This window comes from Corvus cornix, chromosome 13 (assembly GCF_000738735.6).
Source record: "Corvus cornix cornix isolate S_Up_H32 chromosome 13, ASM73873v5, whole genome shotgun sequence".
Lineage (NCBI taxonomy): Eukaryota > Metazoa > Chordata > Aves > Passeriformes > Corvidae > Corvus > Corvus cornix.
In genome coordinates, this window is record NC_046343.1 from 8,533,460 (window position 1) to 8,598,746 (window position 65,287).

The following is a 65,287-nucleotide window of genomic DNA, read 5'->3' on the forward strand; positions in this document are numbered from 1 at the left end:
TTCAGGACCAAATGCTGGATTGTGTTGGTGTCACCTGTGAGAAAGTAAGAGCAATTAGTTTGCTTTCAGCATTTAATAAAGTAAAAGTGTGGTAGTTTTCTTAAAAAAACAGATGTTCCTTTATTTTTGTAATCTGCATGACCAAAATGAAATTCCCAAAGCCAAAGTTTTCAAACTACCGTGTCACTGAACTCTGTGTGTTGTGACGTACATACAGTTTTTTAATAGTAATGGGTGTTCATGTCTACTCTAAAGTATAATTTGTTCTTGACTTGTAAATTTTATTTGGCTAATAAAACTAGCCTAACTTACACTTTCATAATACTGACTACTACCGCATTAAAAAGAAACATGCGAAACACGTGTATATGTAGTGCAATGATACTTTCATAAGTCTGTGGAAGTACCTGCCACGTGTTTGGTTTAACATGAGGTGCTGAAAAGGTGGTTTAGAACAGTGGTAACAGCTCAAACAGCTTCGATGGCTTTAAATCTCTGTGGGTTACTGATTGTGTGACACACTTGCAAAGTAAAAGCTGTGTCTTGCCCTGCAGGCTGCGGTAGTGTAACTGGGCAAGCTTTTGGGTTTGTGTTGTGTGTGGCAAGAGTTGCAGTGCAGCTGTAGTCCAGGCTCCAGTACTGGCCCTGGGAGTCCTAGTCCTGCTCCCAGGAGCTCAGCCCTGTGGGGAGGTGGGGTTGTGCACAGCTGGGCACTGACAGGAGGTGTGCCTGACCTCTACCAGGTACTTTGCACATACGGACTTAACGACGTGTGAAGCAGAAATAGTTAAAATGGCTAAAAACGTAAAGTTCTCAAATGCTTTATGGTGTCCTTCCCCCCCTCCCCTCCCCCGCCCCAATTTAGATCCCTGTAAAGCAAATTTTGCTTTCATTTAGCATTGAAAGATCTAATTGGACAGTACAGGTCAGAAAACTGGTTTATTATCCTGCCCTGCCAGCTGATACTACTATCCCAACATGGCATTCCCACTGCTGCCAAAAAGGGTCTGAGCGAGAGTGATGCTGAGGACCTCAACCTCCCCTTCAAATGTGAAAAGAGAGCAGCTTCCTTTTCCCATATAACTCAGAATGTTTATTCTAAAATAAAAAAAGTTTGTCTTAAATCATTATGTTGTTAATTAATCCCATCCTTTAGGACTAAAAATTATTATTAGGACCCCTCTGATGTCCACACAGTGAACAAAACCCTGGTGTGTTTTGTGAGAATGGAGTTTTGCTCCTACAGTCTGTGAGATGGTTAGGTTTCTGATAGAAGACACCTTATCAGAGCCTTTAGATTATGATTGTTTGACCTGTTGTAGCCACTATCGATTAGTGTTTATCATGTAATCAACAGTTTGTACCACATTTATGTGATTTACATTGTTGCAGATCTTTTACTTTCTGAGCTATTTGGAAGAAGGCATTTTCAGTGGTTTTTCAAACTGTCTATGGGTAATACTGTGGATTAATATGAGGTGATTGAAAGTCTAACACCCAATTTTCAGTCTTTCACACTAGCCAGAGGCGTAGTTTACCAAACAATGGGTTATTTAACGTGTTTTGCATAACTGGTTCTGTGATCTGGTGTATGTGTCCCTTAAAGATGAGTTTTCTGCTTGTTAGTTTTGTATTTCTTAAGAATAAAACAGTTGTATCCCTGCTTCACTTGAAAATGTATTTCACAATGCAAGCACACCACAAGGAGTTCTGAACCAGCCCGAACAAGCACTATTTGCTTTTGTTGATGGGCATTTTTTAGGTCTCCTGTTGAAGCTATTATTTCTGGTATGTGCATGCATATGCGCACACAGACGTTACCTCTACTTCCACTTACCTTTAATGAGTATTTATTTGTGCTGTAATGTAAGCATTACTATTGATGAGTGTCAGGTGTGTATTTCTTATTACAAGATGGAAGTCTTCCTGCTATGTATGTTGCCCTAGGAATTTTGCATTATTTACCTATATACTAGGACTTGTAAAGGGGCTGATGGAGTTGGGTGCTTTTCTCGCTGTTCACTTTGACAAATCCTAGTCTTTTTACCTTCTCTGCTCCCAGAACTCTCATAAATTTCTATTATATATAAATGGGCAGATATAGTCACTTTTGAACTGATACGTCTTGTTCATATGATTCTCAGAGTGTTTTAATCCTGTAAACCCTATATTCTCCTTAAAAACACCTCTCTGGGAAAATGGGTAGTGGGAACCCTGAAAGAACGACGACTGTAAAGCTGTAGTTCACTGCAGAAGAGAGACATTCTTCAGATTTTTCTGTTTCCTGTGGTTCTATCTACTGAATAGACTGAACAGTTAAAAAGATGGTACAGTTCAGGTCTAGGCTGTAGCAAAAGAAAAAAACCAGCCAGCATAAAAAATAAAATTCAAGTACTGTTGTCTGTCCATGGTTCAGCCTTTGCCAGTAAGAGTCCTAACCTAAAGCTGCAACAGCATTTTAAAGTATGCTCTGAGTGTGGTTAGTCTTGGTGTAACTTCCTTTTGCTAAAAGTCTTTTAGGGAAAGCTGCAATGTTGCCTGTTGCTGTTACAGTAAATGCTGGGCTTAGAGCACTGGCTATTCTCAGATTGTCAGCCATCCAAGGAACCAAAGCGCCTTAACTTGGAAACCTAGATGTCAAGCCCAGGCAGACTAATAATGCCATCTGTCTGAGGCATCTGGATATTAACCCTCTTAGCATGATGCTTATAGTTCTATTCCCAAATGCTTTCACAGATGGAAAATACACAGATTTGAAAGAATAGTTCTTCTTTTTTTTTTTTTAATTGGACTGTGTTGAGCTATGTACCATTTTGGTGCATATTATATTCATTAAACCAATATAAATACCTCTTTTTATGACTAATGCAGTGAGGAATCTATGCCAATTTAGAAAGGAATTACATTTCTGGCCAGAAATGTGTCAAGATGCACATTTGCTCACCACCATCAAAGTACCAATCACTGATTAACATTGCAGAAAAATTCCTTAGAAGCAAAACGAGCTGATGAATCTGAAAGTTCATCATTTCTTCAAATGCTACTTTGTACCATGGAATTGCCAACTGGTTTGTCTCACAGAAGCCCTGTTCTCCTGGGAATGCTGTCAGTCTGTAATCTAGTCAATATAAAATATTAATATCATCTCAGTCTCGTCTGTCATTTCTGTAATTTTTTTTGCTTTCTGTAGCTTTACAATGGACTTTCCCTCTTTTGTAAGAAAATTTGCTTTCCACAAAACCCTGGGGGGAAGGAAGCATGAGTGTAATCACTGCAGGCACTGATTGGGAAGAAGAAAGTTCAGGAGTACTGAACCTGTTTCCAGCACAGACTTGGATTAAAGCAGTGCTAGGTAAAATGCATGAGTAGTCTGGGACTGGAGGTTCATGTGCTTTTTACTTTTTCTCTGTGGATCAATAATATTGTTTTCTTTACTGCACACTAACCCAGCCCCAGTGGGAAGCCTCCCTCTCCCAACCACTCACCCTGGTGAAAAAATTGCAGCATAGGCAGGGCATGGCCCTGGGGGGAGTCTGTGATTACCTTGTTATTGTATACAAGCACAGCACTATCAGCTGTGTTTTGAAATAGTTTACTCCAGTTTCATCCTCCAGATCCCCTCCCTCCTCAGAAGGGATGTCCTCTGGTTTCGGGCTCACTGGCTGTTCCTGGGCTGGGTCAAAGCATTGTGAAAGATTCCTGATGCTAAATTCCCAATTCTCTCCTTGTGCTTATTTAGTACCTCTTCAGGTTTTAGTCATCTTTTAAGTTTACTGATAAGTAACAAAATTGGCTGAAGTCCTTCACTGAGATTTCATTTGGACTTGTTTGCTTTCTTTCCACCACTGCTGTAATAATGATGCTCCATTTACTGGAGAGAGCTCCTTCGAGTCCTGATTGCAAATTTAGGACTTCTCCCCTGGGATCACTACTGGACTGCAGGATGTTTGGAGTTGTCATTGCTAATGCCTCTTGCACAGGGTGGTTAGCAGCTGCATTCTGCAAGAATATTGCCAGCTTTCTGCTGTTACTTTCGTGGAGGTGTATCCTCCTGAAAAAGAGAGATCCCCAGGAGCATGAGGAGCTCCAGCCCTTGCAGTCAATGTGCCTTTTCCCTTTAGGCCCATCCATCCATCCATTACTTTCTGTGGTCTTAAATGCAGGCAAATTATTTTTTCTCAAATGACATCATTTTGATGTTGTTATGAGAATTTTCTTTTACTCACCCAGCACCAGTTAAAATCTCGACTTCTTCTCTGTGGTATCAATTTTACTTTTAAATCTTCGAGGCGTGAGCTTGGTGATGAATCAGCACCATGTGTGTTTTGGAAATGTTACGATGGCTTTGTGTGTAGGTGGTGGCAACAGGGAGCTCTTGTTTCCCATATTTTAGGGAGTCAGATGAGAGGGAGTTGAGAAACATCACCTTCGAAAGGAAGAGCTGGGCTTGTTTTATTGCTGGAGTTGCTCTGTGCCAAAAGTGTTGAAACAAACTGATGCCACACACTCTCTAATGCCTTTTTAAAGTGTGGGGTTTTTTTCCTCCTTCACAGGGTGCACTTCTGTGTGAATGAGAGGATGGGAAAGCTGAGCCTTGAAAAGCACACCACAAAAGTCCAGTAAGTGAACAGAAACCTGAGCCGAGCCCCTGACATACAGTTCCCACTCTGAATATGCTATGGAATATTGAACAGAAAAAGAGGTTTGCCCAGAAAATACCAAGCCAGGACAATGAAGGTCAATTTACCTGTGAGGAATATGCTGCCTGAGACAGGTTTTTCTGTTCTGGTAAAATAATGTGCCTGCAGAAACAATCCTGTCTAAATTTTTGTGTTTGGCATTTGTGGGATTCACTCATTTATGTTGATGTTGCAGCACATTGTGTTATGATATGAAGGTGATGGACTGTGTTTCTTGGCTTTTGCAAATGTTTAAAAAAATGTTTAAAAAAATTCCAAGAAGAGAGGAAGACAATGAGTGTACAGGAAATAACAGTAAAGAGACTTGGGTTATGGTGTTCAGATCCTGAATGGGAAGAGCTTTGTTTATGGTGTTCTCTCTGAGTTATAGTATACAAATATTAATTAAGCCATCCATCTTTATGAAGCATACAGATAATTTCCCCTTATTACAGAAGGTAGTAGTGGAAGCATTAAGGGTTGTATTATAAAGATGAAGAATCACATTAAAATTATATATATTAGAAAAATTTTGGTATAAAAAAAAATCCTACTTTTTGGTCCATAGCCTAAATTTTCCTCACGTTTGGTCATTTTCTCAGCCTGTAGCAAGACCTGTACACTCAGTAGGTGCAGACTCTGAGGAGGCAGAGGGACTTGGTAGCATTTAGGCAACTGAATACTGGTCTTTGCCTTTGTTCCAGTGCCCTCAAGAGTTGTTTTTACAGCTTTCTTCCTGATTTTTTTTTCCTTTTGAGCACTAAATTCTAAACAATAAAATCTATCTGAAAATCTTGCTGCAAATTTCTGATAAATATGTAATATGACTACAGGGCAGGAAGTGTGTGCCGCTGACACAGGTGACTGTGGGTGACATCCATGGCTTATACTCCAGGAAAGAGTCTGAAGAGCAGCAGGAAGAACATTTTCAGCTGGTGGGTAACTGCTGTGTAGGGTGAGCAATAGAATGGCTGATGCCCCCGAAATCGCAGCTGGTGAAGATGTTCACGGGTCGTTGTTCTAAAGGTGGTAATGTTATTATGAAATTGTTGGAACAAACCCACTATTTCTACAGGAATTGTGATTTATTCAACAGACTAAAGGAAAACTATGTTGTAAAGCTCGATTGTGCTGGCCGGCACAAGCAGGAGCAGGGAATGGGATGTGTGCCAGCAGAGGGCAACAGCCCGGAGCGCCGCTGGAGATGCTGGTGGCTCCTGCAGCATCTCCACCGGGAGAGCAGACCCCGGGGGGAATACTGGGGTGGGTGCTCCAGCCCCTGCTCTACGAATCACATGATTGAGAAAACAGTGCTCCGGTGGGAGTCTCTTACGGCTTCAGCTGTCAGAACATCCCTGATTGCAGCTCTGGAAGGTCCTTACCTAGGAGGTCTCCTAGAGCATCCTTTTGAGCCTTGCGATAACTTGGATTCCTGTGCGCTGCTGTAGTAGGTAAATTTTAGCTGCTGTTTTGGTTTTGTTACTGAATTCTAGCAGTGGCTGGGCAGCAGACACCCTCGGGGCTTCTCTGCTGAGGCACCTCGACCTCCAGCTCCCTTGGGAGCCAGTGCAGTACTTGAGTACCACCTCCAAGTGACTGCAATTAGCCCTGGAGGTACCAAGGCAGCTATTCCAGCAGATACCTTATCTATTGCTTTTCATATATGAATGCCCTTAATGAACCTTTTCCAAGAAAACATATGATCTAAATACAGATCTGTCTAAATGAGTATTTACTTAATTAGGATGACAAAGTAAGTTGGAAGGGACTTCTGAAGATGATCTGGTTCAAAGAACTCTCAAAGCAGGACCAGCTTCAGGGTGAGATCAGTTTGGTCACTCAGACATAAATATATATACACTTAATAAATGCATTAATAAAAATAAACCTTTATGTTTACATGTATCAACATATATATTCATCTAAATATCTATATCTCTAAAAAAAACCAGAATGAAAAATAATTTAGGCTGAGAAGATACAGCCTTGGAAGCTCCCGTGAATGCAGTGTTTTATGTACACCTTTCCCAGCTCTTCAATGCTGAAACCATAGATTTTTAAAGAAAGGTGATTAATGATTTCATGGAGGGGATTATGCAACTAAGCAGGAGAGCTGCTAAAGATGGGAAATTGCTTATGTATGATATGGATCTCTGGAGCCTGTATATTGGTATATAACTGGAAACAGGTATGTACAGGGGAGTGAAGTGTTCCCGAATTGTTGTTTGTGCTGTATTCAGGCTGGGTGATCCAGTGATTCAGGACTCTTCCAGTTTGCCTTGCAGAGCTAGGAAGGATTTTTCCCAATTTGATGCAATTTGCTTTCTGCTAGGTTTTTGGGAGGTGAAGTGACTCTTTCAGGCTTCTGCAGAGGCTGTGGAGATTGACAGGGTGTTGTCTGAGTGTACTGGGGCTCTCCACAGAATTAAATTCTCATAAGCACTCAGTGTCCTCTCCTTATAACCTCAGGGTTAAACCAGCTGCTGGATTTTGGGCCAGGAGAGAGTTTTGGATCAGATTGGTAGGGATTGTTTTTATTCCCTCCCTTTGTGCCACTTTTATTGAAGAAATTCCTTGCTGCTGTGGAGACACTGGCAATGCTTTGCTCTCTCGTCTCTCCGTGGCTCCTTGGAACTGGGGAGTTTGGTCTTTCACTGTAGGTCTGAAGATTGTCACAGGAATCTGGAAAGCTTTTGGTGGGCTGAGGGATGGTGGGACTGGCTAGAACAGGTGCTCTGGGGACCTTTCTACCCTGAGCATTGGTTATATGGTTGTCAGTTATTGAAGGTAGATTAGATGTAGGAGGAATTTTTGACTACTTGAGACTAGGAATTTTTGAAAGAGGCTGGAAAAATTCCACCCATCAGGTGTCACTAACTCCTTTTGGCTGAATGCTTTTTCAAGATACCAGTCTTTGCACTTAAAAACAAACAAGAAATTTTTGTCTCGGGGTTGTTACCCAGTCATGATTATTTTGCAAGGCTGCTATAAAAATAATCTCTGATTACTGGAACATGCTTTTGTCCCACTCCAGCAAGGACTATTCACTCTTTTGCTCTTGTCTGTCACTGGGATTTACCTTTCTGTGGTTGCTCTCAGGATTTGTAGAATCCAGTGGTACACAAGCCCATGGGGCAAAGCACATAAGAAGGTATTGCTGGTTTGGTTCAATTTAGGTGCTTAGCTTTCAGGCTGATTGGAGTGACATGTAAATTTTTAGGGTGAAAGCCTAATATTTTGTTACTGGAAAACTTTGCGTTAATAAAAATACACTTTGCAGCAATTTCAGACTTGCTCTTGTATCAGAACTTTTTATGATTACTCAATGGAAACAAGCTCTAGCCCTCATTTCTGAGATAAATTCTACTACGTTTATATAGTTCCTTTTTCTCTGGTTTGAGCTTTTGTCTTGCAGTTTTGCATGTTGTGTATCAACAGTGTAAGACTGGACATGGGGAAAGTACTCGAGGATCTGGATGTTTTAAACTGATAGTTTAACAGGATTCTCTAGGGGAAATTAAGGAATTTTTCCTGAATTCTGTGTGAGGTTTGACTTCATGGCTTTATCTGTATTTCTTCTGTTTATGGGTAGGGTGCCAAATGGTGTTTAAATAGCAAGACTCTCAATCCCCATGTGTCTTTGATAAAGTCCTTTAAGTTTCAGGTATGTTAAATTTATCTGAAGAATGAGGGTGATGAGTAGTTAAGATTCTCAACGAGATTATGAAACCCTCCTGTGGAAGGTACAATAGCATCTGTTCAATCATCACTGCTGATACATTTTAAAAAGATGTATGAAACGGGCTGAGGACATGGCTTGAGGAGAAACATACAACAGTGAGGTAATTTTATTTACAAAAGAGATGAAATGGCATCTTCCAAGAGAAATCTCTTGATACTTCCAATTATCTCTCCCTTTTGCACAAGAACATTTTGTGAATGGATGAGTAATGAAGAAGGCAAATTTTCTTGTCTTTAGTACAATTAACCTCTAAGGCCTCACTGGTGCAGAATGCAACAGAAGAATTATTTTAATAAAATGAGGGGGAAAAAAGATTTATATAAAAGTCTGTGCATTTTATCAATCGGAATAAAAATGACAAATGTAATTTAGTTCAGTGCTTTAGGCTAAATAGCATCTGCAGTTGAGAAGGACCCATGTTGCCTATGCAGGGTGTATTTGGCCTCATAGATTGCATAAAGGACAGGAAAGTTTTGATAAATTGGGGAACTAGAGGCAAGATCTTGCTTTCTGCGGTGGGAGTGGGGAGACTTAGGAGGGCTTGGATCCTCTCTTTCCTCACCATCACCACTCCTCTCCTGCGCTGCCCTGTGCGCGAGCTTGACCTCGGGACTGGGGATGTTCAGTCACTGAAACTTTTGTCCAGTCCGTAGATTGGATTGGGACTGAAGCAGTTTTGGGCCACTCGGCTCCTCCGCCACCCCCTCCTCAGACAACTCCCGGGCGGCGGCAGTGCCGTACGGCGGGCGGAGGGAGGGAGGGATGCCCGGGGGCCGGGGGCTGCCCCGCGGGCTCGGCGCTGCCCGTGCCGCTGCCGGCGGGCTCCGCTCTCCGCCGGGCCGGCTCGGGGCTGTCCCTGACCTATTTCGCTGCCGCAGCGGGGCCGTGCCGGCGGCGCCAGCCGGAGCCGGGGCGCGGAGGGCGCTGTCGGGGCGGTGCGGGGCGGTGCTGCCGTTGCCCGGAGACGCTCGCAAGCCCCGCCGGGGAGGGGAGGGGAGGGGGCTGCGCGGCGGCGGCAGTCGGTGCGGCGGGGCGCGCCCGGCACGCAGCGCTCCGCTCCCGCAGGAAGCGGCCCGGGGCGGGGGCGGCCGCTCGCAGCCATGCCGGGCCCGGGGCGCTGAGCCGGCCCCGCCGCCGCCCCGCACAATGGAGGAGGAGAGGTGGGTACCTCCGCTAGCCTTTGTGTCCGCCCGGAGCGCGGCGGGATGGGATGCCCTTCCCCGGGGTGCGAGCGATGCGGGGCTGTGCGCAGGAATGCGGGGCGCGGCTGCGGGGACCCCCGCTCCCCGCCGGCAGGAATGCCTCCTGCGATGGGCGCCCGCCGTGCTATTCATGGATGTTGCAATGTCATGGTGACAGGCGGCTTCGCCCCGCGTGCCCACACCGAGGCAGAGGAGGGGATTCCGTAGGATGTGTTTCGGATGTGATTAAGGACGTGAGGGGGGCAGGTCGGGGGGCGTTCGCTAAAATGGAGGTGCGGGGCAGGGGGCTGGGATGCAGGACGTGGGGGTGGGATGCAGGACGGCGGGGGGGTAGCTGCCCCGCCGGCTCGCCTCGCCGGCACGATGTGCTGGGCTTGTGTGTGCCCTGCCTGCGCCTGGAACCTCGGGCAGCCGACTTCGGCATTCCGCTGAAGACAGACTCACTGATACTTGCTGCTTTTTTGAGTCACGAGTGAAAATCTGTAATATCTGTGAATCCTTCGGGGGTCGATTTTCCAGCAGCGCGTGTGGAAGCCGAGCACTGTGCGGTGTTAGGGCAGTGCAGGGGATCCCGCGTCTCCCTCGCACGGTAGCCGGGCCGTATAGACTTTATTCCTGCCAGGCGGCTCTATTGCTCCAAAACCTGCGGGAAGAAGTGTTTACCGAGTCGACTTAATGTCCACTGAACCCATAAAAGATACTATCGCTGCGCAGGGACCTAGTGAATGCCAGAGAGACGTTCAGTGTTTTGGCTCTGCCCTTATTACTCCCTTCTGTCAGGTGCCTTTCACACACCAGAAGCTACTTCTGCTGCTTCAAATGAAACATTAAACTGGTCTGAGTTTTTTTACAATATTATTTTAAAAACAGGATATGCTGAGTGCTTCCTTTTGTGCTGGTGACCTTGCAGGGGGTAGGGGAACAGAGAGGGGGCTTGACCTGCTGGTAGGACTAAATGTCAGGGCTTGACAGGAGTTTTGTTTAAATATGATACATTAGAAAATTAAGCTGGAGTCAACCCCCAAATTCTGGAAATTTTCCTTCTGTTGAGGGAAAACATTCGCAGCAGCCTGTAGGAGTTGTTTTCCAAGCTCTAAAGGGCAGCTTTCTACCCTTCTGTGACTCAAGGGTTGTAATTGTTTGTGTTTTTAACATGCAAAACCTTTCATCCTGCCACATTTCTCATTGTAGGGCTTCTGCTTCCTGTAATGGTGCCAACAGTCACCTCTGAATATTAATCCAAATATTAATTAATTGCAAGGGCCTTGAAATCTTAGTTTGTCACGCTAGATGCCAGCTCATGGAATGGGATTCCTTTTTTTTTTTGCTTTTTTCTTTATTTGTATAAGTGAGCCTGTGTTTGAGGAAGTGGAACAGAGCTGTTTTGATACCCCAGGCTGGGATCATCCTTGGCACAGTTGCTTATACTTTTTTTTTTTGATGGTTACGAGCAATGGTCTCATTTTGACTGGAGGTCTTTTTCCGGGGATACAGTGGTGAAAAAGCCACTAGGAAAATACCTGGACTATTTTACCTTATCCTGTTGTTTCCAGACCATCTGTTTTTAGGGCATGAAGGACTATCCCCATCAGCATGTTCTCTGCCTCTGGAAGTGAGGAATGATTACCCAAATTGCTGCTTGCATTTCTAATTTTCAGGAAGAGGAAGGCAGTCCTGAACTGGTTACGGGCAGTAATGATGTGGGGTTTGACTCTTGGCAAGGAAAGCTGGAAATATTCACCTGCTTTCTGGTTCAAAAGGGCATGGTGTGTGGGGCTGTGCTGGGGCTGCTTTGCCTGCTCGGAGCAAGTCCTGGGAGGAGGTGTTTAAAAATGACCTTGGTGGGCGAGCACGGTGGGCTCAGTCTGTGCTTATTGCTGTGCTTTTGCCCTGCATTTCAGCTCAGATCTGTGTCAGGCAGACTGGTCCTCAAATTTTACACTTGATAACTTTCATAACGTCAGAGTTCCCCCTGGTTTTTAATATTTCTGCATTTTCCATTTTCGTAGTCAGTGAGGATCCATGTTACTTGTGCTCACATCACCTCTGACTCTGGTCCCAAGCCTGCCCAGACTCAAATATCCTGTTAACTTGCACACCCAGGATGTTCAGTGGTATCATGTGCCCATGTCATTGCACATGAGCAGAAGCAGCTGGGGGCAATGGAGATTTAACCTGAAACACTCACATTTGGTAATAAAATATTTCAGAATCTTGGTTCTCTTTTACTGTGGTGATAGGGACTTTTATTTTATGGAGAAATTGCAGAAGGTTTACAGTTGGGCATGATACTCTGGTTCTGAATTTGCAAGATGTTTTTGAGTTGGAATAGAAAAAAAACCTCTGGAATGTTAATTTTTTTTGGTTAAAATATTAAAACACCTGTAGTTTTATATTTGAGTGAAGGTAGTCCGTGGTATCTGTTTGAGAAATACAATATTTGCCTTTGAAAGCAAATGCTATTGTCATATTTAAGTTATTTTGTGTTGTTTCCATTACTGACAGCAAAGACTTTTCTTCTCACTAGTTCCCAAAGTCTTCTTTCCCCTTGAGGTCTCCTTTGATATGAATATCCTTTCGGGGATCTGCTGTATGCCAACTGTGTATTTTCCTAAGCTAATGTCTCCATGTTGATGCAGGCACTGAAAAAAAATCAACAAAATAGGAAAATAATATTGCTATTAAAAGAAAAATAATCCTTTCCGTTATGCTGCCTCCCATATGTTTTAATGATAATGCATTTCTCTGAAATCCTCTCAAAATCCAGTTCAGTATGTGGATTCCTTCAGTCACAATTTTTTGAATGTCTTTGTATGTACCGAAAGACAAATTCAGAAATTGCGATTTTTATAACTATGCCGTTACACTGATAGGTTTTCCTTACTGTGTCTGCCTGACTCCAGGAATAAAACTACTGGACATAATGTATTTCTCCTGTTATTTGGGACATTGATTCTAAACAGAGAATTAGGCCATTTAAGGTAAAATGAGTTTTCATTTTGCTTAGCCTAAACCAGTATTTTGGTCTCCATTTACCTTTGTAGAGGTGTTAAAGTTTTGAACACTACTAACTGCTATTGGGCACCTGGCATATTTTTAGATCAGAGTGATGTCAAACCTCTCAGAAACTGCAGATTAACATTTTCTGGTGATGATTGCTACATATCCCACAAAGAAGCTCCATAGGCTTTGGAAATTTATGGCTAGCAGACATTTCTAAATTAATACAAGGATATGAAGCCCCTACAGTGGTGCTGGATTGCCCGTGCAGGACACTGATCCTGGCTGAGTCTTTGGCCAAGCTTGTGGTGCTGAGGCTCTGTGGTGCTAGGGGACAACCAGGAGAGCAGAGCTCAGCCTGTGGTGCTCAGGCAGGAGAGGAGGGCAGCTCCCAGAGATCCCCCAGGATGCACAGTGGGATGAGCCTGGGCTGGAAATGTCTGGGGACCCATCACCTCCCCAGTGTGAGCCTGGTGGTGGTCACGTTGGATTAGAGCTGAGTCCAGAGGCTCTTCTCCCAGAAACATGAGCAGAAACTCGTCCTTCTGTGCTCTGAAGGAGAGAGTATTTGAGATCTGCCCTTCCTTCAGGATGAACTCCCGGCTCCCATAAAGCCAGTGTTAGAATTGGATTTGGCAGAGCTGGGATTTTTGTTCCTGGGGTTTACCAGCTCTCTGCACGGCAGTAATCTTGCCAGCGGACAGTTTATCTCTAAGGAAGGCTTTTATTCTTTCACATAATCTACAAAGACATCTGTAATTACTGCTGGTAACTACGGCAACCCAACTTCATAGCTGAAACATGCGGGCAGCAGAACGGTGGGTTATGGGTTTTTAAAATACCTTTCTGTCAGCTGAGTTGTGGCCACACTTGGGCAGGAGCTGGGCTGTGAACCCTGGCAACCTGAGCGCAGCTCTGCTAGGGGGTCCTGGAGAGGAGAAACACAGTGTCAACAGGGTAGTGATTATTAGCTTCACTGGCCTAATTGGGGACCCTCAAATCAGGGTTCATTTGTTCTACTTGGGGACATCATTGAAAGGCCACGCAGGAGGTGGCAGTGGGGTTGGCACTGTCTGAAACCAAGAGCCTCTCTGCTCATTTTAGGAGCATCCTGCTGTGTCTGTAAAGAGGATGTTCATCTGGCCCAGGGAAATTAAATCATTTGTCCATTCACTCAGTGCACGGCCTTGGATAGCCCAGGAATAGAACAAATTGCTCCTGGCAGCTGGCTCATGAGTCCTGCTGGTGTAGTAGGACATCAGCTTGGCAAACATGGGGGGATGTCCCTGTGGTCATGGGGTGCAGGGGCTCCAGCGTGTCCAGTTGGTCTTGGCTGGTATCTTTGATCAGAGGACCCTATTCCTCCTTTGGTTTGATCCATTAAAATAACAACAGGGTAATAAATGTAATAGTTCTTAGCCTTGTGGAGGGAAAAAGGTCAGAAAAAGCTGTGAAATGTAATGATTTGGTCTTCTCAGGGGCAGCTTTTGCTTTCTGGCAGGTTGCATGTGCTCAGAGCATTCAGGTTCTTGCATTTTTATGTTGGAAATGCGTCAGTGATCTCTGAGAGTATGTGCATGGAGGTGTAAAATATCTCTCCCAGATAAAATCATCCTCTGTCCATTACAGGAATTCTATGGAATCAGTCTTAAAGATGAGTTAAAGGCTCTTAGACATTAATGCTTCAAATCTGTTTTTTTTAATGAGTCACTTGGAAAAAACTTTAAATAGCATAGCTTGATCTTTTTTGAAACAAGTTTTTAACCAGACAATCTGTGGTATTTTCTTATGTTAAGCCTTTGGCAAATTCTGAAATCTGCCCCTTTTAATTATGCTGAGGATGTCTCTTAGGATGTTTTTTTAAAAATTACCTTTCCTGCTTTTTAGGAAGAGCTGATTGATCTTTTTCCAAAATCCTAAAGCAAGTTTTTTTTTTGCTTTTAAAATACACAGACAAATGTTGGTGGAGTTGAGGCTTTATAAAAGGCTTGTTGACCTGACATTTACTTTGGAGTTCAGTGAAACTTGCTGTGTCCTTTGAACTATATCTTTTGCCAGTGGAAAAGTTTGAACATAATGAATCTTTGGTCTCCGGCACTGGAGAGGTAATAGATAAATCTCAGCAGTGCGATTGTTCTTATTAAAGAGCCCCCATGATTTCTGTGTGCATGGCTTGATTTTGGGTCTGTGAGGTGTGTCTGTGGGGCTGTTCGGGGCAGTGTCCTGTTGTGATCCAGCTGTCCTGCCCCGGGAGCAATGGGAGTGGCTCTCCCTGACGCTGCCTTTCAGTTTCACTTTCTTTTTTTAATACTTTTTTCTTTTTTGTTTACTTTGCTTGCTTCCTGTACGCGTTTCAGCTTTGGAGCCTGAAAGCTCCGTGAAGTCACTTGCACTTCTAGAGCCTTGTTTTTCCCTCCTTGGCTCCATCGTGCCACGGGGGCAGGTTTAGCTGTTTAAAAATCAAGGGTTTATGCTGGGGTGTTTAAAGCTGTGGTCAAACTTCACCTGGCCTAAAGTTTCAACGAGGGCTTTTGATAGACACAGCACTGAGGCTTAGCTGGGTTTGGCCGTGTCCCTGGAGCGATGAGGCTTCCTCACTGCACTGTGCAGAGCTGGGGAAGAGCCAAGTGCCAGCACAGCTCCATGTCCATGAGCACCTCTGGCAGTATGTGTGGCACAAAATGAGTTCAGCTTTCTTCAGGGATAGAAAAGCTGTTTGTGTCGTTGCCTGGTACCAGTCCCTTGAATACTGAACATTTAACACGAGGTATTCTCCTTTTCTGTTTTTTTTTTAAATCCAGCCATACTAAGCTAATTGGATGACAACTATAACGGAGTCTGGGAAGTTGTCCCCCTCACTGGGACATGTGCTGAGTGATGTTGTGCTCAGCCTTGTGGCTTCACTTATGACTGAAAATATTTCACTTGCTCAGCAACCTGAAAGAATTGGACTTGGCTGGTTTTTGGCCTTTGTCTCAGGCACAAAGCTGGAGGCTGCTCAGTATGCAGGCGTGGATTCGAGCTGTGTGCAACTTGGCTGCTGCTCAGCCTCTTGCTTCTCGAGGCAGGAGAGTGCAGCCCACCAAAGACTGCTGGGGGGGCAGAGAGCTTTGTGTGGTGTCAAGGGACATGGGGATGGTGACAGCCACTGGTCAGGAGCAGGCAATGGGGAGGATGTAATGTTCAGCAAGGGTCTCACACTGTCAGGTGGTTGTAAATAGCAAATAATGTGTTTTTCAAAGTGCAAGTCATTGTATGTAAGTGTATGTGTATATAGATCTATATGTGCATGCATACACACCTTGACAGGGGCTGACGGGGTATTCTGGGAAGGATCCTTCCACACTGTTTTACTCTTCTTCAGACATCACCTTCTGGCCATCAGTAGAAACAGGATGCTGGGCTACCGAGACTGCTGGTTTAACCTGATTCAGCCTTTTTTATCATGATACCAGCCCAACTAGGAAAGCTGGCAGGGAGGAGGGGACAAAAGTAAAGGAGACTGTCCTTTGGAAGGGAAAGCTCTGAGAGGGTCTCCAGTCAGGCACATGGGGTGATGGAGTTGCCTCCTGACATCTGCCATTCTCTTGGAGTTGGCTTTCGACAGGACAACCCTCCTTGACTTGTCTTGTTTGCCTTTGCCTGCGAGGGGTTTGAGGGGTGAGCCATGGGCACGAGCAGAACAGGGACCTGCCTCAAAGTGCTGCTTCTTTCACAGGTGGGAGCCTTTAGCTCCGAGTGATTTCACAGGCTTTTGGATCAGGGAGATGGAGATATTGACCTGCTGTCAATTGTGTGTAAAGAGCAAATGCTCCCAACAAAGTAATGAGGACACGTATGTGCCTTAGGCACCTGTTGGCCTGATTAAACACAGCACATAGCTGGGTGCCTCTGGTTCAACATTACCTCTGTAGCTGGTGGTTCTGGTAGGAAGGTTTAATAATTCATTCCATATGTTTCAGTGGCAATAAATAGATCTGTTTCTGAAATGGAAATGGGATGTGGCTTCAGTAAAGGTTTGAAAGCTGCACAGGGAGTTTTAATAGCCCTTTTCTACTTCCCTCTAAAGAAGATGCGAGTCATGTATTGTGTGCTTGCCTTTTTCAGATGGGACATTGAAGACTAAACTTTTTCTCTGTATGAATGTTAAAAAACCCCTGGTACTCTTGCAGTTCCCAGTGCTGAAGTCTATTTCTATTCAGTGAGGCAATTATGTTCTGGCTTGAATTTCAACTTACACTGCTTTCCTGGCCTGAAGCCTGTAAGACTGGGCTTTGTCCTCAGGTGTTTGGCACTTTTTTCTTTTCTTCCCTGCTGGCTGACATGTGGGCTGAGTTGGCTTTCAACATCCATGCAGAAGTAGCTGCATTTTTTGATGCTCTTGATGTGGAGAACCTAAACTGACTAACAGACTTGTGAGTAAGTCCATGCTTAATACCCTGTGCTGCAGTTTTAGGATGCTTGTTTTTCTAAAGTGCCTTTTAATCAAACTTTCTACTCCATTTTTGTTCCTGTTTTTAGCATTAAGCAGAGTTCCCGTTCCTCTGAGGCAGCTGAAGATGAAAAGGACCAGCGTACAGTGACAGTCAATCCCTCTCACATGAGAAAGGCTTTCAAGGTCATGAATGAATTACGGAGGTACACTTTTGACTTACTGGGCACCCTCTCTGGTTTAGCAGAATTGTGCTGGTTGAGAGACATAGAAAATAGTCTGTGCCATCTTTGTTACAGCTAATGATTGCAGGTAGAGTATTGATCAACAAACAGGAAGCTAAAATAAAGTCCTTCTGTGGTGGGCTGGTCTCCCCAGTCTCAGACCTCTGTCTTCCCAAAAACATTACCTGAGCCACAGCCTTCATTCACAGATGATAATTCGTTTAGTCTTTTCCATTACTTACAGCAAATTCAGCTGTAAACTATGTTCTTAACTGAGGTAATGGTCTGAAACCCAATAATAGAACATTACAGACATTAAGACACCTACACATAATTACAGACCAAAGATTATTAATGTACTGTTCTTAGTCTCTTTGACTAGCAGCATCACTCAGTCTGGGCTTAGCACTCCAAAGTAAGGGGCAAAAAAAAAAAAAAAAGCAAGTACTCAGGAAGAATGTCAGCTCTCTTCTTGCAAATTGAAAAATCCTGATATTGGTTAGAAGAGAACACCTTGGTCTTTACACAGTTGTGTGGATACAGGGAGAACAGAGGCTGAAAAAATATCTCTGAACACAGCTTTGAAAACTGCTGTCATCACATCAGCAGTGTGGTGGCAGTGGTTCAGCCTGAGTTGTTTCTCAGTTGCTGTTAACCCACAAACCACACAGAAGTTCAGTGAACATTTCTCTGACTAGTTCATTGGACTTACTCACCCTTCTAATTTTAAAAAGAATTCTTATGGAAAGTGTGTGTGTGATACACATGAATGTATGAGCTCCCTAGCTGTCGAGATGATGTGGTGAAAGCAGGTAACATCCTTTGCTCTTCCTGCACACTCCAAGTACTCAAAAGATGCTGTAAAAGCTACTTATTCTCCATGGATTAAGTAGTCTCCTAATATACAAGTTCTCTAGTGTGGAGAAAGATTGGAAATGTTTCCTTCCACAGATATCTGACAGTGCTTCTCTGTTGCATAGGAACAGAATAAGGAAATATTGTAACAATTACATGAAGCAGGGTATGTTGTAATTTTTTTACTTATAACTGGCATCCTTCTGGTCCTTTCTTTGTACTGAAAGCAAAGGATCTGAAACTAAAGGCTTGTGCAGCTACATTCAGACATCTATTGTGCTACTATTATTCCTTTCTTAATTGAAGCATAGTGGGAATCAGTGGAGACAGACAATGTTTCTTAGTGCCTGTGGTTAGGTATCTTGGGCAATGCTGAACAGATAAAATGTAGTAGACTGAAAGCTGCCCTTAAGGACCTATATAATGTTTTCATCTTCTGGCTCCTCTTTTTTTTTTGTTGGCTCCTGCTGCTGTTGTGGAATATGTGGTTTTCACATCTCTTCAATGTGCACTGAGCTTGGGATCTGTTCAGCTGTCAGCAATCAGTGTTAATAGATAACTTGAATAACAATTTCTCCCTTCACATGCATCCACAAATCTCATTCAGAGGGTCTAGAAAAGTCATGCTAAGTCTTTAGCCTATATACTATATAGAATCATGGAATTGTTTAGGTTGGAAAAGACCTCTAAGGTCATTGAGTCCAACCCTTAAACCAGCACTGCCAAGGCCACCACTAAATCATGTCCCTAAGTGCCACTTAGGCTTTTAGTTTGAAAATGTGGATGAAATTATTTTATGAGTGGTACTTTTGATGGCTGTAGCCCAAAGAGGAATTGAACAGAGCACCTTTTACATAAGCTAAAAGAAATGAGGAAGCTTCCATTAAGAGGCTCTTAGAGTTCCCCTCATTGCCCTTTCCCCTTCCAAATTGGGATGAATGTAGAGTACAGACTGCCAGTTTCTACTTTCTTCCTGTTTTCCAACTGTAACCCTGCATTTCACAGCTGTTTTGTTCACATATTTCAATATATGGGGAAGAGACATACCTGGTCCATTAGAAGCTCTGTGTATATTTATTTGATAATGCAGTTTCCTAAAGACAAAGTTCAGTGTGGAGATAAGTATTTCCAAAGAGAAGACAACATCTAGATTTACAGACACTGATCCTTTTTCAGGCTTGACATTTGAAAAGAACACCCTTAGTTTGCATTTGTATGCTTAAGCATCTTAAACCAACTTATTGGGAGGCTGAGCACTCCTTGCTGTCGGCATCTTCGAAGCTCTGTGCAAACATTAACTAATGAATCCTCAAAGGACATACGTGGGGCAAGTAGAAAAGGTCACTCGTTAATGAAGTGGCTTTTCCAAAGCTCTACAATGAGTCAGTGGGGGAGCTTAGAAGGTTTCTTTTTTGGTTTCTGTCTGGAACCCTGTTCTTTATCCCAATGACTCTTAATCCCAGACTAATTCATGAGGTAAATGAAGTCCTCAGGCCCATGGATAAACTCCAGTGATTGATACCTCCTCTCTGGCAGATGGCTGAGGCAGCTTCTGCACTTACCAGTGACAGGATCTATTTTGGTGGCCACATTCTTTAGTGACAAGCATGGAATGAAGTACAGAAATCACTTCATTTTTCATTCTACCTTTTCCCTGTGGAAAGATGAAAGGGCTGCTGGTGTTCCCTTGCATGTCTATTTCTTGCCTTACAGACTTGCTAGAGCCTGGCCCCAGGTAGTGCCCAAATCTTTAAGCTCTTCTGCCCCTTCTCCAAGCCCTGCTTGTTTGAGAGGTGAAGGAGCCCCTTACCCTTCATTCTTGGGACAGCATGTATGCCTAGTTTGGCTTCCAGGTTTTTTTTCCTAGGAAAGCAGAACCACAGGCGGGGCTGCAGCCTCAGGAGGATCCAGCCTCTGCTTTGTAGGCAAACAGTGACAGGAGCTGGTAGCTGAAGGGTTAGAGGACCTTCCCCTGGGATTTGGCAGAAGCTCAGGTGCCATGTCTATAATAGCTGGTCTTCCATTTTTTTGGCCTGTACTGATGTAGCTTTTTGACCAGGAATTCTGAAATTCTGATCTTTGTCTTTTCTGGTATTTTCCCAGCAAGCGGCTCCTCTGTGATGTGGTGATTGTGGCCGAAACCGTGGAGATGGAAGCTCACCGGGTGGTGCTTGCAGCCTGCAGCCCTTATTTCTGTGCCATGTTTACAGGTACTGCTTTTGACACCAGACTGTGCTTGGGCTGAATGGGCCATTGCAGTCCCCAGGCCTCAGGCTGTGTCTCTGTCAGGAGCTGCAGCACAGGCAGGAGAGGGTTTGCTTGAGAGAGAAGTGGTACCGATGGGTCTGCAGATTGCTGTACTTGATGGATGATGCTGGTCATTCTTGACTAATTCCTGTGGGGTGGCTGTATGGCTGTGGGGTGAGTGGATAGCATGTGGGACACTGTGAGGTTACTGTGGAGTTTGGCTCACTGCTTTATGGGTTAGTATTTTTTCACCTAACAAGACCTTGGATCATGAAAACATTGTCATCAAGCACGTGTTCAGTGCCCTAAATGTTCATGGTGCACATCAAAGAGGTTGCTGGCACAGGAGTTGTAGTTTCAAGGCTCAGTCCTGCCGATACTGATTTGGCAGTCACAGATGTTTAATCTCCCATGGCACTTCTTTCTGCTGCCTGAAATAACACCGTTGTTCTCTTCATCCCAGTGAGTTTTAGCAGCCCAGCTTTTTAACAGGGTGAGTTGCTGCAGTCCAATGTGTTTTGGTAAAGACAGAAAGGAAGAAGAGGACAAAATTCTTTCTCTGATCACCTGATTCCCAGAGCAGGTGCCCTTCAAAGGCTGTGCCCAGACGGGGCAGCAAAAAAAAACCAAAGAAAGCTAAGTCAATCCTGAAGGAGGGGAGTGAGCGGCTTATTTAAGTCATTCTAGTAAAATTAGTCTGGTCAGAAACTCCTTAGCTTCTTTCCTTTTCCTTGCCCTTATTTCCAGGATAGGAACTGACAAATACAAAGAAAATGATTGTACACCCCAGGGGATAGTTGTTACTGTCCCTGAGCTCCAACATAAATGAGGTTCAGGGGTTTTTCCCCTGTTTCATGTTCATTTGCTTGTGGTCTGGGCCTTTCTTCTTCCTTTTAAAAACCTTGAGATTAGACCTAGTTTAATTCACTTTGCTGGAAGCAGAACACAGCATTTCTCAGGAAAAAGCTTGTCATTTGTGAAGCTTTTTTCCCTTCTGTAATGGAGGTGGGGGGAAAACCTCCAGTGTAAAATGTGAGGAGAGATGTGACACTCCCCATGGTGGCTTTATCAGTGTGGTGGGCTAAGGTGGAGAGCATCTGTGTTCTCTGGGGCACTGGTGCTGCACCCTGAAGTTGGTACTGGCTATGGTAGTGAGGCAGAGGAGCAAACACTGCTCAGAAGCAACTATGTTTGAGGGCACCTCGAGCTCTACTTGTGATGCTTGTTCCTGATGAGAAGTTTAATAAAGAAAAGCTCTTGGAAAAACCCTCTGATCCTTAGAGGTCATCTGAGTGGGAAGGTGGTGGTGCAGGGCTGCTCATGTTTCCATGCAGGAATTCTCTGGGCCGTGTAATCCCTCACTCTCTGAGTTAAACAGTAATCAGCTAACCCGTCATGTGGCTGGCTCAGAGCTCCCCTGGGCTGGGTGACAGCCTTGGCAGCCGCCTGTCCCCTCCCCCTGACAAGTCCCCGGGGGCAGAGGGTCAGGCAAAGACCGGCTCTCCCTTTGCTTTCAGTCTAGCTATCCCCAAATTCCTAAGGTCTGGATCTCTCTCTTTCGAAGACAGAGCGTGTGATCTCCTTCCAGCTGCGTGGCAGTTCATTCCCTGCGAGGAGACAGTGTAAAATCACAGCTTCAGCACGAGCTGGTTGTTGTGACTTGGTTTTTTTGCACTGCACATCAGTGATGGAGCCAAGGGATCAGGTTCAGCTGCACTGTGGGGGCATTTGCAGGAGCTGCATATGCACACTGAATTCTTACTGGAGGGGTCCCCCAGCAGTGCTGGCAGCCACGAGTGAGTAGTGAGTGATCAGTGTGGAGCTGTGAACAGTGGGAACCACACTGAAACCCACAGCTCATCCACCTTTGCCCACCGCTTGCTCTGCAGGCTCTGTCCCTGTCAGCTGGGCCTGACTTTGGAGCCATGGTTGACCTTGTGATGACCTTGTATCCTCTGGTTAGCCATTCCTCTTTGAAGTATTCCTGGAAAGTCTGGAAATGGGTAGGCACATTTTCCATTTGTAACTTCCACTGCTGAAGGAGAGATGGGACTCAGCCCTTCCTGAGTGTCCCTTTCCATACTGGCTTACTAGAGCATTTTGGATGCTGGTCCTTGTTGGCACTATTCTGTGGGGATGATTTGGGACAGTAATTTCTGTCTATTTAGAAGAAAACACAATCATGTTAGAAAGGGCAACAAATAGTTCAGTGACACTGCTAGGACTGCTCCTGTCAGATACCTTTGGAATTTTGGAAGTGCTGAAGGAGGAAGCAGAAACCTCCCTTGCAGGTCTTGTGTGCTGCTTCAAAGCACTCACCCCATGTGTGAGAGGCTGTGGTTTTGTTATCCAATGCACTCGTATTCTCCCTCAGCACATCTGTGACTTAGGAAACAGCCAAAGCTGTGGCTGTACACTGGAAAGCCTCTCTGGAGTGCAGCATTCAGGAGGCAGGGCAGGCTGCTGTGCTGGGTAAACACAGTGCCATGGGCTGCTACAGTTTTGAGTGTAGTTTGTCTTGTGACAAAACAGAGCTCTGCTCTCTCCTTGCCTTCATGAGCAGAGGGGAGTGGAAAAAGCACTGCTGGGTGTTGAATGTGGTGCAGGAAAGGCAATGCCTTCATGGGGGGCTGCAGACTGTCCCCTAAAGAGGATCTGTTCAGAGCCACCCTGCCTGTTTTGCCTGCCTTTGCTCCCTCACACCTCGTCCCTTGTGTCTGCTTGGCTGCAGTGGTGCAGGGACGGGATCTGTGCAGTGCCTCCTGCAAGGCAGCCCTTCCCATCACAGTCCTTATGAGAGATAATGCTAGTGCTTTGAATTATTCTGTAATTAAGGTATCAGGTGGGGCTCGAGTCTGACTTTATAAAAGACACCCTAGGAGCTGGGTTTTGTGGGGTTTAAGGTGTAGGGTTTCTTTTCTGGAGAGATGTGAGATGAGATGCCCTCAATGGTCCATCACTCAGCTGCCCACAGCGCTGCTCCAGAGGCTTGCCCTGGGTCTGTGCTTGGAGGAAGGGGCAGCCTGGTGCCTGCTCCTGGTCTGCACCAATCCTGCCTTGGTTCACTTGTGGTGTCTCCCGGTTCTTCCCCATTCCACAGCACTAGAGACTTGTCCACCCGGTGACGAGTGGGAGGGACTCGATCATGCCGAGTCAGATCCCATCCAACCGTGGGCGCAGCACAGGAGACTCCCCTCCTGGGGTGCCTGGGCTGGTCCCAGAGCAGAGGCAGTGGAGGCTGTTAGTATGCAGGGCTGGCAGCTTGCTGGTGGGCGAGGAAGCCCACACAGCTTTTATTTTTGTTGCCTGTGTCACATGGATGCCACGACGACAGATGATGTTATTGGATTGGTCCCCCCAAGCTATTTCTGCATCGATCTCTGGGTGTGTGTGGCTGAGCCCCTCCTTGCATTGAGGGTCCTGCAGGGCTCTGGGCTCCCCATGCAGGGGGTTTGGTGGGTGCTCCTTACAGGCACCTCCAGCACCACAGGGCTGATGGGGACTGGTCTGTTCTCAGAAGCACCCTCTCATCTCTGGAGATGTTTGGGGTTTTTTGAGGGGAGGAAGTGTGTGAAGATGACATTTTGTCAATTAAAAAGTCCTACCTGCTTTGAAGGCCTCACAAATGTAGGTCATTTATCCCTTTGTACTGGTACATTTGTATTCATGGACTTCTCTGAATAACATCTTATTATTCAGTTTGAAAAATTGAATTTGGGGCAAATATTATTTCAGTTCTTGGGATGTTGTTGACTGTTCTAACACTCATGGTCCCACCCCACTCCTATTATTTGCCTCCTTATTCACATAAGGAAAGTCAGCAAAGTTCAATTAGCAGGATCCAGGTTTTGCTCAAGCTTGGATCCTGTTTAGCATCTGACTCTGTGCTCTGCACTTACTGTGCCCAGCCACGTCTGGTGGAACGCTGCACGGAGATGTAGGTTGTAATTACTTCTGTAGGCTGCAGGAAATATTTTTCCACTTAATCCCACAGTGGTACTGAGTCACCAGATTTCCAAGAGTAGTGATTATTCATGCCCAGGTTTAAGAATTGACATTTCTTCATGCTCTCTTTGTTTAGTTTTATTTTTCCACTTATTTTCTTTCCGCTTGGGAGTTTGTTCTTTCTTTTCTGTGGAGATCCTGGTGATTAAATCCTGGGTGAAGTCACCATGTATGGGGATGCTGGAAGGACTGTGGAGTCCTTTCTCCTCCCTGCAGCATTTTTTTGTTCCTCTGACGTGCTCCTGTTACCTGGGGGGTGAGGAGGTGTGCATAAAGCTATGGGTCATGAATAGGCTCTTACACAGCTAAGGGGCTTTACTTGTATTTTCAGGGAGGAAATTATTGCACTAGTTCCACATGCTTTTGAGTTATGGATTTAGAGAAAGGGTACAGTTTGGATCCAAAGGTGTGAGGTTGGGAAGGTGAGAGATGAGAACTGCATCTTTCTGTGTGGATGCTTTGCGCAAGGTGCAAGTGATGGATGGGTTACAGCAGGGTAATTTAGGAGAGAAGCTTGCTGCATGCTGGGTGTAACTGCTGCCCTGTGTGCTTATTTTCCTGACTAGGTTTCAGCTTCTTTCTAAAGAAAAAGAATAACACGGCATTGTTTTTAATGTAGGGTATACCACAAAATAGCCTAATGTAGCTGTTGTAACATACTCATTCTATCTATATGTATATGTATTTAAAAAAATGTAAATATATTTTTAATAAATATATATAAAAATATATTTTTCAAAGACCTTCCTAAGACATGTCCACAGTCTCTTTGAGGCTGTCCCTGTACTGAGACATGATTGACAGGCATACTGGGGTTTTTTAGCTCCTATGTTTGAATGCAGGTGAACCATTGTCGGGGTCCCTGGCCCCTGGTCAGCCTCGTTCCCCATTGGTTGGTTTGTGTTCCCCTGCGCGGGCAGAAGGACCCTCGGGTCCCGTGATTGCAGCAGTTCCTCAGCAGATCCCGGCCATGCAGCTGGAGAAATAAACATCTCTGAAACAGCTATCAAGAATCAGTCCATATATATTTCTTTTCCACGGGCCTCGTTGTCTGATACGCGTGTTAAAGTATCCGCACTGTAACAAACGGTGGGTAATGCGGGCAGAATGATCCCCGATCCCTAAGGACAGCAACTGATTTGTGAGTAAACTCTGGATTTCTCTTCTTGTTTTTGTTTTGCTGTTCCATCTCTAAACTATGGAGGAACTGTGGAAAGACTCTTGGCTCTCAGAGCCGCATACGGACATTTATCTTAAACTTGAAAAGGTTCTTGAACAACGATTTGTAAATTTTAGCTTAATTCAAGCTCAAAAGGAACTGAAACACTTCCTGGCATGGTTGTTTAAGAACTTTTTCTGTGTTTCTTGGGATTTAATACTTACCAAAGACTTTTGGACACAGTTAATTTCTGAGTCAAAATATATGCTGATGGAAGAATATTTTCATGAATATTATTTAATTACCAAGACTGTTGAGCAATGTCAGCTGTGTCCTTGCAAAGTTAAAACTGCTTCAGGGACCGTGCGACCCAGGCCACGTGGACCGAGCGCTCTGCGAGCAGCAGCGAGGCAGTTCCCACGTGCGGGCAGAGTGACACGAGCCGCAGTGTCGGCAGCGGAGTGAGGTGTGGCGGGAGCCTGCCCGGCCCCGCACAGCGCGTGGTGGAGCGAGCCCTGTGAGAGGAGCGGCACGTGGGCGACGGCTGGCGGCAGTGGAGCGGAGCTGCGCCTACCCGAAACGCGCGCTGGAGCAGGGTGGGGGGGGGTCGTCGCTCGGGGGCCCGGCCGAGACGTGGGTGCAGCCCCAGGCAGCCGCAGCGCAGCTGAGAGCAGAAGCGGCAGCACGCGGGGAGCTGAGCGGTGCGGCCCAGCCCGGCCCGCATGGCCCCGAATGCGACCCCGGGAAGAGCGTGCAGGCACCAGCAGCTCCGATGGCCCCAGCAGCCCTGGCAGTTCCAACATGGAAGCGAGCGAAGACAAAAGAGAAAGCAAAAACACAGTGAGACAGAAAACAGAAGCCACTCAGAAAAAGGAAAAAATCACCCTAGCTAAGGTTTTAGGAATAGTAAAATGGTATAATGTTAAACAAAATTATGGTTTTATAACGAGACGTGACAACCAGCAAGACATATTCACTCATAGAACTGCTACTAAAAAGCATAACCCTGAAAAATGCATCCCAAACTTGGGAGATGGAGAAGTAGTAGAGTTCAAAATTGTGCAAGGTAGAAAAGGGTTACAAGCAGCAGAGGTCACCGGGCCTGATGGTGTTTCTGTGAAAGGCAGTATATATGCTAAAAATCGTAGTCATGTTAGACAATATCTCCATTATAAGCCCCCCCTACAGTCTCCCTTTCCTAATCCCACCTTTCCCTTTTATCCTATATCCTGTTACCCCCAGTGTATTCCCAATCAGTTTTTTCACCCATGGTTTCCCTCACAAAACCATGCCTTTGCCAATTGTTTCCCCAAAAATCCCTTTCCAATGCTGAGTGGGGGATAAAGAGGGGGAGGGAAGAAATTAACTATTGTTGTTTAGAGTTCCAACAGGTACAAATGGAAGAAACCCTCTCCTGCCTCAGTTTCCCCACAAAGCATGCTCAGAGAGTCGTGTCTCCCTTCTGTCAGCCTTAAGATGTTCCGGAGAATCTGTTTGGACATTTAAAGACTCAGGAGGGTGGCTTGTTTTGTTTTGAAACTGTTCTTGTTATGTTTATCCAGTTGTTTTCATTCTCCTTTTATTAAAATAAAACGGGTGAGGTGTTGGGGTCCCTCCCTGCCGTGTAGCCCTGGGAGAGGGGCCCTGAGGGCACAGACACGGGGTTTCCCTGCCCCTGCTCAGCCTCGTTCCCATTGGTTGGTTTGTGTTCCCTGCGCGGGCAGAAGGACCCTTGGTCCTGTGATTGAACAGTTCCTCAGCAGAGCCCCGGCCATGCGGCTGGAGAAATAAACATCTCTGAAACAGCTATCAAGAATCCGTCCATATATATTTCTTTTCCACGGGCCTCATTGTCTGATACACGTGTTACAGTATCCCCACTGTAACGAACCATGGCAGGTTCTTTTCTGTCAAGAAGTTGAGTTTGTTGCATTTATTGATTTATGTTGTTTTACACTAGTGTCCTCAATCTTCAGTCGTTTTTTAGGTGGCATTAGGAGGCTTTTGGGAATCTCACTGGTGGCTCTTCAGTGGTGAGGGATAGTGCCAAGCAGTCCTGTAGTCAGACAGCAGGAGCACGTGCTGGATGTGTGGGGAGCAAGGTTCTGCAGAGCAAACTGTAACTATCCTTTTGAAATGAATTTCAGGAGACATGTCTGAAAGTAAGGCCAAGAAGATTGAGATAAAAGATGTGGATGGGCAGACCCTGAGGAAGCTGATTGATTACATCTACACCGCTGAGATCGAGGTCACGGAAGAGAATGTGCAGGTAGGTCTGGTTCAGCAGCTCCTGTGGAGAACCAAGTGAAAAGCTTGAAACTCAAAGGCACAGGTTCTTTGGGGGTGAGGGATCCTCAGGGTGCAGAAAGTAAAAGGTTGAGCTTGAAAAGAGCTACTTCCAGCCTCTGTTTAGTCTTGAGGCACTTCAGTGCTTTGCCTGTGCTTAAGTCATGTTGCATTTAGCTTTTGTGTGGAGCTCTTATAACGAGAGCAGGCATTTGCCTTCCAAGAAGCTGTGCTGACTTGTGGGTCAGTCTGTCGAAGGTCAGAATAGACTCAAACAAGCAGTGAGTCAAATGTTTTAAGGCCATGGCAGAGGAATGTGGCTGTTAGTTTTTAAATTCTTCTGGGTAGTTTGAGTTGTTTCACAGAGCTTTGAGTGGAATACATTGTTCAAATGAGGACATTCTTCCTTTTTTCTGTGTGTGCTCTGTCTTGAATTTCTGAGAGGTAAATATTTGTTCAGAAGTGGAAAGAGTAATTGAAAGGCAGCCTTCAAATAAAGCAGGGTGCTCAGGAAGAGAGTGTTTTGCAGTGTCACATGGCTGTGGCTGCTGGTAAAGCTCTTTCTTTGACTGTACTTGTATTTGTGGTAAGAAAAAGGCTCTGCACTTAGCCACTGATGTCTGGAAGGGATGCTGAGAGCTTTTGTATGGACATGCTTTTCGGTTGGTCTCTGTTTTTGTTTGCAAGTGGCAGTTTGAGCCTGTTGTCTTCCTCTCTTTGACTTGGACATTGCCAGGGGAACAGGTCTGTGTCCATGATGCTGGAGAGTTTTGTTGACCTAATTAACATGGAAAAATTAGACTGGTTCTGCTTGAAATGAGGTTCTTGCTGTGTGCTCTTCTGCTCCGACCCCTCAGAGAGAGGGTGGGTCCTTGTGACCTGTTGCTCCTCCCACAGGAGCTTGGACAAACCCCTGAGCTGGGTCCGCTTTGCAGTCCAACCCTTTGCCATCCTTCATGACCTAAATCTGTGGGGGCCTTTTCTTGCCCCTTCTGCCCTCCAGTTTTATAAATGTGGCTTTTTGGTGTGCTCTCAGCCTGGCAGTTGTCACACTGGTAGGAGGGTGGAGCCTGGTTGCCCTGCAGTGAGGCTGAGAACCAGCGGTGAGGATACCTTCAAGGTGCCATTATGGCAAAGGTGCTGACACTCAAAGCCAGCCGTGGGTGGCTTGGCCTGGCTGTCTGCTGTGTCTTCACATCAGGGTCATCAGGAGCTGCCTTACAACATCACTCAGTGGGGGACTGGGGTGGAGCTCCTTGCACCTCTGGGATCTCCCATTGCTGGAGGAGAAACTACATTTACACGCCCTCAGGCTGGTCCCTGTTTCTGTGGGAAATATGGAGGCTGTATCCACCTGCTTTCTGAAACGTGTGCTTTCCTTTCACGCTGCTGGGGGTTAGGTGGTCAGAAGCTCCCACTTGGCACGTGGGATGTGCAGAGCTTGGGATCCCATCTGCTGAGCCTGCCTTGGATGGGGCTTGGGGAGTGACCCCAGCTGCATTTCCAGGGGACTGTTTTGGTGCTCCAGCTGCACCTGGGTGTGAGCAGTGCTGTGGGAGCTGGAGCAGGCTGGAGAGGCAGCTCTGTCCTGCCCAGAAGGTCTGTGAAAACTCCAGGTGTTGCCTTTCTTGAGCAACTGGACAGCCATCTTTTTTCATAAAACCTAATCAAAGCCTGCCTTCTGTGGCCCAGGGATTACAGGGAGTTAAAGTAGATCCCTGGCTATATTTTGGCTTTCATCTCTCAGACAGTAATATAAAAAATTGTAAGTTTTGAATACTAAGTGTTTTTTCCCAATGCAGTAAAGCAGGTCCTTTTACTGCAGCATTTATTTCAGTATCCACTCTGTGATTAACTCTTCAGGCTAGAGGTAAATTAATTCCTAGGAGCGAAGAAATGAAGCTGATCTACTGCAAGGTTAACTGACTAGTTTAAATTTTATTACATGTTTAAAGTGTTCATGTTGAAAATGTTTTATGGAATTTAATATAACTGTGTTATGAAACTAATAGAAAGAGAAATTTCCATCCTCTCTCTGGGTGTTTTACTCTGAACAAAATGCCATAAACAGGTTAATATTCATTTCCAGCCACAAGAAGAAAAGGTTACAGAAGTGAATGTTCTGTGATTTGTTGGAAAATTTCACATGAAGTGAAGACTAAAACCATCAAAAATTAAGCTCCTTGTAGTCTCTAGTCAGAATTAGCTGTGTCAATGTTAGAAAGAAGTGAGCAGGTTACCACATTAGCATTACCACATCCCCCTGCTGCACAGGTGTTTTTGAGTCAGCCATCCATCCGTCCATCCATCCATCTGGAAGGACACCTCAGTAGTGCCTGTCTGTGCTGTTTCAGCAATGTTCCTTCGCAGCCTTGCTTGAGCACAGTGAGACTTTCTCTTTTCCCAGCAGGTATCTCCTGAGGTCTCCTATTTCCTTGTCACGTTCTGATTCTCTAGCAGGGCAAGGGTACTTTTTTAAAGGGGTTCTTCAGACTTTCTCAGTAGCTGGAAGAAGCAATTTCTGGGTATAGGTGCCAGGTAATTTCATTTTAGAAGCTATGAAAAAAATAAGGTTGCTCAGTGGCATTAACTGAGCAGATGCAGCCAAGGTACCAAAACTTGTGAGTAAATGAAAAGATACTATCTTGTCAGTGAGAAAGATAAGATGAGAGCAGGATAGAAATGAGAAAAAAGATGAGCAGCAAAGGTAGCATGGAGTGCAGTGAATGTTCCTAAGCGTGTTTGAATGCTGAGCAGTGCCCAGCCCTTCACAACAAGAAGCCTTTTTACAGGATTTTTGTTGTTTGTTTTCTAATAGAAACCTGTATTTTTTTTTTTTTTTCTTTTGTAGGCCTGGTCTGGGCTCAGGAAGTGAGACTCCTTTTCTAAGCATGTTTTTCTGTAGCTGATTGTGCAGTGAAATGAGTGTCTTTTGTTTTGTTTTGTTTCGTTTTTTTCTGTAAGGAAGGATATGTATACAAGGGGCCAAGTCTGTACAGTCAGTTCCAGTCATTATCTGTGTAGTGAGTTTTGGGGGTGTTCATCCAATTTCTCCTCAAGATTATGTCCCAAATGTGCAGGCAAAGGGGATTTTCAGCTCACCCTGAGCCCATGTGTAGAGAATACTCTCTTCTAACCCTGCTGGGGTACATGGGTGAGAATCACCCCAACAAATGCAATCCTGCTTTACCTATTGGAACTTCATTCTTAGAGTGGGGTTTCAAGGCAGTATAGGAGCAGCAACAGGAGGGCTCAGGGATGATGGATGATAGAGTTTTAGCTGTGAACATGCATTTGGGATTTAGCCTCCCACTTGTTTGGAAGGCATGACGCAGAGACAGAATTTCTGTCTTTATTGCAGTCATGTTGTAGTTTCAGGAAAATCCATCCTGGAATTTCTACACCTGCTGCTTTCTGTTTTTCTTCCTCTGTTGCATCCCACATCAAAGTTGGTTGTAAATTTTCATATGCATGATATAAGGATCTCATTCATTTGAAGGTAGAGCAGGATACATTTATTTAGAAGGAAGTTGTGTCATGCAGTTTCTGTAAAAGGAAGGAAAACTAAAGTGAATGTCTCGGGGAACTTCACAGATGCTCAGGTGCAGCCCTGGGTTGATTTCAGTGGAAATCATAAACACACATCAGAGCACAGGGCCTGCTGCTCTTTACATGTGTGGGGTAGCTGGTGCTTTTAACATATCAATTACCTGAATTTTTCAGTTAGGTTTTGATTTTGCAGCTGAAGTGGTTACACTGCTGCCTGCTTTCCAACTTTCATATCAAACCTGCGAGCTCAGAGTGATGGCAACAAAGTCCAGTGATAGGGAAGCTCTGCATGGTGTCCTTGAGCAGAGGTGAATGAAGAGATTTGGGAGCAGGCCTCTCCCTGTCCTAGGCAGTCCTGTGAAGACATCTGGACCTCTGGCTCTAGACAGTGAATACAGTCCCTCCTTAGTGTGTCCCAACCATCCTTACCTATGACACTTCATTACTGGCAGGCAGCCTGAGAACTGCCCTCCCAATTAAGAAAGTCATTATCATTCAGGTTGTAATGATTCCCTGGAAAAAGTCCTTATTAACCTGATTTCACAATTAAGTTCTTAGGAATGATGGGCCACAGACCACATGTGTGAGGTGTCCTTGTGTACTGCCACAGTTTGAGATATGGCTCATACACAGAGAATGAAATCTGAAATCAGCTGTCTGGAGGAGGTAGATATTGAAGCTGTCAGCTTTGCAGGCATAGTAATTGTCATAAAAAATGCCTCAAGAAAAGAGGAAAAAAGCTTTGCTAGGAGCTGCAATATTTCCGTTTCAAAGATGCTTCTGCACCTCAGCTTTTCCTGCGGACTTAGGAGTTCACAGCAAGGAAGGAGAGTTCTCTGGCAGATGCAGTTTTGATGATAAAGGGGTTGTAAGTGGGTCAGTCCATCTCTCTTCCCCCTGTTCAATCCAAAAGCTGCAGCTATAGTAGGTACAAGCCCATGGTGAGGCAAAGCACCTTTCAGCAATAAATCAGGGCTGTTTTCCTCCCTGGAGCCAAAGCTCCTTGCCATGCAGCGCCCTGGAGTGCAGGGGGCCCTGGTCCATTGGAGAGCTGACTCCTCTGGTTTGGACTCCCTTCCTTAAACCTATAGGAGGTCTTTTAAATTGGCTTGGCCTAATAGAAAGCTGAGGAGAAACTTGTGGATGTGGCACCAGAGGACTGTGCCTGATGGATGTCTTCACTTTTTTATTTCACTGTTTAACCAAGGGATGGTGTGTCTGAAGGTAGCTCAGGAGGGAAGTTACCAGTTGTTCCCCCATTTTCTCTCTCATCTCTACATCCTTTCTCCATCTCCTGATCCTGACAAGGTTTTGTGACTCCCTTATGCTGTCACACCTTCCTCTGTCAGGGCTATTTCACCTCAGGTAGAGCATTTAAGTGGAAGTACTGTTGTTCAGCCCATGTGCTGCTTGGGAGCAGCTGGGATGTAATAAAGCCTAATTGCCACCCTTGCACTCAAAAGCCACATAACACTAATGTAGTTTTATCTCCACTGTTTGTGCTGTTTAGGGCAGCTTGTTTAAAACTGAGTATTTACCTGCCCTGCAAATACAAAATCCATTTGTTTCTCTGGTCACGGGTTTCCCTGGGTGGATGCTTGGGAGCTGTCTCCCTGTTTGGGCAGATGTGCAGTCCCAGCTGTGGCCCTGGATGTGTAGCTGAGGATTACAGCCAGTACTCTTATTTGGCTTTCAATTTGACCAAATTGTCAAAGCTGCTTATAAGCTTTAATACATCCCCTGCATAGGGGAAACGCTCCTTTCCCAGTTTTGAAGAGCAGGAATGATGTAAGTTAACTTTTGGCCAAGACTACCTGTAAGGCTGTGTCACAGTAGGGAATTAACCCCAGCCTCTGCAGTCCAGCATTAATAAATGAATCTTATAGAACACAGAGCACTTTTGGCTGAAAGATGTTTCTAGTTTAGAGACATCAAAGGTCTATGGAAGTAATTGCACAGGCAATGTTGTGTAAACTTGAAATTGGTGTGGAGTCTGTGGAGCACAGCTGGTGAACTAGATGATTATATGCATATATATCTCTAGACACACCTCATAGATGAGGTTCTGGACACAAGCAAAGCAGTCAATCTCAGTAGTAATAGCAGATAATCTTGACATAATTTCTAAAAATGAGTGGGTTTTGATCTGGAGGCAGATCTGGTAGAGAAGCCAGCTCTCTGTAAATCATTCACGGCTGTTGGTGTTCAAATATTAAGAGCCAAATCCAGACCCATGTGAGTAACTTGCCTGGATATTAATGGGGTTGCAGTTTGGTCCTGCTGCATGTTTAGGAAGGGCATTTCCTCTTGTTATTTCTAAAGGAAACAGACTTTGTTCTCACGGAAATCCTTTGCTTGCTTTTCGCCTTCCCTGGTAAAAACAAGATGAGTGTTAAGACATTCAGCTGGGAAATAAGAAAAAGAAAATCCTCTCATCTCTTTATAGGCTTTTTATATCCTATTTCTGAGAAGTGTTGTATGATAATGCCCCCTTCCCGAAGCCTGCAGTGGTATGAGGCTCCTTCTGTGCTGCCTCTCAAGCCAGCATGGGCTGTAACAGCAGTACTGGTTTGTCCAGGGGCTGTTGCATGTGGTGATGGTAGTGAGTTCCTTTTGGTCTGGAGGCAACATCCCAAACACTGGAGGTAAGCAGCCCACCTGGACTGGCAGGTGTTTATCCTGGATGGATGGGGGTGCACAGAGGAGGCTCTGGCTGGTCTATAGCATGGAGTTTGCATGGAGTCTGACTTGTCTACCCAAAGCTCAGGTGTTCAGAAAGGGTTCAGCTAGAGAGAAGGTGGTTCACAGCTAGGTTACAAAAACCTAGAGCATTGCTATCTTGACTTAATCAAAGCTACAAACTAATCTGCTCCTGGCATCAAGAGGCTTGGGCCAAAACAGGCTCCCGGGTTAATTGACTTCTCTTTTGATTGTTGCCTGTTGGGGTGGCTGCTTGGCAGCAGTCAGCCACTGTGCAGCTGGGCTGGAGTGGAGCACATCAGTTGATTAGAAAGACCTGGAGCAGGTTGTGAGTGTCCTGCCCTGGTGTGGAATGGGAACATGGTGGCAGGTACAGGGAGGGAACATCTTTATCCCTTCCCTGCCATCGGGATCCAGGGAGGTGAATGCCGTTAACCTATTTGTTTTGTTTAACAGCTGCTTATTTTTTTTGAGTTGGAAATAATTTTCCGGAAATGTGTGCTCAGATGGTGAGCACAGATGCCCAGTTGGAAGGACATGTGTGAGGCAGCCAGAGCTACGAAAGAGCTGGAATAAGACATGTCTGCAGTCGCTGTTCGACAGAAGAAAGGAAGTAGCTGATGTCATGGACTGTAATGTCCTGATGGACTTTGTTTTCTACTTCCTGTCCTCCTCACTGGCCTCAAAGGTGTTTTTTTCCAGCAGATGTCACATTCCTCATCCATTTCTGTCTCCTTTTTCTGTGCTTAGTTTTGGAGGTACAAAGCAGTACCTCATTTTGAGATGCAGTCATGAACCACGAGTGTCCGCAGCATTTTGTGTGAGTGTAAATGAGGGCTGTCTTTCCCAAGAGCCTTGCTGTCACCAAAACCTGCTTGAGTTTCTGGGAACCCCCTCTCTTATGTGACTGTTTGGGCACCCTGCTCACAAGCCAATGTGGTTTTGTTGGAAATAACCAAGTCCAGGGTTTTGAGGACTGCTGGGCTGCTATGGGCGTTGAATCTGATGGCATTGCTTATAAATAATATAAAGCTCTTTGGGGGAAAAAAAATTAAATCTGTGTGCAGGAGCTACCTGCAGCAAAGCCAGAAATTCAGGAGCATCTGTGGTTGCTTCTACCTTGTCCTCACTTTGCCTTGAGGTCTTATGGGGAGAAGCTGTGAGAAGAGTTCCACTTATAGCCCAGTGTGGGACAGCCATTTTCATGTCTCAGAGCATGAACAGGGATCTTCTCCATATGGTAGAGCTAAGACTTGAACCTTCCTTCTCGTAACCCCACAGGGTTGAAGGGGAATTGCCTCCAATTTGTGCGAGCTGTGAATCACTCCCTGTTGCTCACTCTTGTTCCCCTCTCACGCCTTTGCAGGTTTTGTTGCCAGCTGCTAGTTTATTGCAACTGATGGATGTTAGAAAAAACTGTTGTGACTTCCTTCAGTCCCAGCTGCATCCCACGAACTGCCTTGGCATCCGCGCTTTTGCCGACGTGCACGCCTGCACCGAGCTGCTGCAGCAGGCCAACGCCTACGCAGGTGAGGGGAGGGGGTCTGGGTGTGGAGCTAACCCTGCCTCCAGCTACAGCAGCTCCGAGGCTGAGCCCATCCTGGTTGGTCTCTTCAGACTTCTGGTATTAGAACAGGAAGGGAATATTTTATTTAGTTCTGGGCTTGCAACTTTCTGTGATGCTGCAAGTTGGGAAATGTGGTTCGGTCGCAGGGGAGCACCGTAGGAGGTAAAACACCCTTATCCTCTGGATGTCAGACCACAAAACAGTTCCTGAGTGTGATCCTAGCAAGCTCTTGGTGTGCCTGTTCAACAGCTCAGCGTTGGTGTGCTGGTGTCCCCCCCATGGGACCTGCCCTGGGAGAGCAGTAGCAATGCTGGGCATTTCCATTGTGGGAATAAATGGCACTGGGCAAAATTAAATCCTCTGGGTGGGAGTTGGAACACTCAGCTAAAATTGCCATGCAGTCTGAGGCTCTGATCTGTGCAGCAATGGCCCCTTACCCCAAGGGAGGATAGGCTTAGGCTTCTTTGGGAGTAAATGTGTTTGGCTGCAATATGGAAGTGCCTGCAATGGCTTTCAGCATTTCTCCTCTACATCATAAATGTGAAGCTGTTTCAGGCAGCCCCAAGCTCTGAATTCCCCAGCACTTTTCCAGTCTCCTCCAGCAGAGTTGCCCTTGACCTCTGCTTGGGAGAAGCTGATAGTTTTTTCTCAGTTTGTTTTTCTGTTTTCTGATAATTTGTGTAGGCACACATACACCTGCTGTCTCCCAGAGCACCTGCTCTGTCCTGCAACATTTTCCTTTTTCACAATTTTGTCCTTAATTGAACTATAAGTAGGCTCAGTAGAATAAAAATGTGTCCACTGAGTCCTCCCCTATTCTCCTGCAAATAAAACTAAACCTTTTCAGCTGCTCTGGCTGTATTATCCCCCAGAGAAAAAGGTACCCTGGAAGGAATGGTTAATTGTATAAAAGCTTGCTTGTAATATCTCATTATCCTTGCTTCCAGGCCGTGTTTAATCTTTAACCCAACAAGCAGTGCATTCACAGTATATTTATTTGGTTGTTTGGCAATTAGAAGGTCTGCTTTGTTGTTTTATTGGCCTTCATAAGTCCCAGTTAGTACAGCAGCCCATGTAATGTTAATGGAACTCCATTAATAAAACTGCCATTAAAATTCTTTTCACGATGTTGTTTATGTAATAGCCTTAAACCAAGACAGAAGTCCCCAAGCTCAAAAGTCCATGTGTGCATGAGCTCAGTTACTTGAGAAATGCTGAGTCCTGGCCAGTGGATAACTTCAGTAGGTAGAGGAGCCTTCTTGATGCAGGCACCAGTTACTTTCTTAAAATCAGTAAATATTCTTCCTTGCTTCCAACTAATAACAAGAGATCAAATACCTTTCTGCTGCCAGATGCAAGTCCAGAATGAATGAATATGAGATTTTGTCCAGAAGCCAGGGTGCATCCAGCTTATTGTGTGGGGAGTGTTTCCTGCCTCTTAAGTATTTAAGGCCAAAAGAGTTCATTAGATCATTTATATATTTCCAGCATAACAGAGTATTAAACTTTATCCACATGCTGCTATTTTTAATCAGAGCCTTTGTCTTAGCTGTGGGGCTTTGTTCCTCAGTAGACCAAGGAGGGTCTGTGACTGGGGGAGTCTAAGTCTGGTCGAGTCCAGCTCCAACTCTGCAGCAACAGCTTTGGTGAGGGGTTGTTCAGGGCCCCCAAAAAACTCCTCTATGTAAGTTATGCCAGCTCATGTCCCTGTGGTGCTGCTTTTTGTCAGGCAAAGCACTTTGCAGACGTGAAAACTCAAGGCAGATCTTGCTGTGGAGGGAGCTCTTTGGATACAGGAGTCTGAGCTTCTCAAAGCTACAGAATCAGAACTTGAAAGGAGCTGCTTCAGATAAAGTGTCTGAGATTCATGTTTCTGTAATTCAGCCAAAGATAAATGGGACTTAGCAAACGACAGGTGAGATTAAATTGGCAGTATATGTAAGAAATTCTTGCAGAACTAAAATTGCTGCAACTGGCTAATGACATATTTGACCTAGAAATTATTTTTTAGGAAGTGATTATTTCATGTGCCTTTTGGCTAGATATAAAGCTTGACAGATTTGATGATGCTCAGTCATAATACTTCCAGTTTGGGGTTATATTCAGTAATGTGCATTTTGTTTTCAACTGGTTCCCAGAGTTACAGTCTGGAGGGGTCTGGAGGCAAAAAAGGGAGAAATAGAAGTTTATACAATTGCAGGCTTAAGTGGAAAGGGGAAAATGACTGGGAAGGTGGGTGCTGAGGGTTTGGAGCAGGAAAAAGGTTAAATTCACGTTATTGAGGCAAGGCAGTAAAAGGTGGAAGGAGAGGAGAGCTGTTGCCATGTGCATGCATGGGATGAAGATCCCCCTTGCCCACCTCTCCGTGTACCTGTGCACACACAGGTTCAGCTGGATGCCCTGGGACCCCTCACTATTGCTGGGCATATGAACCAAACTGATTAGTGTTAAAGATGGGCCTTCCTTGGAGTACATACAAATACCAGGGACCCTTGTGGAGTTAGACCCAGGTACTGAGCAGATCTGATGCTGTCTAGCCTGTTGAAGTGGGCAAGAACTGAATCTTGAGGTGGCCAGGTTATTTACTACTTTGGACATTAGCTCTTGTCTCAATTGCCACTTCCAACTGTATTTGCCACTGGAAGACTCTCAGTGGCTTTTCAGGAAGTTCAGTATAATTTATGAAAGTGTGTCATGGGGCAGGTGCTACCTGAAACAACATCAGATTTTGTTCTCCTGCTCTGAGGCTGGTTTGTTTGTGTTCCACACACAGACGCCGTGGGTTTGTCTCAGGGGCTCAGAGCTGTGACAAGAGCTGTTCTCTGAATGCTGTGGTCCTTCCATTGACTGAAAACATGGATTTCATTATAATTTTCTGTTCCCCCTTTTCATTTGTTGAACAGAGCAGCACTTCCCTGAGGTGATGCTAGGAGAAGAATTTCTTAGCCTTAGTCTGGACCAGGTTTGCAGTTTAATATCAAGTGACAAGCTCACAGTCTCCTCTGAAGAAAAGGTACAGTAAATTGTATAGCAAGAGTGAATGTAAGAGTGCTGGAATGTTTCTAGATCTTACACCAGGAACTGTTATCATGATATGCTCCTTAGGGGCCATTCTCCAACAGAGATCATGTGGAAAGGAAAATTAAAATAATGTGAATCCTAAAAACACATAAAAATGACCTTCACTTGGTTGTTCTTTGCAGGAAGTTATGACTCTCAGATCCATATCACTCCAAAAGCCCTGGGGCTCAGAACCAACTACTTTCCCTCTCTGGAAAACGAGAAAACTCCCATCTGCTGTTGTGTAATGCATTTAATACCTGCTGTAAAACCTCAAAAAAAAGTGAATTTCATTAGGCCAAGGAGGAATATTGACTTCTCTTTCATGTTAGATAGAACAACAAAAGGAAGCCTGGAACCAAAAGGAAGGAAGGAAATATTTTTCTAGCATCTTCAGTGTTTTTAATGAAAGAGGGGAAAAAGGCACTGGTTGATATTGTTTTGTGGTTGAAACATTCAGCACATCTGGTGTAGTCTGGAGTCTTTGGGAGGAGGGTGACCACTGATTATGGTGCTTGGTGAACTCCAGCCCCATTCTCTGGTCTGAGCTTCTTGTATACCCTGCTGCAGGTTTCTGGGGACAGGCATGTACCTCCAGTCCTTTAGCTCACCTCCAAATTGTCACTGTGGGGAGACTGTAAAGTCACAGAATCATTAAGGTTGGAAAAGACATTTAAGATCATTGCATCCAACCACTAATTCAGCACTGCCAGGTCCACCACTAAACCACATTCCTAAATGTAAATGGTCTCTTATGAGAGGCTACAGGAGAGCTTGAGGGTTGTGTGGTTTGTAACTTCAGTGCCCTTGTTGGATGCCTGTGTTTGGGTGGGATGAGGCTGCACCTGGGTATGGCGGTGCTGCTGGCTGGGCTGCACATCCTCATGTGCACTCTCCTCCTGCTCAGCCCCTCTGGGCTGCAGACACGCAGGTGCTTGGGCCCATAGGGACTGTAAAACTTGCCAGAAATCCTGCTCCATGTGAGGTGTGGACACAGGGATGCTCCCTGCTGATCCTGAGCCAGCAAACTCGGAGGATCCAGGCGCGCGTTTCCGCTGGCAGGGGCGCCTGGCAGGGCTGTGAGGTGCCACTCGGGCAGGGCCAGGAAGGGAAATGACAAATGGCACGGACTCACAACAGAATCACTTTGCCTGAGCCAAGCAGCCTGCAAAGGGAAGTGCAAGTTTAGTAACCAATTTTTTCCAGTCCTGTGCAGCATTGTTCAGAAGCTTTTATTGGCCTTGTGCCCAGGGGAATCAACATGCCCCTTCCCTCATCTGAGCTTTACACAATCAAACGCAGTATTTCTTTAGCTGATTGTAAAAGAACTTGTAAAAGAAAAGATTGTTGAGAATGCAAGGCAGTGGAAGGAAATGTAAGCATAAGCTGCACATTCAAAACAACAGATCTGAATAACAGGAGAGAGGCAGAAAATGGTAATGGAACATTAACATGAAATGTGCTGGAGTTCAAAGAAGTGTGGGAAATTGAGGACAGACTCATAGGCTGCTGTTTCATGTTAACTTCATGGCAGACAAACCACTTTCCTCATCTTTATTCTTCCTATCTGTTAATGTTTGAGATATATATTATAAAACAAATTATATAAAAGTACATATGTGTGTATACCAGTGTACACATACACACAGGTATATCTGTGTATATGCATGTGCAAAATACTTCAGAAATCTGGGAGCTTAATTGTCACAGCCAGATTTCACAGGACCTTTTCTCATTCCTGTTCTTGCTGTGTCTCATACATGTACTGCACCCTGTGAGCCAGAGCACTGCTATCCCTGGATCATTGGGAAGTGTTAGAGCCAAGTCCTGCCAGGATCAGGGAGGGAGAATTGCCTTTGGAATGCCTCAGGAACTTGTGTGTTCTCCCCTTCCTCTGCCATCCCCCAACTAATACCAATTGGCCTAATAAAATATATCCTTATCTTCACCAATTGTGGCTTATTTATATCCCTAGGCCATCAGGATGACAAAAATTCTCTGCTAGCACAGAAACCTATTTTAATTGTAAAATGGTGACAGCATTTCCTCATCACTCAAAGATTCTCCTCCTTTCTCTTCTGTTCTCCTTGTCGTAGCCTCTGCAGTTACACAGGCCATTTCAGAACAGGGCAGAGGTTTGTTGTCCCTGCTTGCTCTTTCTGCTATAGCTGAGTACAGTACTTGGAAGACAGTTTTATTAATGTTTTTTGTACCTGACCTAATTGGCTCTTTTTACTGTTTGCAAGCTAAAAAAAGATATTAAAATAATATTTATTTGTTATTTATTAAAGTTGTATGAAGGGGGGGGGGACACTTGAGAATGGTCTCCTGCCAACTCAGAACAGTGGCTGATGAAATTTTTTAAAGGATTGGGATTTTTGGATTGGGGATTCTACACAGAGTCTGGTAATTGATTCATTGTCTCATGCTGCTGACATGCAGCAGAAGCTTATGCAAGGTTTGGTCCTCACTCTTGGGAATCTCTAACAAATGGATTTTTGGCTGGAGAGGCTGGGAGAACATCTGGGCTTGCTCTTTCCTTAGGCAGTACGCAGAGAGGGGATATTCTAGCCTTTTACCTTTCTGCTCCATGGAGTGGGAAATTTACTTCTCCCAAGCTTGGGACTGCTCCTGCGGCCAGACAGGTGCCAGCTGCTACCTCAGCCTGTGCCTCGGCTCTAAATCAAGCTGTGTGGGCAACTGCTTTGTCCATCCCACCCTGGCAGCAGGTCCTGCATGGCTGGAGAATCTCGGGGGAGCAGCAGCAGCTGCTCGGGGTCTGCAGCGGGCACAGCGTGTGGAGGGAGGGCATGGCAGGAGTGGAAACAGATGTGGCCTTTAAATAGAGATATTGCTGTCTTGGATTGAAGCCTTTTCCCCTCTTCTCATGGAATTAGGAATTGGAGCCAGTGGAAGGTGCCAGAATCTGATTTTTTAAAAAAAATATAATTATTTTTAGAGTAGGCACAGCAGGGAAGCATCAGTGTTTGCCTAACTCAGGAGTAGACTTGAGCACCAAGGAAGCAGCTTGTTCCCAGTGCACATTTGCCTTACCTACCTTTAGACTTGTTCACTGTCCTCCTGACCTGTAGCTGGGTATGTCCCAGCCCTGTGACCTGTTCTGCAGCTCAGCCTTTGTGCAGAAGAGGTTAATGAAAAGCCTGTTTGTCGGCTAAACATTTGCTTTATCCTCCTTCCACACTCATTTGCAATTAAAAAAAAAAATCTCACAACAACCCAGTTTCTACTTTAGAGGCCTCATAGCCAAAGTTAAAATGTTGGTTTGCTTATTTATTTTAATTTTAAAATACTTAAAGGCTCTGCAGTAGTTATTCTCCTCAGCATTTGCTGCAGTTTGATTACACCGCTCCCTGTTGTGTTGCTTAAATCCTCATTGCAGTGTCCTGAATTCCAAACAGTTCAGCAGGAGCTTTGTTGGCACAGGAAATGAGGCTGGTGCTTTACTGCATTTTAAAAGTATATAGTTTAGCCTAAGAGGAAAAACCCCCTTTCTGCTCTGCATCTCCTTCATGGCAGGATGTCTGCCAAGGCCTCCTGCAAATACATTTACCATCAACAATTCAAGATGGAAAGATGGGGCCCTCATTTTTGGTTGATTTTGTCAAATTAGTGACCTTGGACCAAACAAAATGGTTTCTTGGGGAGTGATGGGAGGGATGGAAAGAAAGAAATAATTATCTGTGCAAATTGTCCTGACCATTTGGTGACCCCGGAAGGAAGCTGAAACCAAGGGCACTTGCCTGGTATGCTGGAGGGAAGGGTCAGGGATGCTTTTGGGGGGAAGCACAGGACAGACAGGGCCTCTGCTCAGCACCCCTGGGTAACTGGGCAGTGAGAGAGCTTGGGGAGTGTTGCCTGTAGATGTGAGTTATGTGTCAGAATTTAATTCTCTTTTTGTGGGGAAGCTCCACTGCAGTGATCCAGATCCTGCTGTGCAGCATCTGAGACTGCATCAGCCCCTCTTCCTGCCTTGCTGGGGGTTTCAGGAAGCCTTTCCCACTCCTGGTGACGTTTTTAGGCCTTTCTTTTGTGAGTGAGGCTCACAGTTATATAAGCACATGCATATTCATACAGGAGCCCGCATAGGACGCTTCTCCCGCGCCTGTGCGTCGCGAGGGCTCTGCCCATGGGGCTGTTTGTGAGCACTTCGTCACGGACTCCAGCTCTGGATGCTTATCTCAACCAGTTGGATCTGGAAGTAAAACTAGATTTTGGTTCAGGCCAGAAGCCTGGTGTGCCTTTGTTTCCCAGCTGGAGTATCTGAATATTTTTAGCAGTGAAATGCACGCAGTGCAGAGGCTCCATGGCTGCAGGCAGGGCTTGTCCCGTGTGTGTGGGAACCTTGTCCTCAAGACTTCCTGGTTTCTGGGGGCTGGTGGAACTGGTGCAGTGGTTAAATATGAGCATAGTGACTTTGTGTGGCCAAAAGGCTCCTGGAGGAGGGAGATCTCTGTTATCAGGAGTAATTGTTGTGGTTGATTTCATGAATAATGTCCAGTGCAAATGTCAGCAGGCTCATTAAGTTTCCTGGCTGCCTTCCAGTGCTAATGTCCAAGAGGTATATGATTGTTCTGGGCACGCACTTAGCTCTGGGAGTGATACAGCACATCTAGATGTGAAGTTGCTTGTTAACATGCATAGTCAGCTCAGCTCTCTGCTACAGTGCTGCTTGTGCTCTGTGCAGTCACAACTTTTTCATCTGCTTGATAGAGATCTTGCACCCCCTTCCTTCGGTGCTCTAAAATCACCATGCTTCTGATTTTGGGTGGGTGACTGTGGAAGGCAGTTCTTTCTTCCCCATTTAATTGTACTTTATCTGTGTAGGTCTTTGAAGCAGTTATCTCTTGGATAAATTATGAGAAGGAATCTCGCTTAGAGCACATGGCTAAGCTGATGGAGCATGTTCGCCTGCCCCTTTTGCCCAGAGATTACCTGGTACAGGTTAGTCTGCAAAGAAGTCATTAATACTTGCACTTAAGCTGCTGGTTGCTCCTTAATCAGTGGCTTGGCTGTTTCTTTGTGAGATGGGTAATTTGGTCTGTTGCTGAGTCTGTAAACAGAAGAATAAAGGCAAAAACTGAGTGGACTCTGAAATCAATGCGTGCTTCAGAAACCTTCTTGTAAATGGGACCTGTGCTCTGCCAGGCAATGCTGAGAGCAGAGCTCCTGCCCCTCTAGGGGAAACATTGATTAAAAAAAAATGATAAGTTAATATCTTGTGATTTTCCACCCCAGAAATACCAAGCTGGTGATGTTACAAGCTTGTGCAGCTTTTTTATCTCATGCACAGGTAAAACAACATAATGGAAACACATCACGTGTGGTAATTTTAGCTTAAGATGTGTGGTGTGCATACATATGGGTCTGTGTGGCTGGCAGGGGAGACACTCTCTGACTCAGTCTGACTTGGAGATTGTTCTTCATAAATTAATTCCTGGGATCTGGGCCTAGATAATGAGCTGAGAATTCCCAGAGAAGGGGTTGGCATATGGGCTCTTTGACTACTATGCTTTTATCATGTGTCTAAAAAAGTCAGTACAATTGGCATGAAATTGGTATTCCCAAGATGAGCCCATGATATTTTTTTTCCTTTTCTTTCATCTGATGAAATAACAGATATTGCCTGTCCTTAAAAATTCTGACTCAGATAAAAGAAATTACTTATTTTGTATCCAGTCCTGGTGAATTCTCTGCTGAATCCAGTGTTTGGCAGAGGGTGAAAAAAGACTCACTTCTTGTGAGTGATCTTGGAAAACAGTGAGAAGCTTGGATGTTACTGCGTGTGTTTCTTTGGAAAGAGTTGGAAATCTGTCTCCTGCATATATATTTTTTTTTAATGCTGGTACTTTGAAAGGGAAATTCCAGGTTGCATGTTCTTTCCACAAAGCTCCTTGTGACCCGTGCCAGTTTAAATGATCTTTGTTGTGTGTGCATGTTCTCAGACAGTCGAAGAAGAAGCTTTGATCAAGAATAACAACACCTGTAAAGACTTCCTTATCGAGGCCATGAAATATCATTTGCTTCCTCTGGATCAAAGGCAACTGATAAAGAATCCCAGGACAAAGCCAAGGACTCCTGTTAGCTTGCCAAAGGTAAGCTGAGCTCATCACTTTGTGTCACCTCACCCCCTGTTCCTGGTGGCATTTTCAGTCTTTTACAGGAGCTCAAGAACTTGCCGTGTTACTTTTACTAACTCAGTGATTGTGCTTTGAAGTGTTTTACTCCCTCCTCTGGCATTGCCTGTGCCCAGCAAGGAAACATAATTAAGTTGGATAAACTTAGATAAACCCTTAGGGGAAGGAATATCTTTGCTCTTGAAACATTTTGTCAGCCACAAGTGGTTTGGTGGCTCTCTGACCCATGGGGTGGCTGCAGGCAGCTGCTGGAGTGTTGGGAGGGCTGGCTGAGGTTGTTGCTGGCTGGTAAGAGTTGTGGAGCCCTGCTGAGGAGGGTCACAGTAGGTGTCTCTTTGTTTCCTGTATCCATAATCAGAAGCCAGGAAAGCAGGAAACAACAGCACCCAGCCCCATGGGCAGGAAGTCTGAAGTGAATTTCAATAGACTCAAAGCAGCAACTGAATAAATAATCCTTGTTACTCCCCATATTTATCCCACAGGCGTGTGATGCTCCAGCCACCACTTTATTAGTGGAGAAAAAAATGACCACAGGAACTTTTCCCTGTGCCCCAGAGATAAACACAGTTTGGCACAATGTCTCTCAACAGACTGCTGCTGAAGTTGTTAGTAAGCATTTGGAGATTCTAAGACATCAAAACCACAGTGTGTTATTCTTCCAAGCACAAATGATAATGAGATTGATTTGTGGCATGTGTATGAGATCTGTGCTGTTTCTGATATTTGGATACTGGACTGTCCATTGAGAAATCATGGTTTTGCAGCATGTGGCAGCGTGTGTCAGTGTCCTTCCTGCCTGCTGTTGGCTGAGATGAAGTTGGTAGAACACAGCTTTGGGGGTATCATGAAGGGCTGACATGGCCCTTATTCAAGGACTGAAGTAGTTAGGGATAAAAGGAACAGCAAACCAGTGAGTTCAGAGCTTCTCAACATCTTTTATAGCATGACCTATGAGTACAAACCCAAATCTTCTGCAGGTTTCTCCTCCCTTCTTTTGAACTGTGAAGAAAGGGAAAAAGGTGATGATCTTTCAGCAATCCTGTTACAGAGAGAGAAACTTTCATCTGGCCTGTTGGTCCCGCTGATGAGGGATTATTGTCTGCTGTGAAATCCCTTAATTCTGTAATCGTGTGAAGCCCTGCAGGTTGCTGTGGGAGACTGTTACACAACCAGTAGTCAGACTGTTAATTTAGACTCAATTTGGTTTCTAGTATCATGTTCTCATCTTCATAGATCAAGCAGGCCACTATTTCCATGCTCTTCAAATTCTTTAAGTTGCTGTCTAGCACTCTACTTTTAAAGCAACTCTGCTTGGAGTTGAGTTTGTTACACAAGTGACCTCAAGTGATGATCTTATCTCCTCAGCTACTCCCAGCTGCCTTGCAGAGGCTAAAGCCAGTTTTCCATCTACTCTTTATCTATATTTGAAGCCCCGTATCTTGTTTCTAGCTCCTTGGCCTTGTAAAAGTCAGATTGTCTTGGGTAATGTTTGTCCGGCTGATTTGCTGTGATAAGGGCAGCAAATCCTCCCTCTTGGTGGCTGTGGAAGGTTGAATGAAATGTGTGCTGAACAAAGTGCAGGTCCAGCTGCTTGTCAGTGCAGGTGTTTTGGGGGCTGGCTGCCTGTGCAGGTGTTGGTTCGCAGTGCCCAGCTGGGGCTCAGAGCAGTGGGCACCCTCGAGTGCAGAGCTGCAGGCTGCTGACATCCATGGCCGTGGGGAGTTTATCTTCTGGCAGCAGATAGGGCAGATTTGGGAAGGACCACACTGCATGCTGTCCAGGTCTTCTGGTCTTCTCACTTTCCCACCAATGTCCACCCCTTGCTGTTGCTGGGAGTGGAGTCTGGGGCTGGATGAACCCTTAGCCTGACCCAGCAGAGCGGTTCTTGTGCTCCTGAGATTGCCCTTGATCACCATCACATAGCTCTTCCCTACCTGTAAGGAATTCAGAGTTTAATTCCTGAATTTGCTTCAATACCTGTGGCAGCCAAAAGCCTTAATGAAGCTGATAAATCACATCCTTCAGCAGCCCAGACCCCCCCCCCCCCCCCGGTTCGGAACAGTTCTGGTGATTTCCCTGAGTGTCGCCTTCCCCACAGGTGGCACCACAGCTGTCACGTTTTATTTGCTAAGTGGCATTGATTATTTTTAGCACCACCGTGGAGATAATGACTAAACAGTGGGCTGCCAGTGGAAATTATGCTGGAATCTTCTTAACTTAAAAATACTTTTGCAGTGAGTCTTGTGTATGCTGTGGTGCCAAAAGGTTTTGTATTTCAAGGGGAAATTCGGCAAGTTGCCCACCTTGGACACAGTGAGGAAGGGTAAATGGGGTGGCCATATTTAGCATGCATTAAATTGGAGATAAATTTTTCCCCCTTGAAATATAGTTACCTGAAATAAATGTCCCTGCAGAGGCTTCTAGCTGGCCCGCAGCACGTTTTGGCAGCTGCTCTTGAGCAGGCTGTGGTGATGGTTCCTTTGCAGAGAGCAGCTGCCCAGGGTCATGTCTGAGGTTTTCTAGCTCTTCTCTTCCCTCTGCAGGTGATGATTGTGGTGGGTGGGCAGGCGCCCAAAGCCATTCGCAGTGTGGAGTGCTATGATTTTGAGGAGGAGCGGTGGGATCAGGTTGCTGAGCTTCCCTCGCGGAGATGCAGAGCAGGTAACGGGAACTTTTGCTGCAACCTTCTTTTCCTAATGCAGCTCTTCAACACGGGGTGGTTGTCCTTAGTCCTCCCTTTAGCCTTCCTCTATGTCCCTGGCCTCAAGCAGCTCTTTATTTTTGCCATTCCTTCCTCTTCTTTTCCCTACAGACATCTTTCTCTTCCCCTTCAGGTGGATTTTCTACTCTCTGGTGGGGTTGCTCCTGCGTGTCAGCTCTCCATAGCTGCTGTCTCCCTTCATCATCTCTCTCTCTCCTGGCTGTTTCTCCATCAGTGTTTCCCCTCCTCCTCCCCCCTTGCTGTCTTGGCAGCCCACAGGGGTCCAGTTTTTCTTGCTGGCTTCCTAGTGAAAAATCCAAAGGTGCTGAGTCAGTCCCTCTTGGTGCCGAGGAGTGGGTGATGGAGAGAAGATCTTTAAGTTGGGAGTGTTCCTCTGAAAACATCTGACAGGGTTGTGAATGTGGCTCACCATTTGGTGTTCCCTCTGGCTCATGGAATTACTCATTTAGGTGTGAGCTCCATCTGTGCCTTATGCTGCCATGTTTTTATGTGCATTTCACCTCCCATATGACACGTGTGTTTTATCATGCTTGACTTCAACACTGTTAACCTGTAGAAAACGCCAAGGCCTTGCCCGTGTTCTGCTCTTCCCAGCTGCCTTTCACAGCCTGCAGGTGAGCAGGATCTAGACAGATCCTACTCGCTTCCCAAACTGTTTGCTATAAAGACCCTCTCCTGTTCTCTCAGGTGTGGTGTTCATGGCTGGCAATGTCTATGCTGTCGGGGGCTTTAACGGGTCGCTGCGGGTGCGCACGGTGGACGTGTACGACGGCGTGAAGGACCAGTGGACATCCATAGCCAGCATGCAGGAGAGACGCAGCACTCTGGGCGCTGCTGTGCTCAATGACCTCCTGTACGCAGTGGGCGGCTTTGATGGCAGCACTGGTAGGTGACTGGGCAAAAAATAGGCAGTGCCTGACCCGAAAAAAAGTGTTTTCAGGGGCCCTGCAGAGATTGCAGAGATTGCAGAGCTTTAGAGAGGTTCCTGTGCCCTTCCTCTATGGTTCTGTAGAGAAGGAGCCAGGAATGGGGTTTGGCACGTGTTGTAACTACCCACGTGCATGTTCTGACCCGTCAGTAATTGCACAGAATCTCACCCTTGTTATTTTCTGCAGTGATACAGTTCTTTCAGCCTCATTCTTTGAATGATTATGCTGTTTTCTGGGCTAAAAAGGGATTTTTCCTTGTTTCAGTTAAATTTTTCATAGCAACATGAATAAAATACTAGCAAGGCATCTTACAGGGTGTGTGTGCCTGGGATTTATCTTGGCATAGCTGCGTGTTTAGATTCACACCTCTGCCTCTGCTGTAAAGCTTTGCCACTTGTTTAAGCCCTGAACTAACTATTGCAGCAGGGTCTGGGGGAATTTTTAAACCTTTGCATGGACATTTTATAATGCTTGAAAGGACGTGGGGCTTTTGGGCTTGGAATTTGGACTCTGCTCACTTCGGTGTCCTCAGCACATTGGAGAGGCAGCAGTCCCGGGGTGGGGGTGGTGGGGTAACAGTTTTTCCAGCCACTGAAGAAGTGGCATTGACATGCTGCTCCCAGCCTGAAAGGCAAGGGATTAGGGAGTGGGATTGCAGGAGCATGGTGGGAATTACGGGCTTGGGAGGAGGTGGAAGGCAGATGAAAGTGCAACACCAATCTTTTTTTCTTCTCTTTTTTTTTAATTAGAAAACCTGTGTATCCCCTTTTTAACTAGGTCTGGCATCAGTTGAGGCCTATAGCTATAAAACCAATGAGTGGTTTTTTGTGGCTCCCATGAACACAAGAAGAAGCAGTGTTGGAGTTGGAGTTGTGGAGGGTAAGAAAATAGCAGCCATTTCCACCAAGCAAATGTTACTGTGTCAAACAGAAGCCTGAATGGCTAAGTGCAGTAGGAGGGAATGGCAAGAACTGTTCCCTAGACCAGTTGGGAAAGATGGATTTTATATGATGTAATTGCTGCAACTTTTTCCATTCTCCTCTTTATCTTGGTGAAAAATCATGTGTAGCTTTCCAAGAGCCTCAAACCTGTATCAGACAAGCCCCTGCCTCCTGTGAGTGCAATTAGGTGTGTGCAGGTTTCTTTGAATCCAAATTCTTCCTGGGCTGCTTCTGGCTGGTGAAAGCCAGCGCTGTTGTGCAGTGGATGCTGTTGCTGCCGGCAGACACTGCGTGGACGGAATACCCATCATGGAAAATCTGCTCAGCCAGAGAAACAGGAGCAGAGCTCGTCCCACAGCCCCAAGCTGGTGGTTTGGCAGGAATACTAAAACCTGTGTTTATTGACATCAGGCACAGCACACTCTGCTGTGGTTCCGAAATGAGCAGGGGCTGACGACAGCAAAGGCTGGTGCTGCAGCAGCTCAGCAAGGTGGGAGGCCTGGGGGGATGGTGGCAGCTGCTGGCACCTCTGTGTCAGCACCAAACTTCAGGGAGCTGGAACTGAGCCGCTTGGTTTGGATTCAGGAGAATGAAATGTTTAAGTAGGAACCATTTCTTCCTTTAAAAAATCTATTCTGAAGCAAGTGAAAGGCTTTATTTGAACTTGTCCTTAGCATGGTGTAGCGCTTTCCAATTAGTGCAGTGTTGGCATGAGCCTTACTATAAATGGTATAAACAATGCTTTACAGTGATTTGGTTTGACCTGTTGAGTGGGAAATACATGGAATATGTTAATGTACACGAAGTGTGTTTATGTGAGAAGAAGAAGGGAGACAAAGTTAGAATTAATAGTGGTCATTAACTTAAATTTGCATAGTTAAGTAGCATCTCCTTCAGAATTGGCCCATGCTTGGGAAATGCTGGTCTGCTGTCAGTCATTGGAATTTGCTCAAGTGGCTTGAATGCAGGAAAGATACTAAATATGGACCTGAGAGATGCATTTCTATGGATGGATTTTCTACTGGAGACTCACTAAATTCTTTTCCTTTGCTTTGTTTGAAAGCACAGATAAGTGTTGCATATGTTGGAGTCCATGATAAAAATAATGAAGGCATGTGATGGGGACAAGATCTGATCATACAGGTGTATGAAACAAACTGCAGCCTGCAGTTAATGTACAGGGTTCATCTGAATGTGACAAAAATTGATTTGATGTCTGTGAATACTGAAAATACCTAATAATTGATGCCAGCTGGGGAAATTGATCCTGTCTTGCTTGGACTGGCACTCTTGCCTGAATCATTGACAAATACCAGGCAGGACCAACAGCACAAATAAGAGTTTGAAATGTTCATAGAGACTGGAAGATGTAGAAGAAGGCCATGAGTGGGCCTGAGGGAGAAAAAGAAGAGCCAGCCTGTTCTTGGAGCCTTGCAAACATCCAGAAACAGGAGGATGCAAAAGTCTGAGGCTGAAGATAGCTGCTGGTGGGACTCTTGCATGCAAAGAATTGCACAGCTCATTCATGGTCAGGCTCTGCTGTCATGGATTGAGAGTTGATATTATTTCTGGGTTTTGTACAAAAATTTAGGTTAGAATTTTTCTACATATTTGTTGAGCTTTATTAATAGTTGTTTATTGTAGCATCTAGGAGACCTGGACATGAACCAGAATGCCCTGTGCTAGCTGCTTTAGTAAGAAGAATCTCTTTCTCCCCAGAGAGTTTACTGCCTAAATGCAAAACAAGCTGGTAGCTGATACAGGGGGACAAGGGAAGAGTATCAGGCAGGTCTGGGAACAGAGGACACGGTAGAGCATCAGACTTGTTTCATGTGTGATGCAGTCCCATGATACCTGATTGTGTTTCTCTGGTCTCAGTAAGTGTGTGTTAATCAGCTTTCAGTGAGTTGAGGCAGGGAGGGTCAGATATCCCAGAGACCCTCACAACACTACATGGTCTGTCTCCTGTGCTGTCATCACTGGGCACGAGTGACCAGGCTGGCCTCAGCTGTGCTTACAGCATTGCTGGGTTTGGATTTGGCCCAAGTTCTTCAAAATCAGGTCTAGGTTTCTTTGCAGGTGTTTTATTATTGTAAGAGGCTGTTTCATATTTATTGCTCATGTGATGCTGTAATTAATGTGCAGTGACAGCCTTTGACAGCACACTTGAATGGGGGAAACCCTCCATCAGCAGAACACGCTTTGATATTCCCTCTTCTCCTGGCCCAACAAATAAGTTGGAAAACTCTCTGGGCCATTGACTTCTGATTAAGCTGTTGTGTTGTATCCTTGTGTTACTGACAGTTCAACAGCTTTACAAACAGTCCCTCCTGTCTGTGAGGCCACTCCAGATTGCTTCGCTAGGCTTTTCCCCAGACATCCCAGCAGGTTTAGGTGTGTCCCTAGAGCTGCCCTCATGCAGGATCCGTGCCCCCTGGGCTGATTGCAATGTGAGCTGTGTCTGTGTCTGTTCCAGGGAAGCTCTACGCCGTGGGGGGCTATGACGGAGCGTCGCGGCAGTGCCTTAGCACGGTGGAGCAGTACAACCCCGCCACCAACGAGTGGACCTACGTGGCTGACATGAGCACGCGGCGCAGCGGGGCAGGTACCGGCTCCCACGGCTGCTCGGGATGGGCACCACCTTCTCTGCTCACAGACAGGATGCAAAAGTGGGATTTGGCATTGCTGGGCTTGCAAGTGCAGCCTCTTACTTGCCCCCCTTCCTGTGAGGGGTAAAAACAAAATGGCTTGGAAGCTCTCAGCAGCTCTCCTGACTTTGACAAAATCTGCCAAATTGAGATTAATTTCTGGATTAATGAAATAATGTTCAGTATCTCTAAGTAGCCCTACTAACAGATGCATCTCACTTGTAAGCAAAGAGTTCTCTTTCCAAATCGCCAGCTGCAGACGCAGCTGGGCATGGGAAAGCCAAGCTGCACCTTCCTCTCTCCTATCACTGGGGGGTCTCAGATGAATTTTCATTTTGGATCTTACTGCAAGCATCCAGTGGGTGCTTTGCAACACAAACCACATCTGCATGTTGAGTGACGTGTAGGATAATAAAATTCATCTCAGATAGCCCCCGCTTAGCTAGCTTTTAGTTTATTTTTTGTTGGCAAGAGTTGGTGATCTGGAGGATTAGAGGAAAGAACCTGTTGTAAAAGGATTAGATTCTAGTCTTGATGGTTTCTAATTTCCTACATGATCTTGGGCCAGGTAGCAATTTGTCTTCTCTGTGACTGTTCCTCTCTGAAACAGATAAGAGCTCTTATCCATTGCATTTAAAATCATCTTCAGGTGAATGGGAATTTGTCACTGTTGGTCCTAATGCTCAGTGTGTGACTCGCCAATGTTAAATTGTGTCCTCCCCGATGTTAAATTGTGCAGTTACCCACAGGCAGCCAAGCCTGGGGGCTGCTCTTTGGGGCTGAAATGACCCTGCAGGTTAAGCTGTGGTGGGAGTTCCCTTTTGAGCTGGGCAGTTTGAGCCTGCTCTCTACACCCTGTCTTTCTTTCCTCACTCCAGTATTTTTTCTGCAGCTCCAGGTGAGGCAAATATGGACACACTGTTGGTTTGAGTTCTGTTGAAGAGGTTTGTAGTATCTGCTTGATGCTTAAACCTAGCCCAGTGCAGCCTTCCAGGGGAGCAGAATGAGTATCTCCTATTGTTGGCCGTGTGTTGCAACAGCAAGAAGTTTGTGCCTGTAGTGAGATGGATTTTAGTGAGTTGTCCTTGTTGGAAACACTCTGCTCTGAGTGCTGCTTTACAAGTGTTTCTCCATGCAGCAAGTCCTTTGTTAGGAATGCTTGTACTCCCCTGCCAAATTTCTTTGCAGTTTTCTATTCCCCACTTGAAAGCTGAGCTCCTCAGGCTCTGGTTGTCCCCCAGATGCCCCTCCAGCAGGCACTGGAGGGGACTGCCCAGAGCCACTGGGCCACCAGTGGTGCTGCAGCACAATCTGCCGTGCAGCTGCAGAAATGACACTGTGCTCGGCGCTGCCGTCCCCATGCTGACATCTAGTGGGGGTGAGGACAGGTGTGCCCAAGTCCCTGGGGCCACCCTGATCCAGACGCTGGGGCTGTGGGGATGTGCAGGTGCTGCCCAGGTTTTGTATAATCATAAAATTTTTTAGATTGGAAAAGATGTTTAAGATCATCAGGTCCAACTGTTAACCCACCACTGCCATGTTCACGGCTAAACCACATCCCCAAGTGCCACATCTGTACATTTTTGAACACTCCCAGGGTTTGCTGAACCAGCTGGAGGGTTCCCTTTACCTCCTGGCAGGGATGGCCTGTCCCTGTGTGCCCTGTCTGTCTCACTGCACGAGGAGGCAGTTTCATGTGAAAAAGCTTGAGAGTGTTTCTGACTCTTTTACTCTCTTACTTGTTTAAATTAGTTTACTAATTAAATTATTTCTTAAAAGTATAAACTTTTTATTAACAGCTGAGTACAGTCAAATGCAGAGGTGCTGCACACCCAGTCTGCTGGGCTCAGATGCAGTTAAGTGACTTTCCATTTCCCAGTGAGCTGGGAGACACCTGGCACAGCTCAGGAGCCAGGACTCACGTTTGGATGTGTTCAGCTCTTCCCAAGTTGTGGACGTTGGAGTACTTCAACCAGACCAAGGATGTGGCCCAGTAAGGTGGATATTTGTGGCCATTAGAGATTAATTATCTGTTTGCCAGAGGTAAACCATGAACCCCAATGTCATATTAAGATTTCAGCATGTCTTGGTACAGTGAGAGATGGTTGGCCAAAACCAAACCCAGCAGTAGCAAGCTAAGATAATCTGGAGAAGGGAGAGATGACAGTGGTAGGCCTGTCCCCAGATGAGGGTGTTCCTGATGGAGCTGCTGAGCCTGGGTGGTGCCTGTTCTCTGGCTCAGCAGCTGTTCCTGTCCTCTCCTTTCCCAAACAGGAAAGATCCCTGTGAGTCAAAAACCTGTTGCTATCAGGCTGGCAGGGCCCCTCTCCTCCCTGCACACTGGTTAATGCCCATGGTTGAAATGATGTGATTCAGATCTGTTTCTGTTTTACTAACATCCCACCTTGTTAATTTTAGTAGAGGCCTTTGAATCTATTAACGAAGATATGTTGCTGGAAGTTTTAACTCTCATGGATTGGTGAACATTTTAATTAATTTACTTAATAGGCAGAAGGAGCTTTAAGATCGCTGTCATTCACAGAGATTCAGCCAGGGACCTTCAAAAATGGCTGAGAAGGTAGCATTGGAGGCACCTTGTCTGTGCTAAGTGCTGCCAGGTTTTGTGGGTGGGAGTGGGAGGAGAGGAACCAAGTGGCAGCTTCAAGAGCTGGAGCTGTAAGTTGTTGAGGAGAGGAAGATCACCCAAGGGATGAAGTCATGTGGCACAATGGCAGCAGGAAAACCAAAAGTAGAAGTCCTGAAAGGGGGAATCAGGCTAAAAGCAGAGGGTCCTGGCAGATGGAAACAAGGTGGGATGGGAGGCAGGGAGCAAGTCAATCCAAAGAGATGGAATAAAGGCAGAGGACTGTCATGGGACTAGACTGCTGATCTTGGATAGCCTGACAGCTTCCTGAGAGGGGACATGTGCCAGGCATTACTGTGCAGGCTGCTGTAGTGCCATGGGATGGGTGGGTGCAGAGTTGACCACGTGCCTGGTGATCTTGATGCACAAGTGGCCCATGTTTTTGGAAGTGCCTTGGAGAGGCCAAAGCCATGCCCAGTAGGAGAACAGGGACATGCAGCCCTGTCCCTGTGCTGTGTCTGACCTGGCTGTGCTCGGCAGGTGTCGGTGTGCTCAGCGGGCTGCTCTACGCCACTGGGGGCCATGACGGGCCCTTGGTGAGGAAAAGCGTCGAAGTCTACGACCCAGGGACAAACACCTGGAAGCAAGTAGCAGACATGAACATGTGTAGAAGAAATGCAGGTAAGCACGATAAGCCTTTCTGTGGTGGTTGGCTCAGTTGTCTGTGTGTGGTTTTTAATGCAGTTCATGTGCTCATGGTGGATGTGATCAGTGTTGTAAGTGATAAAAGTGGGAGATGAGGGATCTACTTGGGAGTGAATCAGAATGTGGCAGCAGCGTGCTGTGGGGGATGAGTTATCCCATGTCTTACCATCTGTGCTCTGCTTTGAGGTGTGTGTGCAGTGAATGGTCTCCTCTACGTGGTGGGAGGTGATGATGGTTCCTGCAATTTGGCCTCGGTGGAATACTACAACCCCAGCACTGACAAGTGGACATTGTTGCCAACCAGCATGAGCACAGGGAGGAGTTACGCAGGTAAACAGGCAGGGAGGTGGGCAGCAGTGGGGTCATCCATGAACTGGAGGGCTGTGTCCCCTGAAGCTTTAATTTTACTTTTTTGGTATGTTTTATGCTGATTTCAGTAGAAGAAACTTTCACAGAAGTGGTGGACACTTCCCGCATTGCTGGCCTTTGGCTTTGCAGGATGATTGTAGCCACATGGCAACCCAGGAGATGTTCCTACCATGACTGTGTCTGTCTGTTCTTACAACAGGTGTGGCTGTGATTCATAAACCCTTGTGACACAAGGTCAAGCCAATGTGAGGAGCAGAAGTGAAGTGGATCCAGCTAGGTGGTGTTGGGAAGATGACTGACCTCTGACTTGACCCATCTCATTGCTGTTAATGTCTTAGCATGACAAGTGATACGTTGCGAGCATCATCCACTCTGCAGTGGATTGCATAGCCAAGTGAAAATCCCTCTGGGGACATGTTCCATGCTAGACACGAGGTGTTGCTTGTTATCTGTGGTGCAATCAACTGTTCTTCTCGATGGCATGTGTCCTGAGATAAACACTGTGCTTGGACTGCAGGCATGGAATTTCTTGTGTGAAACAAAACTGCTACGTTTGGGCATGTGAGTAAAAATGAACGTTTCTGGATTTCTTCGCTACTGATGCTCCATGCACATTGTTGGTTGAACTACTTACTGTGCCTGGAGGGTGGACTTTAATACTGGCAGTGGAAACTTCTGAGTTCCAACAGAGAAAAACAGCAGAAATGGACTGGAACAGGGTGGTCTGGCTCGAGTGTGACGCTGTCTCAGTCATACGTTTGTATATGCCACTGGACTGCTGTATGTATCCCTGAAATGCTTGTGGAAATAAACACCATGTGGTTTTTCTACTTGCCATGAATGCTGTGTGCTGTGCCTTCCCTGGGGCTGAAGTCTCAGCACCTGAGCCACACAAAACTTCACAGCCCCACGCAACACATGCTGCTCCCACGGGGTTTATTGCTCCTGTGAAACAGATGTTCCTTGAATAGAAAATGTTCCCAACCCACACGTTTCAGCTGTGCTGAAAGCTTCAGTTCTAGCTCTGTCCAGCATTTCAATGCCATTTCATAATAGAGCATTTAGATGTTAAAAAATACCTTATGGTGCCATTAATGTAGAGACATTCCATACAGCGAGAGCCCTCTGTCACCCAAGCAGGGATTAATGAGCCAAGTAAAATAAATACCTGCAGTGTTTTAATGCTTCCAGAACATGGAGATTAACTAATCACTGTCACTGTAATTGCTATTTTATTCTTGCCCTTACTGGAAGCATTCCTCTGTTAGTATAAAGAACGTACAAGATTATTCAAAATACACAAATCTAGATACAGATGTAAGGGACCTGTCTTGCTTATGTACCAAATCCTTAAAGTTTTCTGTTTAAGAAGACTTTTGACTTTGAAATACCTTTTTGTATCTCCCTATGAGCTCTGACATGCTTCTGCATACAGGGGTGAGCTCCCAGAAGCTCCCCAGCCAAAGGGAGCTAGTGAAGAAAAATATTTTCTCTACTCTTTTTCTTGTTTGATTTTTTTGTTGTTGTTGTTATCTCCTTGTAGATCAGCTGAGGCTTTTCGTTGTGGGCAGCTGTCCAGTGTTGTTATGCTGGTTTCTGTCTCCACAGAGCTGCTCTGTGTGACTTTTGACAGTAGAAAAGAAAAACACTTAAAAATTTATTTCAGAGGGATCTAAGCTACAGCATCTTGTGCTGCTTTTGTAGAGGAGTGGGTACTTCTATAAATATGTAATCTTTGCTGTTTGAGTTGACACAGTCCTTGTAAGATGGGTGCCTGTTCACTGTGGGGGAAACAGCCCCTGCCTGTGTTGTGTCACTGCCCTGTAGAGGGGCTGGCCTTCATGGGCAATGTGAGGTAGCTCCCACTCTTCTTTCGATGTTCTTGCTTTTACAAAACAGGGCAAACTGTCTACAGAAAAGGCATTATTACTCTTTATGTCTACCCTTCCACTGTATGTGACCTCAGAGGTCTTGAAAATAGTAATTAACAAAAAATTAGTCTTTTCCATAATACCCCTTAAACTTTTTGCTTTGGGTTTTACAATCTGCTGTGAAATGTGCCAAAATAATAGTGTGACATGCTGCTCTCCTCTGAGGTGTTGCTTACTGTAAAAGCCATTGAGGCTGGTAGGAACGTACCCTGGTAGGAATGTATCCCAGTAGGAATGTCTCCCAGCAGGAGTGTTTCCCTGACTGCAGCTGCCTTTGGATCAGGATCCTGAGATGCACCTTTATGGTGGCATAAGGAAGGTGATGTGGCCTCAGTTGGGACAAATTCACTGGCCCAAAAGCTGCTTCCCATGCAGCCTGCGAATAAAGGATAAAATGGGGCAGACAAAGCATTTTGGTCCGAGGTAGCATCTCGTGTTAGGCTGAGGTGCCTGGACAAGGCTGGACAAGCATTTGGGCACATGTGGCTCTTGTTAGGTTTGGTATAGACATAAAGCTAAATAAACTACTATATGAGCTACTGTACAGCCCAACTACAGCTCAATGGCTGGGGACAGTCCCCAGCCAACATTCTCACACCTCTGGCTTCACTGGAGAAAAGGCAAATATTATCCAGAGACTATGAGTTTATGTGGGCTGGAGATAAAAATTGGTAGGTACTACTAGAGAGGTGCTAGGTTGCAATTTACTGTGTTTGTCAGATGTGAAAAATGAGTGTACCTGGAGGTGGGATAATTTTATCCCCTGCTATCCATCTATTCATAAACCTTCCTTGCTTGTAAGGAAAACAGGTTTTGGTGGTTTTCTGCTCTTGTAAAATGGCATTTCTGCCCAGTGCTGGCCCAGACCTGTGGCTTGCTGGACAGGACTAGGACTCATAGCCCTTGCCAGGGATGCTGTTCCCAGCTGCAGCCAGTTCTCCTCGATGGCAAATGACACCTTTGTTTCTTCCCTTCCTTCCCAAACGTTGCAGTGTTATGCAAGTCAAGTGACCTCGTTTCCAGCTATGCAATAATAACAACCGTAACATGTGATGAACCAGCTGTACCCCCACCCCCAAATGCTCTTGGAATTTGTCTTTGGTGTGTGGTTTCGTGTTTGTATTGTTCATTCTGAGCACCTGAGCCAGATCCTTTACAGATTGCCTTTTTCTAGGACTGAAAACGTAGCATTAGCACTAACAACTTTTACTGTAAATATTTTTATAAGACAATTTAAAATAATTTTTGGATTGCTTTTTATGGTCTTCAATGACATTTCTGTTAAATTCTGGATCTAATTCGTGCACTCCAGTGCAGTTTTCGCTGGCTGTGGTGTAGGTATGACTCTGTATGTTCTCTGCACAAGAAATGCCAAGTTGTAATAAGGATTTGGGATAGCTCTTGTTTTGGTTTTAATGTTAGAAGGACAGCATTGGGCTCCACATTATGAGATAAATTTGAACTCATTACCTCAGTCACCACTAGGCTCTTAGATTATTGGTTATTTTACAATTTCAATACCCTCATTTAATTTTCTTGTGCCATGAGTTTGGTTCCTGGGCAGTTTGGGGAACAAGCTGTCACTTGGTGGTTCTGTTTCTTGGCTCCTGCATGAGCTTATTGAAGACAGAGGTACAGTCTGGGCACAAACCCGCAGGTCACCAAAATCAGACAAATTATTGCAGGAGTTTCAGTAAAAGCTTTACAGACCGAGCCCAGGCTTCTTCCTCACGTTGGTCCTTTGTGAGTATGAACACTTTCCTCAGCTCCTTCTGTTGTCATCTCTTTTAGGGGTTACCCTGTGCTTGACCCCCTGGGGGACTCTGGCCACGTGTTTCCCAAAGGGGGCTTTGCTCTTGCACACCCCAGGATGTGCCCCAACCCCAATAGCATCACATGTGCTGCCCACCCTGCTGGGCTGGCAATGCAGGGTAGATTTGCCTCAAGCAATCTGTTGTTTAAACATGTTTGAATAAAGTCCATCTTTTCCACTGGTGCCTAATAGATAAATTGGGGGTGATTAAAATCAATTTTCAGTTCATTCAGTTTATCCAAACAATGTCTTTTTATGGATGTGTACAACAAGTAATTACCATAAATACACTTGGCAGCGTTTGCATGTCACCGCCATGAAAGCTCAATACTGTTCTCTTGTTTGTATTGTTTGGAGACCAAAATCCTTAATATCCAGCAAGGTGTGATACCTGTTCATCAAGCTAATGTGATGATTCAACAGATAAATGCTGTTCATCATGCTAATTGTGATGGTTCAACAGATGAATGCAGCTCGGTCTTAACCTTTGGGATTCATTATTAATATATTATCAAAGCAGTTGCCCCCTTCGCCCATATCATGCCCAAAAATCACTTTCATGTGAGCATAATTTGTTGCTCAAAGCTGCAGTGTTTGGGAGTGTGCAAGACATTATGGTCTGAATATGGGCTCATTCACTTTTTTTCATCTGCCCTTATCTTTGTTTATGGGTTTATAAATTATTTTCCTTTACAGTGACAATAAATAAATATTGATAATTTTAATTTGTATATTTTATGTATAAAAGGCCCTTAAGAGTAATGAATGATTGTGAAATAATTTACCTGGTTGTGAAATTGTTTTGGTTTTTTAAACCAGACTTTGTTGGTTCAGTAGCTGACAGTATACTGTAACAAGTTGGCTGATTGTTTAAGCTCATTTTTTAAATTAAAGATTTTTTTGCATGAGTGTGGAGGACAAAGGACTTTGCAAAGAAATTCTCTTGACAGCTGTCTTGTCCAGTGCAACGAACGTCTCAAGATACATTCTTCACTGATGTATTTATATTATGAAAGAAAATCACACTGTAGTTCCCCATCATTTAATTTGAATAAAAACTGGAGTAATTAAACTTTTCTGGGTCTGTTTTGACTTCATTGGTTTCTGACAATGAGGAACAATCTCATCACTCCACATGGCTTTATTTGTCCCCTCTTTAATTACAGCAGGTACCGACCCTGGGGGTTACTCTGCCCCTTGGTGTGGGGTAGTGGCACTCGCATGTGATGATACTGAGATGTTGCCCTGATGCCAAGCTCTGATGCTGTCCCAGACTCTGTTCTGCTCCTTTTCCAAGGGAAGTTAAAAGCATTTCTCTTGGGGGTGGGAAAGCCCTTGGTTGAGGGCATTGTTGGCAGAAGACAGAACCTTTTAATGAATGCAGTTGGGAAGAGAGAAAACATGAAAAATGAGAGTTTACCACCTAAGGCTCAATATTTCTTAACACCATAAAGTAACACATTAACCAAGTCACCCCACTCATTTTGCCTTATGCTCACAAACCACCTCACTGAGCTCTCTGGTTTTCCAGAAATGCTCCTTGTGCCTCCCTCATCTGTTAATACCAATGTATGACATCAAATTTACCAAGTGGGATCCTGAAATTTAATTACCTGATACACAGATAATGAATGACATATTGTAGGTTGCTCTGTGCAGCTGGGGGACTTTGCAATTATTCCTTATTTAATTTCAAAATGACTTTTCTCTTGCACAGCTGGCTCCTTTTTATTCATGTTTAAACTGATAAATCTGTAAGTCTAGGAACCTGCAGCTGAAGAAAAGCCTTGGCGGTCCAAGGAGAAATCTCACTACCTTGATTTTGTGGCCTGATTTTTTTTCTGCTATTATTGTTTCTTTTTACATCTTATATTTTCATCTTTTAGCATGTTTTCCACCCCACATTTCACCCTTGACAGGGCAGAAACATATAGCAGTAGCTGCCACCTTGCCACATTCACCTCAGAAGGGTAAGTAGCTTTGCAGTGAGGGCAGGAAAGGGGACAGCAGAGAGGAAAGAAAAGACGGGGAAAACTCACCCAGTGGGGTTACAAGGTCAGAGAAGCAGCTCCTCTCTTTGTTGTTGGATATCACACATGTAGCAATAACTCAGGGTGAGATGTGCCTCTTCTGCAGCAGAGATGTATAATTTGGTACCTGAGTCACGTGGAACTGGAATCAAAGGTGGGGCAGGGAACAACCTCAGCTATGGAAACCTGAACACCTGATCAAAGATGAACCTGTTTGTTTGTAGGCCCAAATGAATAAATAAGGCCAAAGAGGAATTCCCCGTGCCCTTGTGCCCTGAGCTGCAGTGATGGTGTGAGTTTGAGACGGGACATGGCTGTGGAAGCTTCAGATGGCAAAATTGACTCTGCTCTGGCTGGAATCTTGTTCTTTGGCTGTGCTGAGGGTGCTGTGCAACGGCAGAGAATATCTGCGGTTAAAAAATAACAAAATCTATTGGATACCTTTGAAAAAGCCTCTAGGAGGCAAAGGACTACTACAGAAACATTGCTAAGAACCACAGAGTGCTCCTAAAGCATCCCACTGTTGCTCAGTGACTGATGATATTCCCTCACAGAAAGTTATTCTGCACTAAACAAGCACAAAATCACTTAACTACTCAGTGACACGAAATATTCTAAGAAATTTGCCAAAGTGATTAATGTTAATGTTCTTGTTCAGCAAATTGAATGAGATTTAATTGGCACAGCTGCTGAAGCTCAATGCATTTGATTTGGCCTTGATTTACAAAATATATTATCATGAACCTCCTCCTTCTTTCACTGCAAACCTCCACAGCCTCTGCTAAGCATATTGCTCGGTGAATTACTGGTCTTAAATGTTAGAGGTTTTTTTTCCACTCAGTAAAACTTCCAAAAGGGGTCTTTAAAGTATGTATGGCTGTCGCAAAGGATCTGTTCTTCTTTCCCAACCACAAGAGGTTTAACTGTTACTTTTCAATGTTTTTCTTATACTTGGTTACATTATACTCTTTCCACGATAGTTTCTCACTTATTACTCTTAAAATCCCCCTTTAGCTCTGACTTCGGAAAGAGAAAATGCTGCAGGATATGAGGTGCGCCATGGTCCAGTCTCAACCCATGGACAACCCAAGCAAAAGGGGGTTTTAAAAACCTGCAAGAGCAGGGCTTTATGTCTCAAAAATCAGTCGAGTTACATAAGTTGTTTTCAATAGCTGTATCTTGAATGTAAAACACGCTTCTGTTTTTGAAAGCATATGTGACATTGGGAATAGCTTGCCTTATCTAACACAAAATTAAACTGATATCTTTACAACCTTAGTTAAAGAAAAAGAAGGTGGGAAGACAGGTGGAAGCAAGTTACTTAAAGCAGGAGCACCTGCTTGATGACTTAACCTTAATTGTGATCAATTGGTTGGAGTACAGGAGTTGGCTGCCTTACTTGTATCTATCCCTCCACCCTTTCCCCAGAAACTCTGTGTAGGGAAGCTTTGATCCCTGTTCTGGACTGTCTCCTGCTTTTCCTTTGCAAGACGTTCTTTATACAGCCAGTTGGTCCCAAAAAACTTGTCCCACCAGGTGCAAACAGGGACTGATTTCTGTGAAAGCTGCTGTGGTGGAAGTCATGGAAAGCGGTGTCGACTGTGAGGGGGATTTACCACAGCAGGTTCCAGAGGACATCCTACCCCTGTGGCCAGAGGAGAGGGGAGTGAGTGAGGATGGAGCTGCAGGAGAAGTGGTGGGCACAAAGCAGGGGGAGTTCTCAGCCTGGGCGTCACATGAGGGGTTCACTTGGACAGAGGTGGTTGCAGCCATTGGGGCATTTGGCAGGTGGTGGTGGCAGCATCTGTGCCAGGTCACAGGGAATTCTTGTGTTCTCTCCTTTGTGCTTCCTCTCTGCATCCCTAATGTTTATGCTGTTAGAGGAAAAAATTCTAGGATCCCTGCCTTAAGTGTAGAGGATGTTTTCCTAGAAGGAGATGATGCATTGAGGATACAGCACCACAGGCTTTCTCTGGGCTTCACCTGTACTTGGAAGTAGATATTTGCTTGAAAAGTTGTTCTATGCTTAAAGAGTTCCAGCATTTAATGTTTGTTTATGGCAAAATATTGCAGCCTCAGGTGCTGACTGAAGGACTGTGATGCTCCCCACTGCAATCCTGCTGGCAGTGGGATGCACTGAGGGGCTGGATGCGGTCAAGGTGCCGGGCTGAGGGATGCAGGTTCAGGTGGGAGTCCTGGTTTGGCTCCCACTGGGCTGTCCCAGCAGGGGTGATTTATCAGTGCCACCAGCCTGTTTGCTGATACAGAGCTTCTGAGCAGTACGTGGTCCTGGGTGATATATCAAGTGATACTTCTTTTTGATTCCTTTCCAAGATGTTATTTATTATGACTTTTTTTCTTTCTCTCTTTCACGGTTCAGCACTTTCCCTTTGTCCCCTGTGTGCACACAGTGTCAATGACAACCAGCCCTGCAGCTGGTGTCCCCCATGCTGCTGACAAAGGGGGCTCAGGGGTGATGTCCCTGCTCACAAATGTCTCCTCAGCTGCTGCTGTAGCTCAGGGGACAAGTGTCATTTTAAAGGGTGGTGCAGAGCCAGGCAGAGATTTGGGAGCACAGCCAAGAAGAAAGATCATATCTTCACAGAAAGGTGTACTGAGACATAAGAGATTTATCAGGTTGTCATTTGTGAAGGGGTGAGAGGGAAGATAATTCCCACCTGGGTTGTGAAAAATGCTCCTTACCTGAAGACAAATGAATTTTTTTTTCTAGACTGAAGGTGGCATTGAGCTTTAAAAGTTAAAAAAGGATGTAGGTATTTTAAACTTGCTTAGAAAACAGCTGTAAAGCCTCATCCCCAAGGACACTTGAATTTGGGTAAAGGAAACTCTATGATTTTTTCAGTGCTATGTGCAAGAGAAAGGTGCTTCACTTATTGAAGTGGGGTTCCTCTCAAAAAAAAGTGAGGAATCACTTAGCTTCTAGAGTCCTCCTGTCCTGGGGAAGTTTCGGTGTCTGTCACAGTGATTTTAACATTGTGACTGTCGTCTAAACATTTTCTCTCATGCAGCAACTACATAAGAGTAATTAACCCAGATTAATCCATCTCTGTTTTCTGTGTGTTTAATAATGTCTTATTGCTATGTTTGATAGTTAATAGGGCAAACAGTTTTTTCAGAAAAATAGAATTAGAAAGTCCTAAAAATGTATGTTAGAAAATAATATCAGCTTTCTCCAGACTCAAGTAGCAAGCATAAAGGATTCCTTTCTGCCCCAGCAGGTGCTTATCTAGTGATAATTCAGGTTTTTCCAGGTGTGAGGCTGGAGATATTAGATATAATCAGACAGCTTCCCCATGAGATTCTCTATGTGCTTTATTATAATGTCTATGCAATTTTTTCCCCCCTTTATCTAGTTAATTCTGCAGTTTCAAATGCATGCAGCAATTTGAGTCAGTGCGGGGTAAATGTCTGTTTTCTCTGGTGCTGGCAGGGTGCAATCATCCCCAGGCTGTGGGAGCAATCACTCCAGCAAAATCTCTTTGAATTAGTGGCAGTGGGAGGAAAGAGGACGAGGAACCCGATGGGATTTGGCTTGGGATGTGCCGTACAGAGCACTGGACTCTGGGGGTCAGCACAGCCAAATAAATGAGCGTGAGCCTGGCTAACAAGAGCCTTTTGTGATTCAGGGTGACTTCCTGAAAACAGTATTTGGGGAAAAAAAAGTAAATATTTTCATCTCAAGCAGTGCAACTTCACAATTCCAGCACCTGTGTTTTATTTTGCATATAGATT

The 65,287-nt window shown here is 45.3% G+C and overlaps 2 protein-coding genes across 3 annotated transcripts in view; both read left to right on the forward strand.

Annotated features, from left to right (window-relative positions):
- HNRNPA0 (heterogeneous nuclear ribonucleoprotein A0) overlaps positions 1 to 1,663 on the forward strand; it is a 6,238-nt gene extending 4,575 nt beyond the window's left edge. Inside the window, exon 1 of the mRNA XM_039559720.1 lies at positions 1 to 1,663. This exon is cut by the window's left edge and continues 4,575 nt beyond it. The gene's annotated coding sequence lies outside the window, so the exon portion shown is untranslated.
- Positions 1,664 to 9,504: 7,841 nt separating this feature from the next.
- KLHL3 (kelch like family member 3) lies at positions 9,505 to 60,576 on the forward strand. 2 transcript variants are annotated; one of them, XM_039559530.1, is made up of 15 exons: positions 9,505 to 9,581; positions 17,145 to 17,261; positions 20,238 to 20,344; positions 27,693 to 27,814; positions 35,447 to 35,609; positions 38,551 to 38,660; positions 43,553 to 43,669; positions 44,671 to 44,820; positions 47,406 to 47,523; positions 48,272 to 48,469; positions 49,291 to 49,392; positions 51,931 to 52,059; positions 55,227 to 55,367; positions 55,578 to 55,721; positions 55,960 to 60,576. In XM_039559530.1, exons 1-15 carry the CDS (start codon positions 9,568 to 9,570, stop codon positions 55,986 to 55,988), a joined length of 1,761 nt encoding a protein of 586 aa, XP_039415464.1. In that variant the 5' UTR covers positions 9,505 to 9,567; the 3' UTR covers positions 55,989 to 60,576. The 2 variants fall into 2 exon arrangements, with proteins under 2 accessions (XP_039415464.1, XP_039415465.1); XM_039559531.1 differs by having other exon boundaries at positions 55,590 to 55,721.
- Positions 60,577 to 65,287: the final 4,711 nt, after the last annotated feature.

Bases quoted from the DNA above. Each gene is read 5' to 3' on its own strand.
- KLHL3 (XM_039559530.1), top strand. The intron at 47,524-48,271 runs GTAACGGGAACT...CTGTTCTCTCAG, and splicing joins CTCGCGGAGATGCAGAGCAG to GTGTGGTGTTCATGGCTGGC. The intron at 48,470-49,290 runs GTAGGTGACTGG...CTTTTTAACTAG, and splicing joins CGGCTTTGATGGCAGCACTG to GTCTGGCATCAGTTGAGGCC.